The sequence below is a fragment of the Lactuca saligna genome, chromosome 8 (assembly GCF_052625555.1).
Source record: "Lactuca saligna cultivar CGN05327 chromosome 8, ASM5262555v1, whole genome shotgun sequence".
NCBI classification, from domain to species: domain Eukaryota; kingdom Viridiplantae; phylum Streptophyta; class Magnoliopsida; order Asterales; family Asteraceae; genus Lactuca; species Lactuca saligna.
The window spans coordinates 34,783,442-34,855,530 of record NC_136424.1 but is presented as its reverse complement, the minus strand read 5'-3'; the positions used below and the strand labels follow the sequence as shown (position 1 = coordinate 34,855,530).

The 72,089-nt window shown below is 32.0% G+C and overlaps 4 protein-coding genes and 2 pseudogenes across 14 annotated transcripts; all 6 read left to right on the top strand.

Annotated features, from left to right (window-relative positions):
- Positions 1 to 22,444: 22,444 nt before the first annotated feature.
- Positions 22,445 to 24,115, top strand: HVA22F (HVA22-like protein F). The gene is made up of 5 exons (XM_078970474.1): positions 22,445 to 22,579; positions 22,666 to 22,692; positions 23,228 to 23,350; positions 23,470 to 23,716; positions 23,875 to 24,115. Exons 1-5 carry the CDS (start codon positions 22,533 to 22,535, stop codon positions 23,899 to 23,901), a joined length of 471 nt encoding a protein of 156 aa, XP_078826600.1. The 5' UTR covers positions 22,445 to 22,532; the 3' UTR covers positions 23,902 to 24,115.
- A 5,687-nt stretch (positions 24,116 to 29,802) lies between these two features.
- On the top strand, positions 29,803 to 33,671 carry LOC145011995 (cytochrome P450 CYP72A219-like; annotated as a pseudogene). The gene is made up of 4 exons (XR_013664346.1): positions 29,803 to 29,932; positions 30,705 to 30,816; positions 32,691 to 33,073; positions 33,107 to 33,671. The product of XR_013664346.1 is annotated as a cytochrome P450 CYP72A219-like (transcript).
- Positions 33,672 to 34,204: 533 nt separating this feature from the next.
- LOC145008651 (cytochrome P450 CYP72A219-like) lies at positions 34,205 to 41,325 on the top strand. The gene is made up of 5 exons (XM_078967244.1): positions 34,205 to 34,528; positions 39,188 to 39,411; positions 39,497 to 39,741; positions 40,013 to 40,397; positions 40,562 to 41,325. The coding sequence occupies exons 1-5, from the start codon at positions 34,255 to 34,257 to the stop codon at positions 40,985 to 40,987; spliced, it is 1,554 nt and encodes a 517-aa protein (XP_078823370.1). The 5' UTR covers positions 34,205 to 34,254; the 3' UTR covers positions 40,988 to 41,325.
- A 466-nt stretch (positions 41,326 to 41,791) lies between these two features.
- LOC145008650 (cytochrome P450 CYP72A219-like) lies at positions 41,792 to 50,442 on the top strand. Of its 9 annotated transcripts, none has more exons than XM_078967238.1 (7): positions 45,584 to 45,917; positions 46,011 to 46,081; positions 46,195 to 46,689; positions 48,749 to 48,966; positions 49,055 to 49,299; positions 49,388 to 49,772; positions 49,856 to 50,442. In XM_078967238.1, the coding sequence occupies exons 4-7, from the start codon at positions 48,769 to 48,771 to the stop codon at positions 50,279 to 50,281; spliced, it is 1,254 nt and encodes a 417-aa protein (XP_078823364.1). In that variant the 5' UTR covers positions 45,584 to 45,917; positions 46,011 to 46,081; positions 46,195 to 46,689; positions 48,749 to 48,768; the 3' UTR covers positions 50,282 to 50,442. The 9 variants fall into 9 exon arrangements, with proteins under 9 accessions (XP_078823362.1, XP_078823363.1, XP_078823369.1 ...); XM_078967239.1 differs by having other exon boundaries at positions 46,172 to 46,689; XM_078967236.1 differs by lacking the exons at positions 45,584 to 45,917; positions 46,011 to 46,081; positions 46,195 to 46,689 and adding exons at positions 41,792 to 42,010; positions 42,617 to 42,864.
- Positions 50,443 to 50,818: 376 nt separating this feature from the next.
- On the top strand, positions 50,819 to 52,502 carry LOC145013222 (secretion-regulating guanine nucleotide exchange factor). Of its 2 annotated transcripts, XM_078972031.1 has the most exons (3): positions 50,819 to 51,089; positions 51,225 to 51,863; positions 51,918 to 52,502. In XM_078972031.1, exons 2-3 carry the CDS (start codon positions 51,227 to 51,229, stop codon positions 52,325 to 52,327), a joined length of 1,047 nt encoding a protein of 348 aa, XP_078828157.1. In that variant the 5' UTR covers positions 50,819 to 51,089; positions 51,225 to 51,226; the 3' UTR covers positions 52,328 to 52,502. The 2 variants fall into 2 exon arrangements, with proteins under 2 accessions (XP_078828157.1, XP_078828156.1); XM_078972030.1 differs by having other exon boundaries at positions 50,820 to 51,089; positions 51,225 to 52,502.
- Positions 52,503 to 53,907: 1,405 nt separating this feature from the next.
- LOC145009549 (G-type lectin S-receptor-like serine/threonine-protein kinase SD2-5 pseudogene) lies at positions 53,908 to 58,331 on the top strand (annotated as a pseudogene).
- The last annotated feature ends 13,758 nt before the right edge of the window (positions 58,332 to 72,089 follow it).

The window sequence follows — 72,089 nt, the reverse complement described above, 5'->3', positions numbered from 1 at the left end:
AAGAAGCAGCAACTCCAGTTTTTAGTTTTCTAGCAGATTATAGAGCAACATGATTCTCAAGCAGCCCACTATCATTTCAATCTCGCCACTACTACCCGAGGAGAGTCTGTTCCTTTTTCTCCCTATAGCTTTTATGTGCTTTAATTGTTTTTGTATACAATGGGGACATTGCATGTTTTAAGTGCGTGGCAGGGGTCAAAAGTGTTGGATTAGTGTCTAAGTCCATAACTATTTTGATATGTACTTGACCCGATTATGAGCATGGTCCTTTTGGGTTGCCTTCACCATAGCAATATGTAGGATGAATTACGGAGAGAGAAGTTTAAATATGATTTATTAATATATTATGAGAATAATATATTAAAGGAGAAATCATATTGTTTAATTAATATTAGTCAAGAATTAATTAAGAATTAATTTTGTGGCTAAAAGAGATTAATTAAATATAGGGGACTGGACTGCAATTATTGGATAATTGTATTATTGGGCTAAGGAATGCTAAAGGAGTAAGGGGTGAACGAAATTATGATGGAAGCCCATCATATTTTCGTCCATGGCCTTATCCAGAAGGTTCCATGGGCTGCTTAGAGTTTAAGCTGTCCATTAGGGTTTTGACTGAAACCCTAGCAGCCCACACAAGTATATAAAGGACCCATTAGGCCCCAAAAACGTGGACAACTGATTCTCTAGGGTTTCTAGTCGTTTTTGGGAAGCCTCCTTTCTTCTCCTCTTCATCCAAGTTGCATATGGTGTTTGTGACTCCATTAGAGGTGCAACACTTGAGGCACTAAGTTTTTGAAGCCAATCCAAGCAAGGAGTTGATTGTTATTGCTATATAACAATCAAAGGTAATTCTCTAAACCCTAATTCAGTTTATAATATATTAGATCTAAGTTTATTAGTCTTTGATTCATTGCATGTACAATAGAGAAACCTAGATCCAAGCATTAGGGTTTCTATGAGCACATATGATTGTTTCTTATGCATAAAACCCACCAGTGGTATCAGAGCCTCGATTGGTTTCAATTGTATGTGATGCTTAACTGTTTTGTTTGCCAAAAATCAAGTTATGTGCCTCTGCCCGACAAAACTCGGCGAGTCAGTATCTGGACTCGGCGAGTTGGCCCTACTCGGCGAGTTTGTGCGCCAGACAGAGGGTATTTCGGGATTTAGCTGCTGTTTTGACTTGGATTTAATGCCTAATTCGTTTTTTGAAGTTAAAATCCGATTTTTATCTTAAATTAGTGATTATCCTTGCCAAAACTATAGATAATTTCAAATCTTTTAAATATTTGTTGTTTATGTGATAAATATGGCTTATTTAAAGTTATTTGGTAATTATCTATTGACTAAAATAAGATTAGGTCAAATATAGATAATTATGAAATTAATTGTTTAATTTGAATTATTTGTTATTTGATCCCTAATGTTTTGAAATGTTTCAAAACTTGCCCTCAAGTTTTGGAATTTAAAAGTTGATTAAAAGTTTAATTTTGAAATGTTAAATTCTAAAACCCTAGAAATTTGAAAAGTTCAAATCACATCCTTATGGTTTTATTAATTAATTAAAATGTATAATTAAAAGTGATTTAATAAACCCATAAAGTTTTGGTTTACATTTAAATTAAAAGGTATAATTGACTAAGTTAACCCACCTAGTATTTTAAAAGTGTAAAATACACCCTATACTATATATAACATTAAAAGTCTAATATTATATATATGTATGAGTAAAAAGTCAGTCTTACCGTTAGTAGGCCTCATTCACGAAGCTGGTCTATAAGGGGTGTTTAAGGAAATTGCCTATAAAATGGCGATTGAATGGGTATCCACTCTTACCCACCACACTCTTGACTAGTGGAGGGTCGTTAGCCGAACGGGTAGGATATGACAGAAACCTTCCGTTATGAGTATAATGAAGTACAAAGTAACTAAATGCTTATACAAATTCCCAAATCATAGTTACTTTAGGCAAAATGTGAAATTGTATGCTAACCCATGGAATTACACTTCGTACCCTTGTCAAACGTCAGTGGAGCGTGTGTGGTTAACCGACACACTTATTTGGGGATGACATTGGTGGCGAAGGGTAGCTCGATGCTTATCATAGATCAATGGAGCGTGTGTGGCTAACCGACACATTGATTAGGTAATAGTAGCATTGGGTGCACCACGTGATTCGTATGGTTATTCACACCTTGTTTGTGATCCTCGGCATCCCAGTCACAAATAGTAGGGCATAATCGAGATTAAACATGCCATTGAAAAGTTCAATGAATCTCAAAAGATCTAGGAGTTTCAATTCAAACTTAAACTTCCTTTTTGTTTTTCATGGTGGGAATTGGTAAATCGTCATTTACCTACCTTCAAATATTCTGCAACTAGATTACGGCATCCCTCTTCTAGGTTGTAGAGTATTGTGTTGGATCCTAGCTTGATGTTTCATTTGGGTGTTACATCAAGAATTCTAATCAACTTAACTTGAATTTTCTCCCGTTTTGTAGATGTTTGAATCTTACAATGGTCTTCCCAAATCCTTTGGAACAAGTTTTCCAAATGAAGATGACATTCCGAGATACGATCAAGGAAACGAATATCATGCTTCACTTCCTCTACCTCCTCCGATTGTTCTCCCTGACCCACAAGTTCAAAGGCTTGAAAACTTCAAGCTCACTCAATCCCTTTTGGCAAGTAAACACGAAGATGGGAAACATGTGTCTGCGCACATCTTAGAGATGAAGTCACACATTGATAGGTTAAACATGTTGGGTGTCAAGATTTCAAGTGAGTTGGCTGTTGACTGGGTTCTTCAGTCACTTCCTGAATCATATAGTGAGTTCGTTAGAGAGTACCATATGATGGACCACGACGTGACCCTAATTGATCTCACCTATTTGCTTATAGCTGCTGAATCAGCAATGATTTGGCGGGCTGGTCAAGCAAATTTTTCTGGTGAATCAAACTCCCAAACTTCAATGGACACTGGCAACATTGGAAGTCCAGAAAGAACTAAGTTTGTGATTGTCCGATGTGCTGTGCCAAAGGATTACATTTGCTTTTATTGCCAAGAGAAGGGGAATTGGAGATGAAGCTGCCCTAACTACCTGAGACATCTAAGAGATGGGAGAGTCAAGATGTATGGCTCTACTTCAGGTAAAATCCATTATCTAACTCTTTTGAGTTCCTATTCTAGGTTCTTAATACATGATGTGATAAGATTACATTTTGATGTTTTGTAGGATCGAAGAAAAGGGAGGAAGCTTGAGAGAAGAAGTGAGCTGAATCTAATCTTGAAGAAATGGATTTTGGTCGCATTACTTGAAGAATGGATTCTTGAGCTATTACTTGGAGTTAGAATAGATTGTTAAGAAATATGTAATAACATAGTTTTTCAATTGAATTGCGTTGTAAGGAAATATTTTTCCGCAATAAAATGAATTTTGATTTTATCTTATTTATTTATCCTTGTGATGGCATGTATGAAAAATTGATGTTTGAATGTTTCTATTATTAGCAACAATGGATTTGATTCTTAATTATGTTGTTTGTGGAAATGTCAAAAGTTTAACAAATAGGGAGAGTTTCTCATCGCCCAAGTTTCAATTGGACAGAAACTTGGAATCATGCGACGTTTATTGTATGATGAATGAAAAATTTTCACATTTGGAAAACTTAGGCTAATTCTTTGACAAAGTGTCAATTAAAGGACAAGGAGATCAAGTACACTAGGTTGTGCGTTGATCAAGTCCACCACAAGAGTGATAAAGATATTCGTCATGATTTACTAAATTTTAGTAAATATGATTATACTTATAAGATTAAGTGTAATTCTGAGTTGATTGAAAAAGTTTCAATGAATAGTAGAACGAATAAAGAAGAATCAAGTAGGCAGAAAGATAAAAGTTTCTCTATTCTAAGAAGAAGGGAGAGTACCTTTTATTGTGTTTTATGATAAGTCTTAATGATTAAGAACCATGTCTCAATTGATCCTCTAAGTGAGTCTTAGTGCAATTGCATGTCTAAGAAGAGGAATCGAGAATTGTAGAAATGGTTAAATCAAGAAGTCAATCATACTTCGTTCCAATATCAAGTCTTAGAGTCAAGATTGTGACATTGAGTGAAAAGTTTTAAGTAGGTTTATAACACTCATCAAATATGGAACTTGGAAAAGTTTTCTTATTCTTACACATTTGAAATTGGTACGTTGTGCTGTCTTGGGTAAGACAAAGACCAACTAGGACCAATTATGTGAAGTGTTTTGTCTTGATAAGAACTACACTAACTCTTGAGTATTTGCTTTGTCAAGAAATGTTTCTTGACAAGAGAATCTTATATGTCAAGGAGTCAGTGGGAGTCTAAATGGTCTTGAAAGGTTTCAAGAACAAATCAAGAATAAACCTTATCGATCATCACTAGCACACGACTTGAGGTTTACAACCTATCGTGCTGACATTATTTTGTTTCTGTGCCATTCCAATTGAATTAATTGTGTATGTGAGTTCTATGAGTTCTCATTTGAATGCATACTAAAGCCTTAGTCGATGGAAAGTATATTGATATGTAAGGACAAGTTACTGAACTACTTGGAAGACATGGTGGGCACTCGTGTTACCATAGGGCAAGAAATCAAGATTAAGAAAGTTCAGTCCATATGAGTTTGGATTTGTCGCAAACCTTGGTTTTGGAAAATTCACATGGATAGGAACTCATACACCATAAAATCTAAGTGTCATAAGATTCCCTCCTTCATGAAAATGACTGCGAGGAAATGCTCTCACTAAGAGAGGTTTTAAGAAGATAACGATTGTGAAAATTTTATTCTCAAATTCGATTATGGTTACGACATCCCTTTCCATAGTTCGAATTGTGAGATTTGGATATTAATTTGAACATTTGGAACTTAGTAACATAAGTTCTGAATTGTTTAAACACACATATGAGTTATCTAAGGCAAAGGTGTATAAGTTTAAGAAGCTTAGATAAAAGCTTATCAAAGCATCTGGTATTAGAAATATGAATTTCAAAAATTCAATAGGCATTGTTTTCTGGAAGTTCATTTGTTTTCTGAATACATGTCAAAGCTTGTGGGAGCATAAGTGTTATGCTTATATGATAATAATCATCATGATAGTGGGAGCATAAGTGTTATGCTTGTATGATTATTATGGCAAGTATTGTAAGTTAGCAATATTAATTATAGAAAAACAAAGATTCAATTTGCAAAGTTGCATGGGTTGAAAAGTTGTTTTGCTATAATTAAGGGAAAGAATATTATACTTCGTTTCAAAAATCTAAAGCTTAGACTGAGAAATTTTAATATTTTCAGTCAAAGGATACATTGTGTGTTCTCAAATTTCGATTATGATTACGGCATCCCTCTTCATAGTTCCAATTGTGAGAACATGACACATAAAAATTATGGCAAAAGATTGGTAGAGTATCATATCTTTATGTAAGACATTATGCATCGTGTCCCATACGCTTCGGGTATAGGATCGATTGAAAATGCTATAATATTTTACCATTATAAAATTTTCCAAATGTCTAGCGCATTAAGAGGGAAAAAGGATTACAATTGGTTTTGACTAAAATAATTAAACAACTATCAAAGGACGATCCAAAGTTCGCTGAGGATTGGTCGCTTGTGAATAGTTGGAAGTATGGTATTGGATGGACCATATAGACATTATTATGAATAGATAAGATTCTATTAAGAATGAGTTGTCATATGGAAAATGTGGAAATGTTTCCATATTGGGAGTTGGATATTGAGAATCTATGTCTAGATTAGAAACTTTATGCAAGAAGGATGTTCAAAGGAATGTACTTTGAATATGAGACTTCACGTCTATGGAATTGTCTTGTAACAATTTCTAAGAAAGTACTTTGTAATTTCATTAGCCAAGTCTTGGTGAATTTTGTGCTATGACTTTACGAAAGGATCGTTGCGTAAAATGTTAGAATCTAGCATATTCTAGTAGTGGCAAGAACCTTGTGTTCTTACATTAACAATGGGGATTAAGGAATTGTGAAATGAGAATCATTGGAAAAGTTTTCAATTGATCTAAGTCACAAATCATGGACCATAGGAAACAAAGTGTGCATGCTTAGAGCATAAGACAATTGTTATTGTAATTCAAGTAATGAGTTGATTATCCGAAACATTAAATGATAGATAATGAGTAATCAATATGATGGATAAATAGAAGTGTTTCATTTACTGGGGCCATATAGGATTAAGTATTATTGTTATGTTTTAGTTTGCATGTTTTGACTTCCAGAATAACTAGGTTATTCAAACATCCACAGTCGGTCATACGTTGGGAGTAGGTATGAATAAAGACTATCATGAATCTGTCTGTAGATTTTCTGAAGTGTTTAGACATGGCACAAGTTTGCTGCAGAATTCATGAATGCTTTGATAAGATTAGAGTATTGGATTAAACCCACGCTTACTTGGATCACTTCATGGTTTTATCATGAGTGATTAGTGAGACGATAATATTGTATATTCTTGAAACCGAGACATGTGAGTTGTCATTTGTTGGTCGGTTGCACATTGATAATAAGTAAACGCACCAGTAACTTGGTGTTATAAAACTTTTTGTTGTGTATGATTCGATCAGTAAATGCAAGCGAGCATTTGAGTCGAAGTTTATCCATTCCTTTTACCCAAAGTGGGATAAAAGCGATATTTGTGGGCCTCTCGATGGTTTAGTGATGACACCTAAGCGCTTGGCCAAGCCGCGACTAAGTTGATGTGTTCAATTGTAGTCTGTTATCAGTCGTCATAAATCGGAATTCGGGAAACAGTATAGAGAGAATGATTGAAATTCATGTCTTTTGTCTATATGATATATTGAGAATGGAGGAATATATAATCCCTTATCTAGAGGACACGATATCTAATAAGATCACAGTTGACAACGGCTTTTGAAAGCTACGATTGCTGATCAGGTTCTGAAGTCATACAGTAAATAGTTATTAGAGTTATTCAAGTGGGAGACTGTTGGATTTGTTGGATTAATGTCTAAGTCCATAACTATAATTGGTAAGACTTGACCCGACCCGGCATGGTCCATTTGGGTTGCATGGCATCATGCACTTGGATAGACTATAATGAGAGAAATAAGACACTTATGGTTATTAATATATTATAAGTTCTAGTATATTAATAATAAGAATAATAAGATTATTTAATTAATATTGATCAAGAATTAATCTAGGATTAATTAAGTAATCAAAAGAAGACTAATTAAATATATGGGTTGATTGTGCAAATCATCCATACTTATATAGTGGGCTAATGCTCCGTGGATTATCTAGTTGGGCTAAAACCCATATGATGCTCCATGGTGTATTTGAACCCATGGATCCAAGGAAATGGAAAGTCATGACAATTAGGGTTTACCCTAATTGTAACACTATATAAAGATATTATTCTTGACAAAATCGGCACTAGTATCATTCTAGAGAGGGCTAGCCGATTTCATGAAGTGTAGAATTCTCTCTAAGTTATTCCAAGTGCTTATGGTGTTGTGTGAACCATTTGAGGTGTCACACTTGGGGCACTAGGCACTCAAGCTTCATGAAGACAAGCACCAACAAAATGTATGTTATTCTAACTTGTGTTATTCAAAGTTTAGTATGCTAGAATAGAACAATACCTTGGAAAGTTGATATTTGCATGTATAATAGAGAAAACATAGATCCAAGGTATTTAGGGTTGCATGTACACTTAGGAGTGTTAGAATGCTCATAACCCAATAGTGGTATCAGAGCCTAGGCTTGTTTTCTTGTTATACTTGCAAATGGAGTTGAAAAATCGAGTTTTGATGTTGTCTGCCCAGCAGACTCACCGAGTCCATGAAGGGACTCGACGAGTCCAAGGCAAAAAGCATCCAACTTGCCGAGTTGGTTAGTGGACTCGACGAGTTGGACCCTCAGACAGCATAAATTCGACTTTTTTGGCTGGAATTGGACTAGGAACATTACCCTAAGATGTTTTTGGACTTATAAACTTGTTTTTGATGTGGTAATGTTTATGCTAATCCAATTTCAAAGATAATTGTCAATAGATTCATGTTTTGTATTAGTTTAAGGTTTAGACTAATTACATGAAAAAGTTTGATTTGAATTATCTTGTTCTTATGAGTTGCTTAGATTAATAGAAAAGTTGAGTGAAAAAGTTGTTTTCAATCCAAATTAATCTAAGAGTTGATTCTAAAATGTGTTTTTGTAACTTGTCCTCAAGTTATATGAAAAGTCACATTTAATATTCATAAAACTCATAAAAGTTGGCAAAGGTTACAAAATGAAGAGTCTAGTTCTAATTAATTGGTGTTATGACTCCATAATTTGTCTTCAAGTTATGGAGGACCAAGAGTCTCTTCATTAAATAATAAATAAAAAAAAGTGTAACCTTAATTAATTCCATGAGTTATAAAATAAAGGAAAAGTTAATTCTTTTATTAGTTTAAAGTCTTCCATAACTTGTCCTCAAGTTATGGAACTTGAAGAGTTTTTGGATTAAAACTACTTTAAACACATAAGTTATGGAATTAATTAGTTTTGAATAGTTTCAAAACTTGCCCTCAAGTTTTGGAATTTGTAAAGTTTTCTCTTATGAATACTTTAATTCTAAGTTAGCCCTTAGAATTTTAAAAGTTAAAATTCAACCCTTATACTTTATAATATTATAAGTTAATAATATATATATGTATAAGAGTAAAGTCAGTCTTACCGCTAGTACGCCTCATTCACGAAGCCGGTCTATAAGGTGGGTATAAGGTTGTTGCCTATAAAATGGCAACTTAATGGGTGTCCACTCTCACCCACCGCTTGCTTGACTGGTGGAGGGTCGTTAGCCGAACGGGTTTGACAGGACTAGAATTCTCCCTTCATTAAAAGTATTAATGATAAATACTAAGTAACTAAACTCTTATAAATACCCAATCTTAGTTACTTAGGAAAATGTGAATAAGGTGCTAATCCATGAAACTACATTTTGCACTTTGTTTAAGTCGGTTAGTGGAGCGTGTGTGGTTAACCGGTACACTAACTCGTATTTAACAAGGTAGGCAAAGGGTAACTTAGTGTTTATCATAGTATCGATGGAGCGTGTGTGGTTAACCGGCACATCGATTGAGGGGTAAACACTTAAGGGTACCAAGTAATTTGCATGGTTACTTCACACCTTGTTTTGTGATCCTCGGCATCCCAGTCACAAAACTTGAAGGGCACACTCGAGATTGAAACATGCCATTGAACAGTTCAATGAATCTCAAAGATCTAGGAGTTTCAAAACCAATTAAAACCTAATTATTATTTCGTTTTTCATGGTGGAAATTGGTGAATCGTCATTCACCTACCTTCAAATATTTTATAGTTTGGATTACGACATCCCTCTTCTAAGTTATAAAATAGTTTGTTGGGTCCTAGCCTTAATATTTCATATTGGGTATCATATTAAGGACTTTAAATCAACTATCTTGAATATCTCCCAAAAAGATGTCTGGTTTAGACATTTATGATCTTCCCAAATCTCTTGAAACAAGCTTTCCTAAATGAAGATGATGTCCCATGGAAATCATACTTCATTCACCTCCTCCAATTATTCTCCCCAACCCACAAGTTCTTGAAAAGTTTAAGATCACTCAAGCCCAATTGGCAAGGCAAGGTCTAGGTGTGGTCACATCTTGGAGATGTAGTCACATATTGACAAGCCGGGAGAGTTGGGTGTCAAAGTCTTGAGAACGTTGATGGTTCAATCACTTTCTAAGTCACATAGTGAGTTCTTTTAGAACACCTATGAAACAGACTATGACAAGACCCTTAATGATCTTATCTATTTGCTAAGATCAACTTCCTGAAACTTTATGGACATTGACAATGGTGACACTGGAAATACAGAAAAAGCATTCTCTTCCCAATGGAAAGGGATCAGCCATAGTCAACTCGGTTGACCAAATCGTAAAGAGAAAAACTAAGTCTGTGATAGTCCCGTGTACCATTATCAAAGGGTCCATATGTTTATATTGCCAAAGGAAGGGTCATTAGTTGCGAAGCTGCCAAATTTACCTAAGGATGTTAAAGTTAATAAGGTTGACTCTACTTCAGGTAAAGTCCACCAATCTAACTCTGTTAAGTTTCTATTCTGAGATTCCTGATACATGATGTGACTGGGTCACATGGTAATGTTTTAAGAATCAAAGAAAAGTAAAGGAACTTAAAGAAAGAATGTGCTGAATCTGATCGCATAGATGGATTTCTATCGCGTAGTTTGAAAATCGGATTCTTGAGCTACTTCTTAGGAGTTATGGGATATTGCTTAGGAATAGATAACAACAAGTTTTCATATGGATTGTAAGGATAAGTTTTTCCGCATAGTTTTAAAATAAAAGAAATTTTTTTGATTTTAGTTATTTTAAAATATCCTTACAATGGCATTTGAGGAAAAATTGTTGCTTATATGATTCCATTAATAGCAAGAGTGGAAATATGAAATTGATTCTTTTATTTGTGGTAATGTCTAAATTTACCAAATAAGGAAAGATTCTCATCACCAAAGTTACAATTGGACCGGGACTTGGAATCATGCAAGTTGTATAGCATGATGAATGAGAACTTTCAAGTATTGGAAAAGTTAAGACTAATTACTTGTTCACATGGATGTGTGAGTCAAGTAATGGACTAAGGGATCGAGTACATAGTCATGTGCACTGATTAAGTCCACCACAAAAGATTGATAAGACTATTTGTCATAGTTTACTAAAGCTCAGTAAATATGATTATACTTACAAGCTTAAGTGTAACTCTGAGACATTGGAAAAGGTTCCAACGTATGGCAGAGCGAATAAGAAAATCAACTTAGGCAGAAAGATAAAAGTTTCTCAAATCTGAAAAGATGGGAGAGTACTCTAGTATCAGTTTTGTGATCATCTTAATGATTAAGAAACCATATCAAAATTAGTTCTCTAAGGAAAGAAGAGGAACTTGAATTGTTGAAGTGGTTAAATCAAGAAGATGAGTCATACTTCGTTCCAATACAAGTCTTAGAGTCATAATCCAAGATTGTAACTTGAGTGACATGTCTCAAAGAAGGTTTAAAACACTTGTCAAATGTAAGAGTAAAAGTTTTCTACTCTTGTACATTTGAAATTGGTAAGTTGTGATGTTTTGGATAAAACAAAGACCAACTTAGGCCAATTGTGTGAAATGTTTGTCTTGGTTAGAATCCACACTATCTCTTGGATGTTTGACAAGGGAGTCTTATAGGTCAAGAGGACAGTAGGAGTCTTAAAGGTCTTGAAAGTCTCAAGAACTAATCAAGAATAAAACCTGAAGTTCTTCACTAGCACACGACTTGAGGTTTATAACCTATCGTGTTGACATATTCTGTGCTCATTCCAGTTAAAGTTGGCTTTGCATATGAGTTCTTAGAGTTCTCAATGTGTTGCACAACAACTTGGAAGCAATGGCAGGCCCTTGAGCTGCCAGGTGGCAAGAAGTTAAGATTGAGTTCAATCCATATGAGTTTGGATTTGTCATTATCCTTTTCTTGTGACTATGGTTATGACAATTCACATGGATAAGAACACATACACCATAAAAATCTAAGTGTCATAAGGTTTCTCTCCGATTCATGAAAATGATGGTGGGGAAACACTTTCACTAAGTAGATTTTAGCTAGATAGCAATTGTGATATTTGCATTCTCAAAGTCGTTAGTGGAGCGTGTGTGGTTTACCGGCACACTAACCTAGACTTGTGAGAAGTGGCAAAAAGGTCAAACCATTATGATTACGGCATCGCTCTTCATAATTGTTTAGACATACAAGTGTGCTATCTAAGGGAAGGTATATGATTTTGATAAAGTCTTATCAAAACAATCTAGTATCAGAAATCTGAAATTTGGTAAGAAAGTCAACTGATTTCTGAGAACATGTCAAAGCTAGTGGGAGCATAAGTGTTATGCTAATAATCATCATGTTAGTGGGAGCATGATAATTATGATAAGTATTGCAAGCTAGCAATGTTAATTATAGAAAACAAAAATTTCAATTGGGAAAGAGTTGTTTTGCTATAATTAAGGGAGAGGAAATTATACTTCATCTCAAATCTATAAGCTTAGATCGTGAGGCTTTAATCATTTAGTCAAGGAAATATATATGAATTTCATGTTGGAATGGCTCAACATAAGGAAATTCTGTATATGGGTCCATTATTTGCGTTCTAAAATTCGATTATGATTACAGCATCCCTTTTCATAATCTGAATTATGAGAACTTGGCAAATAGAAATGGAAATGTTATAGCAAAAGACTGGTTTAGTCTTTATGTGAGACATCATGAATCGTGTCCCATATGCTTCGGATATAGGATCGATTACATGTGCTATATTCATCCTTTCTAAAATTTTCCAAATGTCTGGGGCATTAAGAAGGGAAAAGGTTTAGAATTGGATATAACTAAAAGGATTAAACAATTGTTGAGGACAATCTAAGGTTTACCAAAGTTTGGTTGCTCAAGGACAGTTGGAAGTATAGTGATAATTCTGGAAGGACCATATTGACATAATCTGTAAGGAGGCAACTCTTGTTCAGAAGTGATAGTCAAAATGAATCTGGAAATGTTTCAAAGTCAGAAATTTCAATCTGTGTAAGATTAAGGAAACTTAATGCAAAAAGGACGTTTCCAAGGAGTTGATCTCCTTTGGAATACTCTGTAATGATTGTTGTCGAGTCTTTGTGAATTTTTGCATAATCGTTACAAGAGGATCAATGCATATAAGTTTAGAATCTAACAGATTTAAGTAAATGGCATGAATTTGGAATTCTTGCATTTGCAGTAAGGATTTGGGAGTGTGAAAAGAGAATCATTGAAGTTATGTTCAATTGATCTAGTTCACAAAGTAAAGATCATAGACAAACATAGTATGCATACTGGGTGTATGGCATGACTAGTGTTTAGAAAACATAGTGTACATGCTTGGAGCATGGGACAACTATTGTTTTAAATTCAAGAATAAAGTTGATAGCTGAAACAGTATACAATGAATAATGTGTAATCGTATGGTGATAAATAAAAGGTGTTTTATTTATGTTCATAGGTTTTGATACCATATTGGATTCATATATTATTGTGTTTCACTTTGCATGTTTTGACTTCCCGAATAAACTAGGTTATTCTTCAGGAATGACTAAGTTATTCAAACCATCCACAGTCGGTCATATGTTGGAAGTAGATATGAATTAAGACTATCATGGGTTGGCTTGTAGAGGTCTAAGGTGTTGGACAAAGGGCTACAACACTCATGAGTGCTCATAAGTTCTGAGTATTGGATTCAACCCGCGCTCATTGGAATCACTTCATGGATTTTATCATGAGTGATCATGAGACGATAATATCTTATATTCTTCAAACCTAGAGATATGAGTTGTTACTATGAGTTGATAGTACATTGATTGCACGAAACCGCATTTGGTAACTCGGTGCTATAAAACGTGTCTTTGTGTATGATTCAACAAGTAGTAGAACAAGCCATATGAGTCGAATTTTATCCATTCCTTTTACCTTTGGGATAAAAGCGATATCTGTGGGCCCCTCGATGATTTGATGATGACAAATGGAAGTGCTCGGCCGGGCCAGGACTGGTTTGATTTGTTCAATTAGTCAGTCGTCATAAATTGGAAATCGGGAAACAACAAATGGACAGAGAGAATGATTATCATCCATGTCTCAGTCCATATGATATCTAAAATGGAGGAATATATGATCCCTTATCTAATGGAAAAGTCATTGACAAAGGTCAGAGTTCATCTACAAGGTCAAGAGTTCGACAGAAGCTTTTGAGAGCTACGATTGCTAGTCGGTTCCTGAAGTCATACATAATATTAGTTTTAGACTTATCCAAGTGGGAGATTGTTGGATCAATTTCTAAGTCCATAACTATAATTGGTAAGACTTGACCCAACCCGACATGGTCCATTTGGGTTGCATGGCATCATGCACTTGGATATACTATAATGAGAGAAATAAGACACTTATGGTTATTAATATATTATAAGTTCTAGTATATTAATAATAAGAATAATAAGATTATTTAATTAGTATTGATCAAGAATTAATCTAGGATTAATTAAGTGATCAAAAGAAGACTAATTAAATATATGGCTTGATTGTGCAAATCATCCATACTTATATAGTGGGCTAATGCTCCATGGATTATCTAGTTGGGCTAAAACCCATATGATGCTCCATGGTGTATTTGAACCCATGGATCCAAGGAAATGGAAAGTCATGACAATTAGGGTTTACCCTAATTGTAACACTATATAAAGATATTATTCTTGACAAAATCGGCACTAGTATCATTCTAGAGAGGGCTAGCCGATTTCATGAAGTGTAGAATTCTCTCTAAGTTATTCCAAGTGCTTATAGTGTTGTGTTAACCATTTGAGGTGTCACACTTGGAGCACTAGGCACTCAAGCTTCATGAAGACAAGAACTAACAAAAGGTATGTTATTCTAACTTGTGTTATTCAAAGTTTAGTATGCTAGAATAGAACAATACCCTGGAAAGTTGATATTTGCATGTATAATAGAGAAAACATAGATCCAAGGTATTTAGGGTTGCATGTACACTTAGGAGTGTTAGAATGCTCATAACCCAACAAGATTAGTGTCTAAGTCCATAACTATTTTGGTATGTACTTGACCTGATTATGAGCATGGTCCTTTTGGGTTGCCTTCACCATAGCAACATGTAGGATGAATTAAGGAGAGAGAGGTTTAAATATGATTTATTAATATATTATGAGAATAATATATTAAAGGAGAAATCATATTGTTTACTTAATATTAGTCAAGAATTAATTAAGAATTAATTTTGTGGCTAAAAGAGATTAATTAAATATGGGGGACTGGACTGCAATTATTGGATAATTGAGTTATTGGGGTAAGGAATGCTAAAGGAGTAAGGGGTGAACGAAATTATGATGGAAGCCCATCATATTTTCGTCCATGGCCTTATCCAGAAGGTTCCATGGGCTACTTAGAGTTTAAGCTGCCCATTAGGGTTTTGACTGAAACCCTAGCAGCCCACACAAGTATATAAAGGACCCCTTAGGCCCCAAAAATGTGGACAACTGATTCTCTAGGGTTTTTAGTCGTTTTTGGGAAGCCTCCTTTCTTCTCCTCTTCATCCAAGTTGCATATGGTGTTTGTGACTCCATTAGAGGTGCAACACTTGAGGCACTAAGCTTTTGAAGCCAATCCAAGCAAGGAATTGATTGTTATTGCTATATAACAATAAAAGGTAATTCTCTAAACCCTAATTCAGTTTATAATATATTAGATCTAAGTTTATTAGTCTTGGATTCATTGCATGTACAATAGAGAAACCTAGATCTAAGCATTAGGGTTTGTATGAGCACATATGATGGTTTCTTATGCATAAAACCCATAAAAAAAGAAGGAGTGCAAACATATTGAATTGAAGAGTGAACTTTGGAACTCAGCCGGTAAACACCTCGAGATATTTAATATATGTCTACCTGTAGTACATTAACACGGATCGGATCAAAAGAATGCCGCTACACGGGGTTCATCAAAATTCATGGGCTCTATTAGTGGGCTAAGGGATTCCGAGTACTCCAGTGAAGTCCTTAGAAAGTCACGAACTATAGTATAGTAGTAATAAAGTTAAAGTTCAAGATATTTGTTTGCTTATGTGTGATAGTTGAAAGTTGAAATATTGAGAAAAGATAAAAAAAAAAGTGAAAAAAGAGAACAAGTTCCACAAAAATATAAAGTTGCAATAAAAAATATAGTTATATTTTTAAGACAGTTATATTATATAGTATTTTGCTTTTTTAAAGCTGAGTCACTTGGAATTTGATTATAACTTTTGAAACGAAAGGAGTGGAATAAAAGGGTACAGGAGGTAAAAATGCCAAAAATGGTAAAAATGCCAAAAATGAATGTTGTTTAAAATGAGTGAGAGTATTTATGAGGAATGTGAGTATTTAGGTTTGGGAAGTACTTAGGAATCATTACAAACAAATATGTGCATTGAAGTGATATGTAATGAATGAACTCAAAATGGATTGTCTTGTGTAATGATGGTAGCTAAAGTTTTAATGTGATAGCATGATGATTATATATTAGTTTTGCTTAGGGGAAAGCAAAAGACTAGTGTTAGGTAGTTTGATAACACCTATTTTATACATATATTTCCGACATTTTCTTATTATTTTATACTATGTTTTTATATTATTTGGAACTAAAAGGTACTTATAATTATTTGAATTTATATTTTGCATATATAACATGTTGCTAGATCGAAAAGAAAGCAAAAGGACTGGAAAACATAGCTGGAATGTAGAAATAAGGAATGATACTGAATTAAGCAATTACGCGCTGCGTAATCATGTTACGCACCGCATAGATGGTCATGCGGTTTAAAGGTTTTAAATGATCTATGCCATGTGTAGATTAAATTACGTCGCGCGGAATACGTCGACATAAATTTATATAAATAGCCATTTATCTCTAACCTAAAGGGGGATTCAGACTACTAATCATTATTGGTCGACAAGTAAAACCATATCTTCCATTTTGAGGGTCTAGAAGGCGGTCGGAGGGCCATTAAGATAATAGGAGCAAAGATCTGAAGGATTAGAGAGCTTATTCATGCCGAGAATCATTCGAGTTTTTTTTTTCCGACCACGATTAGCATTCCGTTATGATTTTCATATGTTTTACTTTCTGATTTAGGGCTTCAAAACCCTATTGTTTTGTGTTAGACTAGATCAATCATTGAGATTATAAAGTAATTTGCTATTTAGAGTATTTATTCTTAGTTTTTTAATTATGTTTGTGTGATAAAAGATCCTCATGTTTTAAAGTTTTAATCTTTTCTGTTTATTGCTGAGTATTATTGGGATTAGATGATCACTTTATCTTAATGTGCTTGAATTATATGAATCTATGTTCATTAGGTTTGCATGACTAAGACTTTGATCGTAAGACTATGGTTAAATAGAAAAGTTGGTAACTTTAATGTGTGAGTTTATATGTGATGACCATTCATATATAAAATTGGTATTATGATCATTAATATTAGTTTATAATTCAATTCTTGCATAATTCGAACTAAACACTGATTTGCATGATTATTTGTTCACTTGATCATTGAGTTAATAGTCTTGTTAAAATCAAAGGATTAGTAGTCTGATCATGATGCTAGTCATATTGGGAATCGGTGAATACTGAACAAATATCGATTGCACTTAGTAGTTAGCCAATATTTTGAGATGAAATCCAGTCTAAGCCAAGGTACCCGAAGTGATTCGTGTCATTTCAGTTTATATAGTTAGTCATCTATTTATTAAATTGAGATTTGATTATCAAAAGCGCCTTTTTACTGTGTTTTCGTGTGTTTAGTGTAACCTATAACCAAAAATCCAAATGAATTCACTACCATTTACTAGTGTATAACACATGGTCTTACCACAACTATACTATGCACGATTAGGTTCACTGCCTAATATGTGTATTATTCCAGTTACGATATAATCAGTTTTATAAATTTAAAACTTGAGCAATTAATATATATATATATATATATATATATATATATATATATATATATATATATATATATATATATATATATATATATATATATATATATAACATCATCAGGTTTCTACAAAGAAAGGCCGTTAAAAACATTAAAAGGAGACCTTTCACCATTAAGTGATAATTAAACAAATTCCCAAACATTATTTGCATAAAAATAAGTTTAAAAACAATAAAAGTCAATTATCAATGAAAGCATGGAGAAAGAACATGAAATATTTTTTCATATTCTAAAGTTACAACCTCTATTGAGTGAGTTTCCAATGGAAAATGGTGCAGACCAAGACCGAGCTCCACTAAATAGATATATCAGTGCACATTGTAGTCATTAGTAACTTTAACAATGTTGAAAGTAGTGATTTGATTGTTATAATCTTACTCTCATCAAGTCGTATTTTTTTTTGTTGAAATTAACTACATAATTGGAGTGGAAGCAACCCATGTATTTGATTTTAATGTATTAAATTTCGTAATTTTTAAAATAAAATTTTAATGGAAGATTGAACCTTGTGTGAAAATGATAGATTCAATCTTACAGGGTTGCTTCGAAAGTTACTGGCAAGTGGGTTTCAGATCGAAACATCCTCGTTGTAACTCAAATCCTACATCTGCGAGACTGTTCTTATTTATATGGAAGTATAGCTACAACGTGTGGTTGTGTATTCAAATGCCGAAATAGATAATGCAAAGCAACATACGTGGTTCACGAATTAGAGTTCTCTTTCATAAACAAATAAATTATATGCAAATTAGGGTTTAAATCCCTTGCCACCTAAAAGAAATGGGTATATACATAAGTACGTTATGGTAATAAAATTGCAACGAACAAATTAGGATTTGGTATGGCATCTTTGTTAACATGAAGTTGTAATAACTATAACCAATGTGGGTTTAATCCAAGTACGTTTTTTATGGACAAGTATATTACCTACATAATAGAACATTCTATCAACTAAAAAATAATGCCCTAATTGTTTATTGGGGATCAAGTAGAATTTTTTTACCTGAATCTTTGTCTTCATCTTATAAAAGGAACAAGGAGAACGATATCTAGATAATAAGATGCTTTTATTCCAAAAATCAGGAAAACTGCATCTTTGAATAAGACTGTAATTAAATAAGCTCTATTGACACCCTAATCTTAAAATATAAGCTTTCTTTAAGAATCTGTCGAAGTATTCTTACATCAAAATTTGTACCATGAGAATAAAAGAGTGGTTTCTGAATTCTAATTCTAATGATATGCAATAAATCCTCACGTTGGTACAAAGGTTTTAATTAAATACACTGAACAACATCAAGTCCCTAACCTTGATGACTTTGAACGAAATAATATAAAAAGAACGCAAAAAGATCAAAACCCAAGTGGAATCGATTAAAGTCGTAATCTAGTTAAGGCCGAATTCAAGATTATTAAACGTAAATTATGAATGATTAGGTGCTTTACAATTTCAAGAAATTCTATAACTCCATTGTCATCTGGTCCATCTCACCTCACAGTCCAGGTAGAATCGATTAAAGTCCTAGTCTAGTTAAGGCCGGATTCAAGATTATTAAAAGTAAAACATGAATGATTGGGGTGCTTTACAAGTTCAAGAAATTCAATAACTTTATTGTCATCTGGTCCATCTCACCCCAATACCCAAGTAAAATCGATTAAAGTCCTAATCTAGTTAATGTAGAACTCAAGATTACTAAATGCAAAATATGTATAATTAAGTGCTTTACAAGTTCAAGAAATTCAAGAACTCTGTTACGAGTTTTTTACCAAGTGATTGTAGTCGTAACAATTATTTACAAGAATGATGTAGTTTGAAAAATATTGTAAAAAATATTGTAAAAATGTATTCCACATCATATATATTTTTATATTAAAAAAAAATCTTAAACTGTTGGACCCGCATCTATCATCTTCTTCTCCCTTCCTATTCTACTCGTTGTTTTTTGTCCGCCGGAACTAAAGATCAACCGTCTTCATCCTTGTTGTTAAAGATCTGTTTGCACAATGGGTCTTCATCTTTGTCTCCCTCTCCACATTCCTATTTCTTCAATTATTAAGTTGCCGGCTACCCCCCCCCCCCCCCACCCGTGTCCCATCGGCGGTGGTTCTCTCCCACCTATCGTCTTTCACAGGCCAATTGTTCTTTGATATGCATATGTAACACTATCAGTCTTCTTCACCCCATTTGCGACCTGGTTTTCTTTTGTATCAAGAAGCACAAAAAACTCAAAGATTTGTTGGCATTTTAGGAGATACACAACTATTTTGTAGTCACCCATTTGTGATCTGGTTTTCATTTTTGATTAAGAAGTAGAAAAAATTGAAGATTGGAGAGCAATTCATATTTTCAGGCGATGTTTTTTTACGATTTCTACATACACAAATGCTATAACCGTACCAGGTGGATTTTATCGGAAATTTAGTCAATTTAGAACATCATTATTGGAAAATTTTCCCAGTTCACATAAATATAGATTCATGGAAGGTTTTGATCACAATCTAGTTAAGGCCGAGTTCAAGATTACTAAATGCAAAGTATGTAAGATTAAATGCTTTACAAGTTCAAGAAATTCAAGAACTCCATCGCCATCTTGCCCATCTCACCTTAAAACCCAAGTGGAATTGATTAAAGTCCTAATCTAGTTATGGTCGGATTCAAGATTATTAAATGCAAAATATGAATGATTAGGTGCTTTACAAGTTCAAGAAATTCAATAACTCCATTTCCATCCAACCCATTTCACCCCAAAACCTAGGTGGAATCGATTAAAGTCCTAATCTAGTTAAGGCCTAATTCAAGATTACTAAATGCAAAATATGAATGATTAGATGCTTTACAACTTCAAGAAATTCAAGATCTCTATTGTCATCTGGCCCATCTAGCCTCTAAAATGTGGAAGTTTCTATAAAGACCAAAGTCAAACAGTTACTCTGAGGAGTTTACAAATACAATCCATATTGCGAGATTTGTAAATCCATGATCTTGGGTGAAATCGAAAATTAAAATTGCATTATAGGAAAGGAAGAAGCTAAGTTATGCCTGAAACAACAAATTCATCAAAAGAAGAAAAAGAAAACTAAGAGGTTGAGAAAAGCTTCAGTGAAACCTTGATGTGTGTGAAATAACCCTAGGTCTATTAAAGTAAATTAGGGATAAAATTACAAGTATAATGAAATAATATAAAGAAACATAAAGGAAGTTGTATACATTGGTCATTTAAAATCAACCGAAGAGTGTCTAACATCAAATTGAAACTTTTTCATGTGTTCTTGGGAACACAAGCTCTTAGTATTGATCAAACACTTTCTTGAAAGAAAAATCCATAATAACATATATAGACATGAAAAATGAGAGAATTGCCAACACGAATCCGAAAAATACTTACCGAAGAGCATGATATTTTTTTTGTTTCACTTAAAAATTTGATTCATCCATATAATATACGATATCATTAAAGTTATCATACAAATTAGTACAACATACATTTTATGTGGAAAACTCTTATTTGGAAATATCACGTCCTTTTTGTTTATCTCTCTTCTTCATTGAATGCTAGAAAGAGAAATGAGAGTTTTTCTAAACATATGTGTGTGAAAGTGTGAGAATGAGGGAATGTTTGGGATTCCTTCTTGAAGTTTTTTTTTCCGGAAAATTTAGAACTTCTCGACTTTATGGAAAGACTATCTTTTGCTTATAAAGTTACTCCTTATCATACATTTTTTTAAACTTATTTGCTTTTTGAAAAACCAATAAACCAATATGTCATTTTAAAAAAGAGTCACAAACACACACCGAATCAAAAGATAAGAGAAAGAGAGAAGAGAGATGGTTGTAGAGGGCATATGTAATGTTAATGTTAGGGGTAATTGGAATTGCTTTTTAAAATTTAAAATGCAAAAAGAATTATTGACTTATGAATTTAAAAAAAAAAATTTTAAAAATGTTTTGATTAGTTTTTGTAGTTGGAAAAACCACTAAATCAGTAAGTTAAAATGTATTTAACTAACTTTTATACATAAATGATCCAAAAATAACTTATTGACTTATGAATTTTCTAAAAAGCTAAGATTTTGTATCTTCTTGAAACCTCCATTTTCTTCTTTGCCAATAAAAAATTTCAGAATAACACATTTTAACTTATTATAAATTAATAAATCAATTTAAAAAGCAATTTAAATCGTTATGACAAAGGTTGTCCCTTTCTCCTAAACGTGGCGTGAAGATCAAGTGACATCTTCAATACTTAAAGTGTTTGATGGACTGGTTCAAAAACAAAAACTTAAGCCCAAAAATTCAACCGACCCATAATTATGGACAATGCAGTAAAAAAAATGAAAAAAAGAAAAAAGAACCACTATTTAAAATAAACGTGTGTCCAGGTGTCCTCTCTTTTGAAGAAATGATATGATTATTTAATAAAAATATATTATTATTTCAACATAGTTTTCTCTTTACAAAAAACAAAAAACAAAAAATAAAAAAACTTTCGGATTAAACCGACCGAAGGTTTTTTACCCAAACCCATATTTCGATGATTCGATCCCTAGGGTTGACACCTCTACTACGTATTTTGAATAACTAAATAGCAAGAAGTAATATTCCTCATTTTTGGTATCAACGAGCAATCGAGCATACTCTCATGTTCATTCTTTTTAAACTTTCTTTTAGAATAATATGGAGGGATTCCAAGGCTACGATTCACCACCCACCTTCTTGCTTCTCACTAAAGAAAAGAAGATTATACCAAAAAGATATCCTTTGCTTTGCTTCATCTTAGACATTCGAACTACTTACTTATATAACCATCAAGATACACAATTCATCATGCATATGATTTATTCATACAATTCAAAAACAAGTAAACGTCATTGAAAACACGAAAAACAATGGGGCTTCTTGCAACGATCGCTAGACATCTGGACACGCTAGTCGGGTATGTATTTGGAGCTATATTCCAACAATATGAAAAATCTAACCCTCATTTAACTAACTTGTTTTTATTTTGTTGATTTGATTCAGACCTGGAGTAATGCTTCTTTTCCCTTTGTAAGTTAACATTTTATATTACAAGAAATCATATGGTCTTTCAAAAAAATTGGTTATTTTGATGCGGAACTAAGGGAAAATGACTTAAAAACCCAATGAAGTTTCCAAACCATTCAAAAAACCTCAATCATGTTTTGTCTGTTCAAAAAAACCCAACCGACTTAACATTTTGTTTAAAAAATCCAACAAAGTTCCAAACCGTTCCAAAAAATCCCAATTTTGTTTTGTTTAAGTTCGTTAGGTTTTTTTAACATTCAAAACATGATTTGTGTTTTTCAAATGTTTTGGAAATTTTGTTGGTCTAATAAGTCATTTTCCCGATACGGTAACAAATCACATCATCATCTGTTTCCCTTATTTGATTTTCAAGAAAGTGTAACTTTGTTGGGTCTTTTAGACAAAATGTTAAGTTTGTTGGGACTTTTTGAACAGACAAAACATGATTGAGATTTTTTGAACGGTTTGGAAACTTTGTTGGGCTCATAAGTCATTTTCCCCAGAACTAATGATTATGGATGTACAAATTTATGAAAAGGTATGCATCCATGCTAGCGCTCGAAAGCTCTACACCAGAAGATGATCAACAATGGCTTACTTATTGGGTTTTATATTCGTTTATAACCCTCTTCGAGCTTTCGTTTTGGAAAGTCCTCCAATGGTAATTCATTCAACTTCACCGTGACCTATAAAAATAAAGTCACATGCATGTTGCTACTTGAAGTTACCTATGGCTTCCTTCATATTCACTTGAAATTTGATAATTTTGGAAATAAACAGGCTTCCATTTTGGCCCTATTTGAAGCTATTGTTTTGTATGTGGTTGGTGCTACCTGGAATCAATGGGGCAGCATACATATATGCGAATATAGCTAGAAAATACGTCAAGGTTGGGAGCCATGTGAGCTCAAAATACCCCGAAGGACAGCGGAAAGTCCTTCAAATGATGAGCCTCGATGCAAGGAAATCTGTCGAGCGTTATATTGAGAAGTATGGCCCTGAAGCATTTGATCGTGTAGTTAAAGCGGTAAAATCATATAACCATGCATTCCTACTTGATCTTCATCTATCATTATAACATAATCATAAACATTCAACAAAAGTTTGCTATCTGGAAAATATCGTAGATAAGTTTTTGAATAAATTTAATTTTTTATTTATTATAATTTGTTGTTTGGTTTGCAGGCTGAAAAGGAAGCAAACAAAAAATAAGAAATATGGCCTACTATTTAATGTTTGTTTGTTTGGTATTATTTGTGTACGAGATTCAACTTTTTTTTTTTAATGTTTGTTTGTTTGTTTTTGTTTTTTATTATAAATTAATTTAAGTTGTTTCACATTATGGTTTCTCATAAACAAAATGTTGGTACACGATGTTTATGTATGCAATGCTTATTTACATGGCGGATCTATTGATTTTCTATGATCACGGTGAGATGAAAAAAAAATAATGCTCTTTTGTTTGTATCGCACAATGCACGTATAACAAACTTTATAAAACAAAAGAGCAATAGATTGTTAATTAAATGAAATCCACAATGATACAAATAAAACTTCAAAAATCAGCTACAACTACGTTTTGTGTATTTTTTAAAACATAAATATCAATTATTTTTTATAGTCAAGACTAGCTATTTGCCAAATATTATTTTATGGTTATTTTGAATTTTTTTTTTCATATGTAATTTTATTAGTATTTCTATTTTATTAAATTCCATAATATTTTAATGTAATAATTGAAATAAAAGTATTAGTAAATTGATATTAATTTCATTAATAAACTTACATTTTAATTTTAAAATTCCCAAAATTATGCTTATTAGTTTATTTTATTTATTTTTAATTATTTGTTTAAATTTAAAAGATAAAAAACATTTTCATTATAATAATTCATTATATTTCTTATAAATTCAAAATTCTTAAATTTAAACTTTATATTTAACTTTAAAAAAAAATTAACTCATGTAATATATGGGCCTCACTAGTTATTAACATATTAAAAAAAAAAATTCACCCATGATGATTCGGAGATATGATTTCAATAATTTTAATTTCAAAAAATTTCTTTCCGCAAGCAACATATTTAAAAACATAATTTCTTTACAAACTCCATAATTTGAATAGATTTTTATGCTACATTTTCTGCAAAATATATGACTCCATAAATAACTATCTAAACAACATTTTTTTATTCATCATTAAGTAAGAAAAAAATTGACTTTGATTTATTAAATAAAAATACAAAAAACCGACTTAAAATATTTTATTTGTTCAAATCTATTTTTTATTGGACAATTGTCATACCCATAAGAACAATAAAATAACTACTCATATTTTTTTAGAAGATTAATGTTTATTTTCAATATTTGGAATTTCATCAAATTGTCTCTTTTTCAATAAGACTTTTTATAGGAGAATTAGGTTCGATTCTAACATTCGCGCTACGATTCCGTTAGATTCACTAACAATACATCCAAATATATTCACTAACAATACATCCAAATATATTCACCACATTGTTCAATTCTAATATTCTCTGCAATCAACTAATTTAATTAAAGCTTCTCGTATTTCATAAAATTGAGTTTTTAGTTATTAACATTTTTAATATGACTTTCCAAACGTGCATAAATATGTGAGGGTTAACTATTCACATAATATTCAAATAAAGCACCATATCTCTTTGTTGGAGCTAAAAAAGCATCATACATGGGTCCTATTAAACACCATCATATCATATCATCATTCACATCATATAGTGTTATAAAATAGATTATTATAAGATATGAGTATGAGAATTAGACACTCGAATGAAAATATAATCACCCCGTCCTTATATATTATTTGACATGTACCAAAAAATGTTTTGCTTAACATCAATAATTTCTCATATCACATAAAATCTAAATTAAAACTATCATATTCAAAATCCATATAAAATCTTTAAGGTTTATATCACATTTATCATTCATTTGAATTATACCTAAATTTTACCATTAGAATTCTCATAATTCATATCATTCGTTCCACGAAAAGCTAAATTAGATTCTTTCAAAACTTTCCCAACAATTATTCTAATCATAACCTTTTTTCAATGTTTAATTAGTAACTTTCTTTTTATCATAACCACAACTCTTTATCAAGTGTTTTATTTTATTCAAGCTAACACGTATTTGTGTCCAAGTTCTTAAATTAATCGCATGTTGAAACTATTTTCATGTGCATCTAATTTTTCACTAAAATGTTTCTGATCATTTATTTCTTTAGGAACCAAATTACTTATAGGACGATCTCTTTTTAATTACTTACAACAAAAACAAAATACTCTATCTTATTTTTTTTGAACACACCAACTATTTTCTATCACAAGAAATCATAATTTTTTTTGAACATACCAACAATTTTCTATCTCAAGAAATCATAATTTTTATTAGTTTACAAACATAAAATTCATAAGAAAAAAATATGTACCAATTGCATCTTCTAGAAATTTATATTAGTTTTAGCTTCCTTAGGATGCCATTTTTACAAGAAAATATTTTGTTGTAGAATCTAAATATCATCCAAAACTTTTAGATCAAAATTTTTAAAATCAATAAGTTTATAAATAAATTCATTATTTTCAAAATCATTAGAATTATCATCATGATCATTAAAATTAGTGACTAGATCATTGGAATTATCAACTAGATCATTAACAAAATTATAAGCATTTTAAACATTAATATCGTGCCTAACAAAATAGTTATTTATGGATCCTTGTAAGAAATTAGCAATTTCTTGTTCCTATTTTTATTTCCTATCTTGCACCTAATGGTTGTTGTCGAGGAAGCATATTCAAAATCTTTTACAACTATTAATCTAGCAATTAATTTCATTTCAAATTTCAAGTTGCTATTTACTAATCAAGTCCTAGCGTCATTAAGGCGATTATGGTGATTGGCGTCAATAGTTTGATCGACAATTGATTTTGTTGGTGGGGTCTTCTAGGGTATGGTATAGAAGGGAGCTAAAAGAAGAATAGATAAGAATCAGGGGAAAAAAATTCAGGAAGTACAAATCAAGAGTTTTAGAGGGAAGCATATTACTATAAGCATGTAAATTCAAGTAAGGTTTCTTATTCAACGTATGCTATGAATTTTATAGATTCCATTCTCCCAAGTGGCTTATGGAAGGTGTGTAAAAGAATTGGTCATGTTGTAGACATTTTTATTTTCCCTAAGTTATCATGACTGGGTGAATGATTTGGTTTTGTTCGCTTTATTGAAGTTGTTGATGTTCACAATATTGTTCTTAAGCTTAATGATGTTTGGTTTGGGTTCTTTTAAGTTATATGCTACTGTTCCAAGATTCCTTAGGCGTGGTGGTGATAGATTGAAAAAAATTACGGGTAATGCATTGAAGTCCAAGATTGTCAACAATGAATCTTCTGTTTCTTATGCAAATATGGTAAAGGGTGCAAAGAACAATGTTGCAATTACGAAGGTGTGTCACAATAAAGATATTATTTATTTATATTCGGGAGAATTTGTTGTATAAGATACTAAATGTGCTTGTTTTGGGAAGGCTAGGGATTTTCATAATCTTCCTAATCTACAAATATTATGTTTTGATGAGGTAGATATTTGATATGTTGGTGGTGTGTGGGTAGTTTTTGAGTTTAAATTGGAGGTAGTGTGTCGTAAGTTTTTTGAAAATGGAGTTGTGTATTATTAGCTTTGTGAAAGGCGTCCTTGGGATAAGTATATTTTTATATTTGAGAGATTGGTTTGGATTGATATTGATGGCTTACCTTTATGTGCATGAAGCAAATGGGAGATTTGAAAGATTCTGGCTAGATGGGGATTTTTGTTGTTCGTGGATAATGATTTACAGAGGATGTGTATAAGAATAAGGTGTGTATCTTCTCTGGTTGTCAATATATTATTCTCAGGTTTTAAAAGTTTGTGTGGATGGTAAGATTTTTTGTGTGAGAGTTCAAGAAGCTTTAGGTTAGTACCCATCTTTTAATACAATCGATATGCTCCAAATGATGTTGATGGGGATGATTGATTGCAAGAGTTAGGATATAGTGAAAATCGAATGCAGATAAATGATGATGTGTCCTCTAATTCTTTTGGTCTTTATAAGACCATGGAAAAATTGAAACATGACGAACTACAAAAAATATGGCATAAGGATTTCATGTATGGGGTTCAAATAATAAAAAATCCATGTTTGAATGTCCTCTATTGACTGATAATTTTGACAAAAATAATGGTTGTGTGTTGTCACCTCAGGAGCTTGTTCCTGCGAATTCAAATATGTGTTCTTGCGATCTTTAGCAGTGTGTTCCAACCAGAACAGGTCCGACACCACCATTGGAAGTTGCTATCATATAGCCTCAGGAAGTTGCTGTCATATAGCCTCAACCACCTGTTGCTCTTTTTTTTTATTATCACAATTACGATGTGAGATGGATCTCGTTGGTTAAAACAGTCACGTCATCAACTCGTTAATGTTGTACAATCATCACCCATTGTGTTGTCTGCTATAGTGCATGTTTTTCCTCTAATTGTTGTCATTCCACTAAAGTCGAAACTTGTTGTGGTGATTTAAGAACCTTTGGTTATACCACAAAAATTAGCCACATTGCAGGTCCTTCAGGGTCAGTTTCCACTGGGCTTTTCGGTGGTTTTGCCTGAATGTCCGGGGTCTCAGATTCTGAGAATGCTTTTTTACAAGCCCTTTGAGTTTCTCTAATCAATTTGGAGTCTTTTTTTTGGAGAATAAATCTCAATCATTTGGATTTAGTAATGATGAATATCATATGGAGGAGTGTAGGGAAAAAAGTATTGGATTGGATATGTCTCGATGCCAATCAGGTGTTTCTTCTTTGGTGGTATGGCAAAGTGATTAAAATATTAATAGATGCATTGTTTGTCTATTTGTCTATTAATATTCAAGGGGCACGATGTAAAGATAAAAAGATAATGGATTTGGGGTTTGTGTAATAAACATAAAGTTAATTTTCTATCTATTCAGGAGAAAAAAATCAAGTTCTTGATTCATTCTGACTGATCTTGGAATAGCACATAACGTTTCATCTCCTTACACACCACAACAAAATGGTGTTGTCGAAAGGCTGAATAGATCACCGTGCCAAGCACCAACGACGATGCTCACATATGCAAATTTACCTCAATATTTGTGGGCCGAAGCCGTTTCGACGGTGTGTTTCACACAAAATCGATCATTTATTCATCGTCGTTTTAACATCACCCTTTATGAAATAATTAACAATTGAAAACCGAATGTGAAATTTTTCCATGTTTTTGGTTGCAGGTGCTTTATTATGAATATCAAGGATACCTTTTCGAAATTTTAGTCAAAAGCTGATGAGGGGATATTCATGGGATATTCACATAACTCTATTGCATATTGGGTGTTAAATAAGCAAACAAGGAAGACTGAAGAAACTTTCAATCTAACTTTCAATGATTATTTTGTCAAACGTGTAGAAAAGACTTTTGAATAGAAGCCTATCCTTAACGAAACTATTGATGATTCATCAATTACAAATTCTTTCGATTTTGATTATGACTTAATTTTTGGCGTTCTTAACAGGGCTATCGATGTAGAAGTTCATGCTTACGACAATCAGATTCCTGAAGTTTCGAAACATTCTGATGATTTGACTATAACTAGGGATAATGGTAGTTTACAATCCACAACGAATACTCCTATGCATGTCGAATCTCACCCAGTGTTGCAAGGTGATCAAGTGGAGGGGGAGCACTTGAATTCGATACTTAATGTTGTAAATTTTTTGGATTTCATCAACAATCTTTTGCAAACAACAAAGACCAAATTTATAGTTTATTCTAATAATAATAACTTTAAATAATGAAAGAAAAATGGAAAATAAATATATCAAGGGTATGAGAGTCATTTCTTTTTTTAGAGAGATCAAATGCAAACAAAAGATACTCAAAAAGACCATTTATTTAATTTCTTCAAGGTTTGGACAAAACTCTGGAAAAAAAAAATACAAACCACAATAGCCATTTTTTACATTTATTGTCGAAAAACGAATCTAACACCTTCAATCTTTTATACATTCTTCTGTAGAATATGGTATTTGCATTCTATATAAGTTGCAATGAACTCGTAAACAAATAGGAAAAAATGCTCTCCAATGAAAGCTCGTGCGAAATTGATGTCTGGCCTTATCTCCAGACACTATCTAATGATGCAATTTCTGATGGGTTTTGGTCATAAGAACATCCTATGTGCTTATACAAACCCTAATGCTTGGATCTAGGTTTCTCTATTGTACATGCAATTAATCCAAGATTATAAACCCTAATTCTAGATTATGATAATCGATATTAACATATTAATGGGTTTAAGATATTACCTTGATTGTTATATAGCAATAACAATCACAATTCCTTCTTGTAATGACTTTAGAAAGCTTAGAGTCACAAATGTCACTCTTCTAATGGTTCACAAACACCAAGAGCAAGAGGATGAAGAGAAGAAGAGAAGGAGGCTGCCCAAAACCGTCCAAAACCCTAGAAGGAAGCTTGTCCACGTTTTTGGGGCTTAAGGGTACTATTTATACATCTAGGCTATTAGGGATTTAAACTAGGAAACCCTAATCTGACTGCTTAAGCCCTAAGCAGCCCATGGATTCCTTTCCCATAGAATTCATCCAACCTTATAATATAAGGTAATCCATAGCCCAATTGCAATTGTCTTATAATTACAGTTCCAGTCCCTTAAGTTTAATTAATCTCTTTTAGTGACAAACTTAATTCTTATTAATTTTTGACTAATATTAATTAAACAATATGATTTCTCCTTTAATGTACTATTCCCATAATATATTAATAAATCATATTTAATCCTTTCTCTCCATAATTCATCCTATCAAGTTGCTTTGGTGAAGGCAACACAAAAGGACCATGCACCATCGGGTCAAGTACATACCAAAATAGTTATGGACTTAGACACTAATCCAACAATTTCACGTACAGCTTTCGGTAGTAGTTTTGAAGAAGGAAGAAAAATATTTGAACTTCAACATGAAATGCTCGAATTGATTATAAAGTATGCACAAACAGCTTACATTCCGGGATCAAGGTGAGCATATTTGATTGTTTTTGAAGAATATGTCTCATCAGGCTTGACACGAGGGGCTGTAAGGTGTGTGTCCGGACAGGACTAAAAAAAATAAGGCTCAAGTTTTAACCAAATTACTTAGTATATTAATATATATGATTTTAATCAAATAAAAAAAATAAGGCTCAAATTTTTACCAAATTACTTAGTGTCGTGTAGCACCACTAGCCAATTTGTCACACTAAAATATGACACCCCTAATAAATTGGGAAAATGACTCTTGAGGGTAATTAACTTTTGCATTTGTACTCATTTGGTCACTTTTTTTTGTATTCAATATACCATCGAACTTGTTGTTTGCGTTCACTATAACCCTTTTGACCTGTGATAGCCGAGCAAAGGGTTATGGTGAACACAAAGAACAAGTTCAATGGTATATTGAGTACAAAAAGGAAAGGGACCAAATGAGAACGAACTCAACAGTTGGTTACCCTCCTGAGTCATTTTCCCAAAAATTTAAATGAAATTAAAGTTGCAAAATTATCAAAGATTGCAACCTTCTTTGGCTATAACGTATATGAAGAGCGTTTCAAAGGGGTAACCTTGTTAAAACATGGTCTACATTATGCTTATTGTGGTTAGCTGTCAACACTTCTCTGCAAAATGATATAACTATGTATAAGAGGTATATTTATCAGCATAAACGTTTATCTCAAGGTATATTATGGTGATGTATCTACAAAAACAGCATGATATTGTACATATTGATGTTGTATCTTATCCCATGAATTCGATCTTAAAGCTAAGTAAACTAAAAAATCACAGCACTTGTGATTCCACTCGTTTGTAGACTTATTTAGAATCCATGATACGATAAATCATTTGATTGGAAATGTAAATGTAGTCATGAAATGCGTCTGCTTAGTCAAGATTTCCCTAATAAATATTCAAGTGCATTACAAAGTTGTACATGTATGAATAATGTTCTTTCGTGGGTTATGTTTTGAATAGAAGCAAAAATGAATCTCATAAAATTATTAATATCAGTAGGGGATGACGTGAGATTTGCTGTAAATGAGTAAAAGGAAAATGAATCAGGAGGGTAACCAACTGTTGCATTTGTTCTCATTTGGTCCATTTCCTTTTTTTTTTTTTTTTTTTTTTGTACTCAATATACCATCGAACTTGTTGTTTGTGTTCACCACAACCCTTTGACCGACTATCACAGGTCAATAGCCGGTCAAAAGAGTTTTGGTGAACGCAAACAAAAAGTTCGATGATATATTGAATACAAAAAAAAATCAAATGAGTACAAACGCAAAAATTAATTACCCTCAACACCCAAATAAATTCAAGTCGTTTAGATCGCACCACTTTGGCACTTCACACCATCTTTTTGTTTTAAAAGTAAGTTATACTTTCAGCTCCTGGTTTATTCCATATTTCTCATAATACATCCCTCTTTTCATTTTTTTTACTAAATCAACCCCTTCACAATTCACATTGTTTTATGTTTTAAATCCAACTTACATTTCCAGCCGCTGGTTTATGCCACACTCTTCATAGTCTACCCTTCTTTTCAACTTTTTTTTTTTTTTACTAAATCAGTTTCTAAAAGTTACATATTTAACCCAAAATTTTGATAATGTCCCTTTTTAACTAATTTAATAACTTATTATATTTCCATCAAGGCAATTAACTCTTAGAAATTATTTTGTTTATATATAGAAAAAAATATTTAGGAGTTCGTTTTTATCAACCGCACAAGGCTTTCAAAATCAATGAATCGATTTAATGGAAATTATATTTTAGAACTAAACCACTATATTCAACTTGAAGTTGAAATTTATTTCTTTGTCTTCATTATCTGACTCTTGAGTTATCTAATATTATAGCTTTGTGCCAACACAACTCAACAAAAGGTTGAATGAGATTAACCAAAAAGTCAAAGCTTCAATAAAAGGTATTATTGATAGACGACTTGTTACAATAAAAGCTGGGGAAATTAGTAATGACGACCTTCTAGAAATTCTTTTGAAATCCAATAATGAAGAAATTGAACAAGAAGGGAAAAGAAACTTCGGGCTAAGTATCGAAGAAATTATAGAAGAATGAAAACTCTTTTATGTTGCTGGACAAGAGACTACAAGAAATTGTTGGTTTGGACTACCGTTCTATAGGTCAACACATTAACTAGCAAGAACGTGCTAGGGATGAAATTTTACATATTTTTAAGGACAAAAAACCAGATTTTGAGGGGTTAAGTCGTCTAAAAGTAGTAAGTATTTCTATCAATGATTGTGTGTAACAGGTTAACATGATTTTCAACGAAGTCCTTAGGCTATATCCACCGGTGACCTCATTAGGACGTATGGTTCATAAAGAAACCAAATTAGGAGACATAACAATGCCATCTGGAACTCTCCTCCATGTGACTACTATACTTTCACACCATGATCGTGATATATGGGGTGATGATGTGAAGGAGTTCAATCCTGAAAGATTTTCTGAAGGTGTGTTAAAAGTGACAAAGGGGCAAACATGTTACCTCCCATTTGGAGGAGGTCCACGTATATGTGTTGGACAAAATTTTGCAATGCTGGAAGCAAAAATGGTGCTTGCAATGATTTTACAACGCTTCTTTTTTGAGATCTCTCCATCATACTCACACGCATCACATCTTGTTGGCACCCTTCAACCTCAATTTGGTGCTCACTTGATTTTACGCAAACTTTAATTAGTTTTAAAGGGATGCACTTTAATTTATGTTATGTGGTGTTGGCTTTCTTATATGATGTGCACCCCTTATGGTACTCGGATTATCAAAAAATATCATGCGTTCAGGCTTGATATATGTATTGTTCTAGTATTTGTTGTAAAAACTTATCTCATTACTCTGGATACACTTTTGAACAATATGAAAACTCAAAAGTTGTAACTGAAACAATCAAATAATCGCGCTAAGCAAGAACCGGAATTGGTGATACTCAATATGATTTTATGTTCTAGATCTATTTCGATTTGATTTTATGGTGGTGTTGTGTTTGGCTTATGGTTTTTAGACTTAGGGTACTTTTGATATATATATATATATATATATATATATATATATATATATATATATATATATATATATATATATATATATATATTGATAGCTTTTTTTTTTCTTTTCTGTAGTAAGATTTTAACTTTTAGTTTTGAGAAAAAGCTCAAATTAAAGAAAAAGTTTCTTTTGTTAATAAGAATTTTTAACTTTTATGTTGTGGTGAAGATTGGGGCATTAGTGAAAAACAAGCAAAACCTATTGGGACACAACTACAATCACCCAAACACTAAGGTAGTGAAGTGAATATATATCCATCTATAAGTATCGTCATTCTCCATTATCATCTCAAACACCAAAACACCTTAACAATCTTCGTTGACCAAACGCCGCCAACTAGATCTGTTTTCCAAATGGAGGTTACCGGAGTGTGCTGTGTTGTGGGAGTAGTAGTAACGTTGGTGTTTTATGTATTGAGATTTTTAAATTGGGTATGGTTCAAACCAAAGAAGATAGAAAAGTTTTTAAGAGATCAAGGTCTTAAGGGTAGCTCATATAAGTTCTTGTTTGGAGATTTAAAGGAGATGGTGCAGTTGACAACTCAAGCAACATCTAAACCTATTGCCCTATCCGATGATATAGTTCCTCGTGTCTTACCTTTTGTCCATAAATCTGTCCTTACTCATGGTACGTACGTATACTTTTCTTATATATTATGTTACTGTGTGAGTGTTTTTTTCTTAAATTAGTATAATTTATAATCTGGTTATTGTTTGTAGACGTACATGAGGTTTCTTGGAAAATGTAATGACATTGAATTTGAGTGACAAACTGACAAAGCAAGTATTGTTATACTCCGTATATGTTTACCGGTTATCGGTTAATGTAATAAATCTCGAAAGTATAATCGGTTTGGATGTAGTTCCAGTGAAGAAAAATAAATTTTGTCATAATTAATTTATCCTCATATTTCATATTTTATCTTTTATCTATTTAATTATTGACATGTGTAACCCACTACTTCTTATTTTTTATCCTATCTTTAATTTGACTTTTGCATGTCATGATCAAGTAAGAATACTTGGTAGGAGGGCCACTAAACTGTTTCACTAGTTAATGAACTCTCTAAAAAGGACTTTAAAATTGTCAAAAAAAAAAAAAAGAAAAAAAAAAAAAAGAAACAAGAACGACGCACCTTCACCTATATCAAATTACGTATTTGTTTTCATATGTTGCTAGCATCCATATAAGAAGGCTTTTTCATTAAACTTCTTATCTAACATAAGCCCCCACTCCAAAAATAGAAAATCTTAAGTTACCTTTACTATTAAAAAAGTTTTTTCACAAAATTTATTTATGGATCTCATACAAATTATTTTTTTGTTGAAAAAAATCTTAAAAAACTCATATTATAATTATTATACTAATTACTATCATTAATTATAAGACACTCTATGATAGAGTCACTCAAATTTTAATCTCACAACTCAAACTAAATGTTTTTCAAAGTGCTTCTTAATTAGCAAACACTTCTCAGTAACTTTTTCATCATTTGATGGATATCATAGGTTTTCAACCAATTGTTAAAATACAATTTATACAAATGAAAATAAAATTTAAAACAAAATTAATTGGTGTCTTTAATAAACAAATTGAAAAACTCTTTTACGATATAGTTAAAACGATTTTGATTTTGATTTTGATTTTTTGATTTTGATTTTATTTGAAGGGGTGGGGTTAATTGGGGGTCAACTTAAGGTTTTCTATGAAAAACTCCAACAAAAAGTTTACCATGAATGCTATTAGCGTAGAATAACTTAAAATATAGACAAAATTGCAAGAATGGTCCCTGTGATATATCTAAAATTGCTACTTTGGGTCAAATAGGTTTGGACTAGCAGCAATAGTCCAAAAGTTTTCATTTTGCTGCGGTTTTGATCCAAAACAGTCTAAAATTTTTAAAAATGACGGATTTGCCATTTTCCATTTGTTTTTTGCTTTTCTTTTTATTATTTAATTATTCGATAAATAAAAAAAAATAAAAAATAAATCAAATAAAATAAAATCTCTCTCTCTCTCTCTCTCTCTCCTCTCTCCTCTCTCTCTCTCTCTCTCTCTCTCTCTCTCTCTCTCATCACCATCTTCGATCAGTGGCACCATTCCACATCCATTAAACACAAATGTTGGTGACTTTTGCACCACCTCGCTCCTTCTCCAATACGTCGCCCACCACCGGTGGTAATCAACACAACATCGCTAGAAAAATCGAGCATTGAGAATGGAGATGAAGCTCAAAGAAGAAGGAAACAGAGAGTATCAACAGATCGAGGAAGGGCAAAAAAAAAGAAGCGGTGACAAAGATTGACTTCCAGCATCGATGTAAGGTGTTACCCAGATCTGTTCGTCGTGAGATTTTCTTCTGAAACCCTAAACGACGTCTAAAACCCTAGAAACTAGAAGGGTGGCGATTGAAACCCTAATTTGTGAAGATCCTCGAATCACCTCTCTATAACAACAACTTATGAAGAATCAGAATAGATCAGGTAGAGGAGGAATAATGTTTGGAGGAGGCGCTTACGAACGATGTGATGGTAAGTGAAGGGATAGGTGTTTGCTGGTGCTACACGACCGAAAGGGAGGCAGAGAGGGGTTGCATAGGTGGTGGTCGACAACTTTCTTTCTTCGCCGATGAACTGAACGATAGTATCAAATTAGAAATCAGACCCCTCCCCCTTCGATTCTCAGAATCCATTTGACAAACACAGTCACCCAAAGTGGTACCCTCTTTCTCCTGCTTCTATACTTGATGATAGCTCTCATTTTTCTACTTTCTGAATCAATGGCAACCCCTTATTTTTTTTATTTTTTTTTTTTATTTTTTTTTTTTATTTTTTGCATTTCTAGTTGTTAGGGATGGTGGTAATGGAAGGATAAGGAAGGTCTTGGGTGATTGAAGGTGACATTGGGTGGTGTAGGGTTATGAGTGTGTTTGTGTATGGTTTTATGAGTGTATTTCTTTTGTTTTTGTGTATGGTTTTTGTTTTTAGGATGTTTTTTAGATGGATATGAAGTGGTAGAAATAATTTAGGTGGAGATGGAGCTGACATACGGTGGTGGTGGCAGGCTATTGTGGTGGCAAACGATGGTCAGCCGGTGGCAGTGTTGGAAGATGTTCTTGAGTTTATTAAGATGTTCTTGAGTGTTCTTAAGATTATGAAGATGTTCTTGATAGATAAACCCAAATGGAGAGAGAGAGAGAGAGAGAGAGAGAGAGAGAGAGAGAGAGAGAGAGAGAGAGATCTTATTTTATTTATTTTTTATTTTTTAGTTATCAAATAATTAAATAACAAAAAGAAAAGCAAAAAACAAATAGAAAAGGGCAAATCCATCATTTCTAGAATTTTTAGATTGTTTTGGATCAAAACCGCAACAAAATGAAAACTTTTGGACTATTGCTGCTAGTCCAAACCTGTTTGACCCAAAGTAGCAATTTTGGATATACCACAGGGACCATTCTTGCAATTTTGTCTAAAATATAATATTATATATCATTACTTGTTTGGTTATTTAATATAAAAAATTTCAAAAACAAATGATTGTACAGTTTTCATTGGAAGTCAACAAAGATTTTTTATTGATATTATTGTCATGTGGCCAATCATTAGAAAAAAAATAATTAAAATTGGACAATCATTAAAAAAATTGTAAATATTATTAAAAGTAAAACAACAATCAAGTAGCCCAGTGGTATTTTATTTATTTATTTATTTATTTCGATTTCACGTCATCTTTTTATTTAGAAGCAATTTTGTGTTTTTTTTCATCGGAAGTAACAATCTTAATCAAAAGTCAGTTATCAAGTAATAACGTCATTATTATTTTATTTTATTTTTTATTTAAGTTATTTAACATAATCTTTGTGTTTATTTTTATTTAAATTTTAATATGAATACATTTTTTTGACGTTTTATTTATCTTTATAATTTTATTTTTCAACGTTTTGTTCAAATACGTTACTTAATATTATTTATTTATCGGGATATAAAGTTGCCTAAACAAAAAAGGTTTTAAAAAATCTAAATATTTATTCAATTAAAAACTAGATTTTTTTAAAGATTTCTACAAGTATCCATTTGGTCGGAATAAAATTGAATTTTTAAAAAATATAACGATTATATATCCGAAATAGGATTTATAAAAATCCACATCATCGGAATCTATAAAATACCAGCTCATATTTATAAAAAAATTGGTTCAAGTTACACCATAAGACCCGTTAAGACCTATGACCAAGGTTTGGACTCCTGACAACTTTATCTAAAATATGTAAAAACATGCTTTAAATAACTATCTATTTATGTAATATCATTTCCTGTAGATAATATATTTATATAATATAATCCGCATTGAACTCATATTTAAATTGACATTTGGTATGTACTATACATTATAATTTGATGTTGATTAAGACATCGATAATGAAATCAACTTTAACTTTTTAAGAATCATAATTTTATTTCTACTATAACCCATAAAAATTAGTAAGAAAACATCTTAATTAGAAAACAAAATCATTGTGATCATGTATAAAGGCATAAGTTTCGAAAGGGAATATGAAGCCTAATTCGATGACTTAATGAAGTGGTGATATTATAAATCCTAATGTGATCGATATGTGCCCTTGTAGGATATAAAAACCGTAAGATCTTATAATCCATATCACAATTTCCTTGCTCTCATGTCCTCACCTGATAGTCTTCCTTTGGTTGCTATCTTCGAGTAAATTAATATCACAATTTCAACAACCATTCAATGTCACAAGTTTGTTTACTCGTTTTTTTGGATATGAGACTTCACATAAATTACTTTCTAGAAACTGAAATTCTAAGTTGCAAGGAGCCAATTATGATTTAACACAAAGGCTAGTTAGTCGTAGTGCATGAAAAGTTACAAGATCAATATATTGTGTTGGTTATTAACATCTTTTTTTATCAATATTTATACCCTTACATCATTATATAGAATGACAATGGGTTCGAAGAAAGTAAAACTAGAGTATTTAATTTGTTGTAATGGAGAGAATCAAAGAACGAATTTCAAATATTCTCCTTCAATTAAGCTTCAATAGAATATATACATGAACAAATCATCCAGCTAATTAGCTATAACTACCATAACTACCTGTACAAAGAAAATGACTAAAATGCCCTTGATGCTAACTATCTGCTTACAATCAACTAACAGACTTAGAAGGCTAACAGATTTTGTATTAACTAAAAGATTTTCCTTCTTCACATGTACTATTATTCGTATATTTAAAAAACAATTTTGGTGTTACTTGTACAGGTAAAATTTGTTTTACATGGATGGGAAACAAACCTTTAGTTTATGTAAGTGAACCTTCTATGATACCTGAGATATTAGCTAATTATAATAAATTTCAAAAGCAAAAGGGACCACGACATTCGCTAATAAAGTTGCTAGGGAAAGGATTATTCAGCACTGAGAACGATCAATGGGTTAAACATAGAAAAATCATCAATCCTGCATTCCATGTTGAGAAGCTCAAGGTTTCTGTTCTTCCCTTTTCTTTCTCCATAAAAGTCAACTCATGATTCTAAGAAATAAACTATATAGATTTATATTTCTTCGTAGAAAATGGTGCCAGCATTTTACATTAGCTGTAGTGAGATGATCCACAAGTGGGAAGAAATGCTGATGAAAGAAAGCTCATGTGAAGTGGATGTGTGGCCTCATCTTAAAACATTTGCTAGTGATGTAATTTCACGTACAGCATTTGGTAGTAGCTTTGAGGAAGGAAGAAAGATATTTGAACTTCAACGAGAACAGATTGAGTTGGTTTTAAAGGCTATTCAGTCGATTTATATTCCAGGATCAAGGTGATGATATTTCCATATAACAGTTTAAAACTTGTTCATCTTTTAGTCGCTAATTAAAAATATATTGTAAATACATATATCTTACCTTTATTTCTAATATATTGAGGAACTACATGTATGTATATATAATTGCCACTAATTAAGTGAAATTTTGTAAATTAATGAGTAATCATATCAAAAGTTTATATGATCATGTCATGGCAGTCATATTGGTTTTGTCATGCACGCATAAATTCATTATAGTTATTGAAAAACATTATTAATTCTGTAGATTTTTGCCAACAAAATCGAACAAGAGGATAAAGGAGACTTCTCAAGAAATGGAGGTCTTAATAAGAAGTATTATTGACAAGAGAGTAACCACCATGGAATCCGGAAAAATTGGAAATAATGACCTGTTAGGAATTCTTCTGGATTCCAATCACGAAGAAATTACAAGACATGGTAATCACGACTTTGGAATAAGCATAGAAGATATCATCGAAGAGTGCAAACTTTTTTACTTTGCAGGACAAGAGACCACAGCAGATCTGCTAGTGTGGACTATGATTCTCCTGAGTCAGCACACAAAATGGCAGGAACTTGCGAGAAATGAAGTTTTAAGCGTTTTTGGGGAGAAGAAACCACATATTGATGGATTTAGTAACTTAAAAACTGTAAGTTTTACTAAACCATATTTGCTTGAAGCATCTTTCTCAATGTTGGTGTTTAACGAATTCTTTTTGTTTGCACAAAAGAACGACAAGTTTATGTAGTCCTAGTCATATAGCTTTCCATATAATATAGTGTATTTATTAAGTGTTATGTTATGTGTTTGCAGATCAGCATGATATTCAATGAGGTCCTTAGACTATACCCACCAGCAATGGTATTAGGACGGATGGTACATGAAGAAATGAAATTAGGGAATATGACCTTACCTGCAGGAACCTACATTCAAGTGAACACATTGCTTTTACATACTGACCATGATATATGGGGTGAGGATGCAAAAGAGTTTAACCCCGAGAGATTTTCTGAAGGCGTGTCAAAGGCAACCAAGGGACAAACCTCATATATTCCGTTTGGAGGGGGGCCACGTATATGTATTGCACAAAATTTTGCTTTGATGGAAGCAAAAACTGCACTTGTTATGATTCTACAACGCTTCTCTTTTGAGTTGTCTCCATCGTACTCACATGCTCCACATTCTGTCATCACGTTACAACCTCAATTTGGTGCACATTTGATTCTACGTAAACTTTAGGCTCGCGTGTTTTGGTTTGTCTAAAAGTATGTTGCTCTAAATCCAATGTTTAATAAATTCAGTGTTTAAAAAACTGGTTTGAACCGGTCGGTTGAAACAGTTGGACCAGGAATCGGAAAAGTCAGTGGTTCAACTAATTGGTTTATGCCTATTTATAGACCAGAACAAACCAGAAGGTTTTTTTGTAAACACCGGTTGAACCGACTAAATTGGTTGAACCGGCTAGATTGGACCGGTTGAACTAGTTAAATTGAATAAAAACACATAGAAATAAAACATTTTGTATAACAAACGTTGGTGAGTTTTTCACTGTCTATTTAACTTTATCTTAAATTGAATGAACACACATGGTAAATTTTATGAAAATTTTTAATGTGTTTTTATTCATCTAAAATTATATTTTGTTTCAATATTATATATTATTATTATTTTTTTATGTATACCATTAAGGTAAAATGTATGGTTAATTATTTTTTAATGTATTTTGAGTGATCTACAGCTTGTTTTTATATCTTTTTTAATGTTTGAACTTGCTTGTGTACATGAAAATAAAAAAAAAACATATAAAAATTCTAGAAACCGGGTTGACTCACAAGTCGAACCGGTTAAACTGGAAACCGATCGCCATATCGGTTCAACTAAAAACCGATTTTTAAAATATTGTATAAATCTCTTTATGGTTGTGAAAAATTAACCAGACATTCTTAAATTAAAGGGACAATATATAACTACACCAAATTCAACTATTGATTTTGGTCCAATAAATCCTTAAAAGTCAACTTTTACCTATCATACAGAGGATCAACCCAATATTATACGGGTTATGAGGTTGAAGCTGCTTACCAGTTTTTATCTTTCTCCTCTTGTTACTTTTCGTCTTCCTCATCTTGTTACTCCGGTTGAAGAGTTCCAATGACCTCCCCAAACACTAAGAGGTGCTACTGTGAGAATCTAGCCATGGAAAGAACGTCATGGAGTTAGGATAACCTCGGTTGTCGATTTTGGAACTGTCGAAACTCATTGGTGAGCGTCTGATCCCTCTTCCATTTATTGTGATTGTATAGATTATGCAAGAAATTTTGGTAATTTTTGCTTGTTAAAACCCTAATTTCTTGATGTCTACTTGGTTATCAAACAAAGTACAAGAAATGTGACTATTTTGAGTGGAAGGACTCTTCCAATTGAGGATAATCTTTTCAAAATATTTGAAAGATTTACACAAATATTTTATAAATTAGGAATTTTCTAATTCCAGTCTGATTCTAATATTTTAATCGGGTTTTGTGAGGAATCGAAAACTGAAGCAATAGAGGAAATCTGGTTCGGTTCCAGTTATCTTGATACTTTCGCTCATCCCTCGTAAAAGTTTTAAAAATAGCTAGTATCATCATTTTCCTCTTTTCGAAAAGCATATGGACAATTATGAAATTTTGTCATTAAATAACAATTTGATACTACAATCAAAAGTCTAAGAACCATTATTGTGATTACTCTAACAAGAAGGGGGTAAAATGGAAATTTTCTCATCAATAAACGTTCCTTTCTCATCGCAATCGCCACAAGATTCTCGGGGCAACTCCCAACCCAAAAGATGGAGTTAAGTGCAGCGTCTTATACTAATATTGTCAGCGTGCTAATGACAGTGATAGTGATCTTACTCACATGGAGAATTTTGGATTCGTTGTGGTTCAAACCAAAGAAGATCGAGAAATTTCTAAGAGCTCAAGGCCTGAAAGGCAACTCCTACAGATTTATGTTCGGAGACTCGAAAGAGATAGCACAAATGACACGCGAAGCCAAATCTAAACCCATCCATCTCAAAGATGATATCGCGCCTCGGGTTTTGCCCTTTGTTCATAAATCAGTTGCTGATTATGGTAAGCACCCATGCCTCCTCTCTCTCTCTCTCTCTCTCTCTCTCTCTCTCTCTCTCTCTCATACACACAGAGACATACATATTATTAAATCTTTCGATTTTGATTTCTGATTCTATTGGATCATGTTTTCAAGTAGTGTTATACTGTTAGTGGGATTGTCGATCCATTTTCGAAGATATCAGTTGTAGTCATTGTTAGTGGGAAAGACAATCTAGCAGTCATATTAGACTACTTTTTGGCAAACGGTGGTTTATTTGATCAAAATCACCGATCCTATATTATTTTTAGTTATTTTACGTTATCATCCTTTATTTACGTATCGAAGAATGGGACATTGATTTGATTATTTATGGGTGGGTAGGTAGTTTAAAGGTAAATTAATAAATGGTGGAGCCTATTAAAACCCACGATCTATCGAGGATTAAGAAAACCTATATTTTATTTTATTATTATTATTTTTTTAGAAAGGGCAAGCTGGCATTAAAACGAAAACTAGCCAGAAAGGAGAAAAAAAATAAATAAAAGAGACAAAACAAAACATAGAAAACAGATTTTTGACTACAATCTAGAGTAGCATTCTAGAATAGGATCACAACATCATTCGACCCATCCGAGGGGATCCCCTTTTCACTTCCTCGCATTAATCCAGAATAGGGCCATGGATTGTACCTCGTAAGCCAGCACCGTATGCGATTTTACGCTTGAGGAGTGTGCCTTCAAGTTCCGATAGTTCCAGATTACCCATAAGAACACTAGCATAACTGCCTCATTGATGTCTGACAGCCTTTGGTGGCCCATCAGCAGTTTCCTACAGTTGAGAAGATCTCCAATCGATTGAAAATTGGAGTCCAACAACCACCACCAACTAGATACCCTCTGCCATACTTCTTTTACTATCCCACATTCAACAAAAAGATGGTTCTCGGTTTCTAGATTTTCATCACAAATCTTGCATGCGGTGGATGATGAGATGCCAAATTTTGCTAGATTAGCCAATGTTGGAAGCCTACCATGAATGATTCTCCAAGCGAGAATATTTACTTTTCCAGGGACTAACGAGTTCCACATCCACTTCGTATCAAAAAAGGGGAGAGTTGCCATATCAATACATTTTCTCAAGGATGCTACAGAGTATACCCCTGAAGGCTCCATATCCCAGCTCCACTTAACTGCTCCAGGAGCATCAACGAAAATGATCTACAAATGAGACAATGTCCCTTTCTAGGGCTTTAGAAATACTAGAAAACCTATATTTTATCTTGTTTCTTATTTTTATGAGAATTTAAAAATGTGTCGCATTAATAATATTTTAGTTTAGTTGTCATTGGTTGTTAATTTGGGTAGAAAGATAGGTAGAAAGAAAATATACAAGATGATATTTAATTTTCTGTTTTTATTAGATCAGTGGGTGTGATATACATTTTGGCCTGCTCCACATCATTTTCCTTTCATCTCACAATTAATAATATTTTAGTTTAGTTGTCATCGATTGCAATAATGATTTTTAATTCCAATTGAAAATTTCCAAGTATGTAATGTCCTTTTCTAAATGATTTTTGTTTTATTTAAAAAATGTTATTTTAAGTATTAAGCCATAGTATATATTTTTTGTTTAAGAAATGTCATTTATAAAATTAAAGAAAACATTTTTGTTTATTCAAAAAGCATATGAGTTATGGGTCGGGTTTAGATATTTGTTGATTCACTGAATAAGGGTATATGTTTGGTTATTCAAAAGCCTACAGAATATGGAGCGAGTTTAGATCAGATTTTGAAATTTGTTAAAAGAGTTTGGATTAAGGTCGATTCACTCTAAACCCGCTTCATTGTCAGGTCTACTTACTACACAATTGGGCAGTGTCGTGTTCACCGCACCACTGGAAATGACATGTCACCCACCATAGCGTGCAATTTGACGCCATTCCGGCCATAAGGTTGGCTAAAAAGACACCTTATTTTTGCTAATTAGACAACACAATCATTACTTCTTATTTGAAAAACATAGCAATAATTATATGATAATTTCTAGTTACATTTAAATAATGATTATATAATAATTATTTGATATTTTTGGTTTTTTAAATGATTATTTATTTATATTTAATTTATAAATGTTAAATAATACATATATTTTCTATAAATAATTACTTTTAATATATAAATATTAAGTACTACTTATATTTTTATATTGTCTAATAATTAAATATAAATAAATACATAAACACAAACATATGAGATAATATTCTTCAATAATCTTCAGTAGTTGTAAAAGGTGTTTCACAATAAAAGGCTTCAGTTGTTGTAAATGGTTATAAAAAACTAAAATTATATATATATATATATATATATATATATATATATATATATATATATAATTTTACGTAAATTTATAATTACTATAAATAATTATAAATATTTATAGTTACTTCAATAATCTTCTATAGTTGTAAAAATAGATATATTTTATAAAAAAAAAACTAAAAGGTAATACATATGTTTTTCTATAAATAATTACTTTCAATTTATAAATATTAAGCAATACATATATTATTATATTGTCTAATAATTAAATACAAATAAATACATAAACACAAAAATATGATACATAAATATTATTCTTCAATAATCTTCTATAGTTGTAAAAGGTGTTTCACGATTACAAGGTTTCAGTTGTCTATAAATTGTTATAAAAACTAAAATTATATATAAAAAACAGATATATTTTATAAAAAAATTTATTTAAACCAAATATGTTTTTATATAGTTAACCATTTTTTTATAAAACAAATATGTTAGCTGTTTTAAAAAGTAAATATGTTAGCTCATTTTACAAAACAAATATGTTAGACCATTTTTAAGCCCAACCCACCCTTCTATTAAATACTTTAAAACCCTAATCCTCTATTACACCCTCTTCTCGAGTGGAATGGAAGGAAATGAAAGTAAATCACAAGGGAAATGTGTTTTTGAGCTGTTTTAAGAGATGGAAAAGAAAGGGAAGCAAAATAGTCTTTTTCACAGACCCATTTTTGGGAGGGTAATGACTTGATAAGGTAAGATACTTTTTGAAATGTACACATTTAGTCCTTATTCTTTTTTTTTCTTGTAAAATAAACCCTTATACTTTATTTTTTGTAACAATGCAGTCCTTGTGACCGGCTATACACGGTATACCGGTCATATACAAATTTTCTTTTAGGGAAAATGACTTGATAGGGTAAGATACTTTTTGAAATATACACATTTAGTCCTTATTCTTTATTTTTGTAAAATAAACCCTTATACTTTATTAATATGTACATATTAGGTTATTTTCACCGAATTCTACAGGTTTTGCTGATGTGGAATCACAAGTGGCACTAAATAGCAATTAATTAGCTTAGTCACCGGAGGTGGATGATCCTCCAGCAACAAGAAAAGGGCGGCGACCATTCTCTTTCTCGTCTCTCTTCCTTCCCGTCGAACAACAACAGCCAAACACCCTTTACCTATTGTGTTTCTCCGATCTGTCTCTCTTTGCCTCCATCTTTGAGATATGTTGCCAGAAAAAGAAGAAAAAATCGACGAGGGGGCTACCAGAGCAGCTCTTCGCAGCCAACTATTGTCTCTACTTCCTCCTGTCTCCCCCTTCGACCTTGTTGTTTTTGCCATCATTCCTCTTTGCTACCAGTGATGTATAGGAACACACAAAGGAGTCGCCGGAGATCGGGGTTCTCCCTCTTTTTCATGATGAATAAAAGTTGGAAAAATCTCGTTGTGGATATGTGGATGCCACCTGGTATTTCATTTCAACAAAATAAAAGAAAGGGAAAATGACTTGATAGGGTAAGATACTTTTTGAAATGTACACATTTAGTCCTTATTGTTATTATTATTATTATTATTATTATTATTTTGTAAAATAAACTCTTCCACATCAGCAAAACCTGTAGAATCTGGTGAAAATGACCTAATGTGTACATAATAATAAAGTATAAGGGTTTATTTTACAAGAAAAAAAAATAAGGATTAAATGTGTACATTTCAAAAAGTATCTTACTCTATCAGGTCAGTATCCCTTTTTGGGAGGGTTTGGATGGGAAGGCCAAAAAAAAAAAAAAAACGGCTCAAATCCCTCCATTCCATTTCCCTCAAATATACTTCATTATTTATATTGCTCTTCCTTTTACACTCCTACCATCTCTTCCCACTCCTTCCATTCCCTTCCTTTAATTGAAAAACTCAAGAACAAGACGTTAGCCTCCCCAAAACACATATCAAAACTCTTTCCGACACTTGATCTTCATCGGCTGCATTCATCGAAATGTTGCCGGTCCGATCACCGACGTTGGACCACTCATCAAAATGTCGCTCATATGACAGAAACTATTCTTTTAGAGCCTCTCACTCTCGATCTGTCATCATCGTCTGCTCATAGGAGTGGCCTCATCAGACCACCGCCGTCGCTCATATGGTTTGATAACTATTAATCTATATTAGGATTTCATATAAAAGTATAGCAGTCTTTGATTTAGATGGTTAGTGATTGTATTAATATGTGGATTAAGACGTTTAAGTTATTTATTTATTTATTTTTATTATTATTATTATTTTTAATGGCAAATACAATATAATCTTAAATTACTCCTAAATCTACGTATGTTTCTGACGAGATTTAAACCCTCAACCTCAAGAAGGGAGGACAACAGCTGATACGATACCACTGGGTTAGAAGCCTTTTTGGTAGACGTTCAAGTTTCAATATAATTAAATTATTTTAAGATTTTATAAAAAAAAATGTTTCCAATGTTATTGATGTTAAAAACTACTAAAAATTGTATTAATACGAGAGGAGTGTTATGAATAGTTGCCAATAAATATGTTTTATGAAGCATAGTTCCTTATGCTAAAAGCTACAAAAACTATGTAGTGTACACATTTTAATGTTAGAAAATGTTTGACTTTTGAATTTGGATGTCCAAAGGGTGTCTCCCTTTTATTATTGTTATGTAAGAATATTATATATATATATATATATATATATATATATATATATAGAGTCAAGATCAAATAAGAAGGAAATTTTTGGTAGGAAGGTAAGAAGTTTTTTTTCTACATATTTTTTTTCACGAACAAACAAAATGAATCATTAGATGATTCATTTGTAAGATGATTCACAAGAAAAAAATCTCAAAAAAACATCTCGATGATTCATTTATACAATGATTTTGTTGTTATTCACTAAAATTATCATAAAAATGAATTTTTTCTTAATTTACTTAAAAATGAATCATAAAAATGTTTTTTTGGGAATTTTTTCTTGTGAATCATCTTACAAATGAATCATCTAGTGATTCATTTATTTTGTTCGTCAAAAAAATATGTAGAAAAAAAACTTTTTACCTTCCTACCAAAAAAAATTTCTTACCGAATCTATATATATATATATATATATATATATATATATATATATATATATATATATATATATATATATATATATATATATATATATATGATATTAAAATACTGCATCATTTTTGCTGTCTAAGGGATCAAAATTATAAATGAAAACCACCCAAAGCATCCAAACAATTGGGTTAGACGTTGTGCAGTTTACGCTATAAATGAAAGCCACCACAAATGTTACTATATCTAACCCTTTGAACAAGTTAAAGTGGTCACAATTAAAAAGATTTTTAAAGTTTACTGGATTTAGTGGAATATTAAATGTCAAAGTTTAATACAAATAATTTCATTAAAACAACTCAATCTTGACATTTTTATTCTATTTCGACTATTATAACATGCTATAGTAGGTCTTGGTCAACATAGAATATAAATGTAGGTAGATATATATAGTAAACAAATATACGAACTACATTATTATTCGCATTTTTTGTAGGTAAGATTTGTTTTACATGGATGGGACCCAGACCTACGGTGCAAGTGACCGAACCCGCCATGATAAAAGAGATATTAGCTGATTATTATAAATTTCAGAAGTCGAGAGGAAATCCATTATTTAGGAAGCTAATGAAAGGGCTAGTAGATGTTGAAGGTGATCAATGGATCAAACACAGAAAAATTATCAATCCTGCATTCAACATCGAGAAGCTCAAGGTTCATGCCTTTTGTCTTGTCTCCTCTAATTACCATTCTAAAACTATCTTACACTTTAAATAAAAAAATTATCTCTTTTCTTTTGTAGCAAATGATACCTGCCTTCTATACGAGTTGCGATGAAATGATAAACAAATGGAAAAACTTGCTTATAAAAGAAAGCTCATGTGAAGTTGATGTCTGCCCTTATATCGAAACAATGTCCAATGATGTAATTTCACGTACAGCTTTTGGTAGTAGTTTTGAAGAAGGAAGAAAAATATTTGAACTTCTACACGAAATGCTAGTGTTGATTGTAAAGTCTATACAGTCTGATATCTTTCCAGGATCAAGGTGAGCTTGAATGTTCTCAAACAATGAGTCTAATCATGTTCTAGAAATAAATTTATTACTTTTTCTGTTATTGGATACCATCTTATAGGTTTTTGCCAACAAAACGCAACAAAAGGATAAAAGAGATTGACAAAAAAGTCAAAGATTCGATAAAGGGTATTGTTAATAAACGACTTGTTGCAATGAAAGCAGGAGAAAATAGTAACGATGACCTTTTGGGAATTCTTTTGAGATCCAATCATGAAGAAATTAAGCAAGATGGAAATAAAAACTCAGGGCTAAGTATCGAAGAAATTATTGAGGAATGCAAGCTCTTTTATGTTGCTGGACAAGAAACCACTAGAAATTTACTGATTTGGACTATGGTTTTATTGGGTCAACACACGAATTGGCAAACTCGCGCTAGAGATGAAGTTTTACATCTTTTTAGGGACAAAAAACCGGATTTTGAGGGGTTAAGTCATCTAAAAGTGGTATGGATTTCACTATTTCACTATTTCCTTTCTTAATTATATCTAACATTGTTAGTTTATATACTAATTGTTGAGTGTAACAGGTTAACATGATTTTCAATGAAGTTTTAAGGCTATATCCATCCGTGTCCTTCTTAGGACGTATAATACATAAAGAAACCAAATTAGGAGACATAATGTTGCCAGCTGGAACTCTTCTTCATATAAATGTATTGCTTTTACACTATGATTATGAAATATGGGGTGATGATGTGAAGGAATTCAATCCTGAGAGATTTTCTGAAGGGGTATCAAAGGTGACAAAGGGACAAACATGTTATCTCCCATTTGGAGGAGGTCCACGTATATGTATTGGACAAAATTTTGCTATTTTGGAAGCAAAAATGGCGCTTGCTATGATTCTACAACACTTCTGTTTTGAGATCTCTCCATCATACTCACATGCCCCACATCTTTTGGGCACTCTTCAACCACAATTTGGTGTTCATTTGATTTTGAACAAACTTTAGGTTGTTTTGTATGAATGTTTTGATTTATGTTATATGGTTGTAGCTTTTTATATGATGTATGCTCGTAATGTCCGTGTTATATAAAAGAATCATGCCTCATGCCTGAATTGTTCTCTTTTCAAAATGGTTAAATGAAAGTAATAAAAATGTATTTTAATTTATTTGTTTAATATATCATTTTGTTTTAATCGAGTTATGTGAAACAATTGTTCAATGATAATTGGGTAGATTTTTCAAAGTAAAATTTTACAAGTACATTTTATCACAATAATATTAAATAATAAATATAAAAATGAAAGTACAATGTTATAATAGTTTATAAGTAGAGTTGTCAAAGTATGATGTCCGAAATAATTATAACAATACGTTATTAGAAAACAAAAAGACACTATAATTTGATGTCTGAATCCGAAAAAATTATAACAACATTTGGATAATTTCAAATTTGAACAAAAATATGATTTCGATTAAAAAGCAGGGACTAAATATGTCATTTACTGTTTCTTCTTTTGTTTCGATCGAGTATAGATCTGATCATCTGATAAACATGAATTTCCAGTTGTAGCTCTTCCCTTTTCTTTCCCCTAATGACAATGGCGCCGATTGTAAATCCCGACTTGAAACTCCTCGATTTGTTTTGTTTGGCCATTTTCTGGGAGTTTACGGCCTTCCATGCTTCACAAATCGGAGCGGAATTGAAACCACTGTCGCACTGACGCCCAACAACGCTGATTCACGGCCTTTGGCAGTTCCCCCGATTCTCCCATCCATTCCATCACTGAAAATCACATTTCGTGAATACATACAGGTACGTATATGCTTCGATATAAATACACATATAACAGTATTAAACTGATACAATCGTTAATCCAAATCTAACAACAACTAGTCTACATGTGTGAGGGTTTTAGTTTCGCTTATTGATATCACCATTTAATTACAGGTATGTATAATAAGGGTGGAAACAAATGGCAAAAGCGATTGACTAAATTCCGGAGCATTCCGTTGCCCTTATTGATTACTGTTATGGCTCTAATGTTCGTAATAGCTATTCTCGGAATCGATAAAAAGAAACCAACTTCTCAATCGGCGGTAACAAATCAAAAAAGGAGTAATTTAGATGGATCCAGGGTTCAATTTGATCCAACTGTAGAATTCTTGAATAATACCGAAGTGATTTGGCAAATACCCGATTCCCCAAAATCGGTTCTGTTTTTGGCTCATGGGTGTAACGGCAGGGCTTCCAATTTTTGGGATAAATCTCCAAACTGTAATCATTGTGTTGGTTTGCCAGAAGAAAGGCTTATTGTTCTTGAAGCTCTTGCTCGAAAGTTTGCAGTTCTTACAGTTTCAAGTAAAGGCAAATGCTGGTCATTAATGAAGGAACCATTAGTTGTTAAAAGAATCATCAAATGGTGGGTTGAAAAACAAAATCTTGAAAACTTGCCTCTTGTAGCTTTAGGGGCATCATCAGGTGGCTATTTTGTTTCAATGCTAGCAACCAAGATGAAGTTTAGTAGTATTGCACTTATGATTGCAGAAGGGGTATATGATCGAATTGATATTACAAACCACTACCCACCTATGATTGCAGAAGGGGTATATGATCGAATTGATATTACAAACCACTACCCACCTACCATTTTTGTCCACATGCCTAAAGATAATGCTAGGAAGACGATGATTGATGTAAACCTTGAAGTTTTAAGGAGGGAAGGGGTCGATGTTGCTGAAATTGAGTGTATGGAGTTGCCATTAACGCCATCTTTTCTTGCTGAGAGAGTCCCTGGGCTAGACTTAAAGATTTCTGTAGAGCTGTTTGATTTGTTTAAGGAGAGGGGATTTGTTAATAAAGATGGTTACTTGATAAATGATGGGCGGGTGATACCTTGGAAAGACGCCATGAGTAAGAGCAAGATCCGTTTGCCTAATGAGCTTTTGGTGAATTACATTCAGGAAGAATTGAATCTTGCATTTGCATATCATGAAATGACTAGCTTGAAGTCTGAGCAAATCTTTGATTGGTTTGAAGCTCATTTGAGATGATCATTATTAACCTTTTAGGGAAGATTGTTGTATGTGAAACCTTGACAAGTTGTGAAATTCTAATCACATTTCATGTTATGCCACTTTTCACGTTTTCTCATATGTGTGTACTTTATTTAACATTTAGGTCCATTTGGTGGTAGTATATCTACATAAACCGATTCACTAACGACTATTGGTTGAACCAATTAAAATGGACATGTGTAAGGTTCCATTGTACCCATTTGTTCATCCACTGTAATCTGTGTCACTAAGTGTGTAGATATGGTGATTATCGTGGTTTATTCATCTTTTATATATATATATATGATTAAGGTCGTGTTGGTTTGATATCTATCCATATGATTGTTTTTAAACAATTAAACTGAAAATGAATACCACCACTCCTGAAGAATATGTAAATATACTTTCATGTTTATAATAATAACCGGTTAAGAGATTGTTAGTAATTTCTAATTTATGATACAATATATTAGTAATTAATATTCTATTAAGTGAGCATTGTATACATGATAACGTACAAATGACTATTTAATGGGATTGAAATAATATCATCATTAGAGTTTAATGAGAGACTTCAAACCTTTGGGTATAAATAGTCGATGACCCAACATGAAAAGGCACATAATTAAACATATTATGTACAATCATGGTTTTAAAAATCGTTTGAGGCGCACACACACACCATATACAAAGTAAAATTAAGCAAAAATAATGACAATTATGTCAATTTACATTATTTTATTCAAATTCATTTGATATGTTTGCAAATATGGGATTGGATTCTAATTTCATTTCTTGCCAACCAAAGATTGCATTTCAATTCATAACAGATTTCAATTCCTTCATAAACATTTTGCGAACCAACACCTGGTCTGATATGGGTTTATCATATATAGTAATGGCAACCACAATCGAACAACCATTGTCTTTGCATAAGACTTAGTTTTCTCATGGACTTTCTACAAGATCTCTTGTAGGCTTTGTAAAAAAATTCTTTGTGACAAACAAAAAAAAATGACACGGCACATGGACGATTAATAAGGTTTGCTCTAAAAATAGAAGATGATTGGAAAAATAATTATTTTACATTGGTTAAAATGAAACCATGTGGACTGAAACAACAATAAAAATATTTTTTTTGGATCCAATTAATAACAAATGGTATGCAACACAGCAACAGGACTAGATTAGTAATGTACTAAAAAAATTTATGCGTGGTGGCCTAATGAAAATGTGGTTGTCATGTTGGAAATGATGATTACCACATGGTTTTTAGCATTTAGCGAGAAGGAAACTTGGCCTGAAATTAGTCAACTATTGCATGGACTTGAGTTCCCAAAAACTCTTCATATTTTAGATTAGATGATTAAATCATCATGTGTTTTGTGTTCGTTTAAGTAGGATCTTGTGTGTTGATTAATAGGTGATGAGGGTACCATGGATCTGTAGCTTTTTCTTTGGCTTCTTTCTCATATTCTCATCTATCGCTGCTCAACTTAATTACTTTCATAATACTGCAAATCTTTCAACCACATGGACCAACGGTGGATCTGTTCTCCGTTCAATCAATTTCACAGATGGCTCAAGGATCAAGGATCAGAGTCATTCTCCTTACGACAAAGGGTTTACCCGTGTACACATGTGGCTTCTTCTGTACTGGAACCTGCTCATGCAAAGCATCTCTTTTTAAGTATGGTTCAATTTCTACAAGAGGGGAATGCTATTTACCTTCTGAGCTTTTTACAATGATGAGTGTTGATGCAGGCGGACTTCCATACAATTTTTCAGCTTTTATAAAAGTCCAGAAAGCAAGATCAACTCCTTCGTATAAAAAGCAACTTGCAGAAGTTCTAGGTTCCACAATCGGAAGTTTTGTGTTGCTTCTTCTTTTGGTAGTAGGTATTGCTAAGTTCATACTCCATGAGAAAAGAATGAACAGTGAAATAGAAAAAGAGTATTTAGATCAAGTTCCAGGAATGCCCACTAGATTTTCTTATCAAGAATTGAAAGCAGCCATGGAGAATTTTAGTAAAAAGCTTGGTGAAAGGGGGATTTGGATCAGTTTTCGAAGGAACTCTAGAAGATGGCTCGAGGATTGTAGTAAAATGTCTTGAGGGTTTTGTGTGTTGCAGTGTTGGTGATTTTAGTGTCACCATGTCATTTTATGTAACTGGAACTAACATGTGAGCTAAGGGGCTTCATAATTTGTACTCTAATATATGTACAGGTTTGTGTGGAGTGCACACATGTATAAGATCGAATTAGAAGCCGGTTCGACGACAACTCGGGGGTTCGGGGGCAGATCCCCTGGGTCTGGGGTTTCCAAAGGGGTGGCGCCCCTTTGGTGGGGTCTAGGGGTAGTGCCCCTAGTGGGATCCAAGGTGAAGAGCCCCTGGTTGGGGTCTAGGTGCAGCACCCCAAAAACTTTTCGAATAATACATATGGGAACATAGTGGGAAATACAAATTCTTGAGGGTGATTATGGTAAAACTGACGAAATTCTTTAGTTTTGGATACCCTAAATACTCATTAAATTTCGGATTTCCTAGCTTGCTTCCAAAGAAACTCATGACTGCCCAACCCTAATGAAACCTTAATCTCGTTTATTATATAAACGGCTCTTCCTTTTGAGAAGAGATACACACGAAAATTAGTTCTTGTTTTTCTTAAAACACTCACATAATCTTTCTAGCAATTTGGCTTACAATTTATGTGCCTAGAATCGTAAGTGTCCTCTTGGATTATGTAACGCCCGGGTTTCGGGGCTAAGCATTTTTAGACGATGTAATAGTCTAGATCAACTATTGTAACTCTTTTTGATGTAATAAAGATGAAATATTTTAATTCTATGTGAGTTATGTGTATTTGTGTGCTTATTACTTTATTATAAATATATATTTAATAAAGAATAAAAATAAGCGTCAAAATTAAAGTGTGAGATAAGTCCGATATCTTTACATAAAGTTGTAGTGGTCGAAACAAGGATCCCGGTGATATAAAGAATGCCAAAATCCGAGTTATAACGAAGAAGTTATGGCCCGCCGAAGTTTTACAGCAAAACCGACATGGCACCGGGAAACGTAAATAGTGAATTTATGATGGAGAACTTTTTAGCCTTAGTGATATAAACAAAAGTCTTAGAATATGTTAAACCGAGAAAATCCATAAAAAGAACGCCCAAATCTGACTTCGTATGAAGACGTTATGATTTTTCTAAGATTCGGCTTAGCAGTGCACAACCCGAAACCCGAATTTTAGTTCGAGCGATTTTTGGCTTATGTGACCTAAATGAGAGTTGAAGATCTCATTAATAGGAACTCAACGGTAAAAGGACAGACGAAAACGGAGTCTGTATGAAGGAGTTACGAATTCTTCGCAGTCATTTAACAATCTAAACGCCTCCTACTGTTAAATTTGGGATCGGTCGAGAATTAGCCGACAAAGTCTAAATGAAAGCTGTAGATCTTGATTTTACCTACGCGTTGAAAAAAAGAACATCGAAAACGGAACTCGTATGCTAGAGTTATGATTTTTCTAAGTTTGAAGGATGATACGCGATAGGGGTGACGTGGCACCACCAGAATTGGACACGTGGCACCACCAGAAGGCCACCACATGCCCCAACTCGGCAAGTAGGTCCTTCTACTCGGCGAGTCCATCAGGATTTCACACTATAAATAGATGTGCCGGGTTCCATTCATTCTCACACCTTTCCTCTTCCACTTTCTCTCTCTAAACTCTCTCTCTCTAGCTCCCCTTAAGCCCCCTAAAGCCTAGGTAAACCCCCTAGCACCCGAAGGAAGCCCCGAGGCTCCCGGAGTCCCAAGAAAAGAGCCTTTCGGGTCGGAAACGCTGCTCCAGCGAAGCCTGGTTTTGAGAGAAACCCGTTGTAAGTGAGCTACGCCTAACCTATCTTTAGTTTAGCTTATGTTTTAATATAGTAATGTTATTAGGACCTTATAATAAGTACTTGGGCTATTATTATGGTTTATATAAGTATTGTTTAACGCTTATATAATAGCAATAATAGCTAGACTATTAATTAGTCTCGGTGAATATTAGACTAAACCCTAGTGGTAATATACTAGGTTTTGCCGAAGGAAAATTGTGTTAAGAGTAACAAAGTGTCGTCCAAGCACCGAGTCACCACCTACTCAGGTGAGTGCATAGTTACTTTCAGCTTACACATAGATATGAAGTATTTTATATAAATTGCATGCTATGTGTGCATATTATCTGAATACTTGCTATCTATGATGGATGAACGTTTTTATACATGTTTTCAATGATTTAAACTGTATATGTATTTTATATCTATGAAAATGTTGGGGTAAAATGGGTAGATGTAATAGGTGATGTGTGATAAAATGATGAGAGGCCTTAATGTTGATGTTGTTGATCCATTCATCTAGCAGAGTATAGATGACGACCATAGACTCTTCTAGACAGTCCAGTGGAACGCTGGGAGGCTCGCAACCTGTAAGTGTTTGTGAACGATGTGTTCACTGGTGTACTCCATCCCCCACATGGTTGCCTTTAGGACATTTATTGCTGAGGAACCCCCTTAGCAGTAGTGTCCATCCCGATGATGATCCTTAGGATAGGTCCCTTATGATAGGTGTTTAGGGACGTAATGTGAGGATAACGGGAACGGGTAATCGGGTTATTGTTGGTCGATGAAATTAATAAACTTATTTATTGTGGGTTGAAAACCCTATGTGCTAACCAGGCTCCCAAGCCTGACCCACTCAGTTTTATGTATTACAGGTAGTGGCGCTCGAGCATAGTTATGATGTGTTGGGATGAGGGATTACGGATATAGGCATGTAGATATGAAATAATGTAGTAAGGCTTATATTGTATTGTTTATACTTATGTACTATATCGAACATGACATCCCGAGTCTTTTAATGAAATACATTTCTAAGGAAATGCTTTTGATAAATCTTTATCATATTATTGTTTTGGGACAAATTCCGCAACTCTTTTATTAAAAGGTTACTCTGATTTTGAAATAAAGTATAAACAAAACCAGTCTTTTCTGGCCGTGATTTTGGGGATGTCACAGATTATCCTAGGATGAATTTATTGTAACCCAGGAATAGGGTAGAAATATCAATTCGGAAAGTGTTCACATGATCCAAGTTGGTATCCCACTACAAACCCTATAGTTTCAAACATTGTGGACATTAATAAATCATTCCTAGCAGAGGTCGAGTCTATTGGCAGCATTCACCATGTAAATTTGGTTAGACTTAGAGGATTTTGTGCTTGGAGTTCACAAAGACTTCTCGTCTATGAATTCATGAGTAACATATCATTAGACTAGTGGATCTACCATGGAGTCCGAAAGCATGTACTCAAATGGGAACGCATAAAGAAGATTGTTCTTCACATTTCTAAAGGTTTAGCGTATCTCCATGGAGATTGTAGGCAAAAAATCGTTCACCTTGATATTTAACCTCAAAACATACTCCTAGACGAAGATTTTAATGCCAATGTATCTAATTTTGGGTTATCAAAGCTCATTGATAGAAATGAAAGCCAAGTGATAACTACAATGAGAGGAACCTTTAGTTATATGGCTTCAGAATGGTTGAGCTCCATTATCATTGAAAAGGTGATTGTTCTTTTGGAGATCTTATGTAGAAGGAAGAATTTTGATAGAAATCAGACGGAAGAAAGTTGGCACTTATTGTGTGCCTTTCAGAGCTGTTAGGAACAAGGGACATTGTTAAGTATAGTTGACATGCATAGTGAAGATATGTAGGCACATGATACAGAAGTCGCAGAGATGATGAAACTGGCTTCATGGTGTCTACAGACAGGTTTTATTAAAAGGCCTTCAATGTCATTTGTGGTTAAGGTGTTAGAGGGAGTAATAAATGTTGAATCGAACTTGGATTACAACTTCTTAGACCCAAGAGTATAGAAAACCACAATTGAACAGTAGAAAAGCTTAAAACCCATGTTGCCTTCCATTCTATCCTGGCCAAGGTGATGTGCAATGAGGTTCATGTGGATCATTTCTATACATTGTTCTAATGTTACTGTGTTTTCTTTCTTAATGAACAGTTAAAGTGCTAGTTATGAACGAATTTTGTTCTCTAATTAACAAAATTGATGTACATATTTTATGTGTTGTCTAGTGTTAACTTCTTATAATTGTGTTTAGGCTTGGGCTTTGCTCATTTAACTAGTACCTGGCTCCAACTCGATTAACATCTTGATAACAGTGTTTCCCGAACTCATATCATCTCATTAGTGTTCAAGCCACAGTTCTAATACTCCTTGAATTAGTTAAATACTTGGTAATAATCTAAAAATTAATATTAATGGTTTGTTTATAGGATGGAGATCGATGATGCCCCATGAATACTTGTTTTAAACCTCGAACTGGAGCTCGTAAAACCCATTTTTAGCACTAATTAAATTAAATAAACTAGAATTATTGGTGATTAATATTCTAGGAGTATGTTTTGAGGTTAAATCAAATGGGGTCCTCATCTTCATGTATATATGTTAAACCTTTGGCTATATAAAATCTATATATTTTTTCTATATTCCCTTTCAAGTATGTGCTCTCGGTCTAAGTGGTAGATCCAAGAATCTTTTGATACGTTACTGATGCAGTCATACACGAACAAGTCATCATGATTTCCAACCACATATTCAATCATCAAAGTTTTAACTAAATTCATGTGGTAGCTACAGATGATTTCTTAATTTGCAAGCTCTAGACCCTTAAGTCATGAGTGCAAACTTTAAGCCATCCTCAAAAGACCCTTAGAAAACATCTCATCTATACTGTGTATTGATAATAAAAGTGTACAATAGGGAGCTCTATATATAGTCATAAACTACCATCTAACACTATCTAATTAGATTAATGATAATTAAAATCATCAACATATATAGCACACCAATCAGGTCTAATATTCCTCCTCAAGCTAAGACTGGGGAGTGACCTATAGCTTGGATCTAAGAAGTAGGAACGGTTATGAGGAAAGAGGATTTGTGAACACATCAACACTTTGATCATATGAGAGCTTTCTTTGAGAGAATTTTTCCCTGAAAAAATGAAAATCAATTTCCATATGTTTTATGCGCGCATGAAATACCGGATTAGCTGAAAGGTAGGCGACACCTAGATTATCGCACCACAAAATAGGAATTGACGTCATAGAGATGTGAAGTTCCTTTTAGAAGCACCTCAAACCAATTTAACTTAACAACTGTATCTGCAAAGCTTTATATTCAGACTTTGTAGACGATCGAGAGACAATACTTTGTTTATGGGCACTCCACAAAATGAGATTAGATACAAGGTAGATGACATATCACCCTATGGATCGACAATCATTGAGAGAGCCAACCCAGTATGCATCAGAGAAAGTTGTGAGAGAATGACTACATGCATTTGTGTATGTGTGGATGAAAAGGTTTGATTTTTGTTGAATTAGAAAGCCGGAATGAGAGGTTCCTTGAAGATGTCGGAGAACTCTTTTGTCCGTAGACCAATGATTTTTGTGGGTAAGTGCATAAATTGACAAATGTTTTTAACTACAATGGTATTGTTCGGTATGAAAAAGTTAGGTATTGTAGCACTCCAACTGTTTGTCTAAATTGAACCGGATTCTCGAGGTGAGGACTATCACCAAGTGCCAAGTTTGAGTTAGTGGCCATTAGAGAGTCGATCAGGTTGGAATGAGAGAGAGACATGCTTTATGAATAATTTTAGAAATGTATTTATTATTGGAGAGAAGAAAGTCATTACCTTTGGGAATTACCTCGGTGCCCAAAAAATATGAAAGTCGACCCATGTCTTGTATTGCAAATGAAGTGCTTAGTCGCTCAATGATGTGGTTAATGAGTCGGGGATTGTTTTCGATTAAGTGATGTCATCCATATAAACGAGCATATGTAAAATATTACTATTATGGGAGTAAATAAACAATGAGGGATCTGTTTTAGACCCTTGAAATCCAAGCTGTAACACGGCTCCCGAAAGGCGATTGAACCAGGCTCTTGGAGCTTGTTTGAGTTCTTATATCGACTTGTGATGCAGACGTGGATGATTTGTATTATGGGGATCAATAAAACCTCATGGTTGTCATAGATAAATGGTTTCCTGGAGATCACCATGCAAAAATAGGTTTTATACATCCAGTTGATGAAGAGGCCAATGCCTTGTAACAACTGACAAAACCACATCAATAGTTGTGTATTCTACCACCGGACTAAATGTCTCATGATAATCAATTCTCAGTTTTTGTTTGAGACCTTTTGCCACTAAATAAGTCTTATAACATTTTATATTGATGTTTTCATTGTGTTTCAAAATGTATACCTACTTACAATCAATAATATTAGCATTAGGAAAATATGGTACTAAGGTCAATGTACCATTTCTCGTTGAAGCTGTGAATTCCTCAATCATGGAAACATGCCATTGAGGCCTTTGGTTGGTAATAGAAAAAGATGGAGAGTGGGTCCGGTGAAGGAAATGGTAGTTGTTCTAGATCTAAATATACGATTATGCGTAGTGAATAATTACTATGTGTTCATACAACCTATAGGATCTAAGTTTCATGCTATTACTAATAATACCATAAGAAATTGAAGAAAAGTTCATACCTCTTTTGCAGCTATAGACTTTTTGGCTTACAATCTTGTTCTTGCCACCTTGCTTGTATGAAAGGATCCAAAGTAGAATCCCTCTAATGGTTCACACCCAAGAACACCAAAGAGGGAATTAAAAGAAAACTAGGAGAAAGGATCAAATTCTACCAACCCTAGAGAGGGTTAAGAATTTTTTCTGGTAGGAGGAAGAAGGGGGAAGGCCAAAATTAGAAGCCTTGGAATGAACATTAGGGTTTAATCCCTAGCACCATTTTAATTAATTAATATTCAACCCCTTGAATTAATTAATTCTCAATTAGCTCAAAATTAGTTTCTAATCTATATCATACTATCATACTATACTTATAAAGGAGACATTTTCCCCACCGCCTCATGCATTTGAAACCCCCACACAAATTTCCAAGCACCTCATGCATTTGAAACCCCACACCTTTTCACCTTCAAAGTAATTAATCACACATCACTAAATATTTTATAACTTATATAATATGTTTAATAAGCAATTAATGGATAGTCTACTATAAAAATGTCATTCTCTTGAGTAGACACACAAATACAAATCACATACCAAATTCACAAAGAAAACAAGTTTAAAGGTTTTGTGTTGGTTTGAGGGCTTTGAACCATTTTTCGAGCCATGTTATTATGTTAAAGTTTTTAATTTCTAAGTTTGTTATATACTAATTCTTTTTTTTCTTGGTTTAAGTATTCTTTGTGGTTGAAACTTGAATGTAAATTATATTAGATTCATGTTATTGATCATATGTTATGGAAAGTGATATAGATAATATTTAATTAAATATTGTATATATGTTTGTATGTTTATTGATAACTTATTTTATTTCCTTATTTTTATTAGTTTATTTTAGTATTTTTAGCTCTTTTTATTAGTATTGCATTGTATTTTATTTATTTTCTTTATTATGGATCGTATCGAGGACTTTCTATTTTGCATGAGGTATTTTGTAGGGTTTTGGAGCTTGTTGCGGTTGTGGAATAGCTTGGAAATGGGCTTTGTGGGCTTTTGAGGCATTATTGGGCTTTGCGGATCCATTAAAGGAGATTTGGGCTTAAAAAGCTAAAGACTTGGATGAAGTGGGCTTGTGAAGATGGGTCATGGATTTTTATTTTGGGCTTGGAGAATCCATACTTGAAACTAGAGGATGATTGGTTAATTTGAATCATGTGGGATATGGAGGGGGCCAAGGGAATCTTGGGTAGTGGAATGGTGTAGTGGAGGAAAAATGAGCCAATAGTATTCCAGAAATATTTGCGTGGGTGGATTCTCATGTGCGCGGGTACACGCGCAACTACCCAATGTTGGTCATTTTGGTCATTTGTCTTACCATTGACCTTGGGGGTGGGATCTTTCAGCTATCACTTTGATTTTCCACCATTAGAGACTAAAGGAAGCGATTTTTGGAGCTTGGATATATATTCTTCTTATCTTCCAAAGTAATTGTTAGTTTCTTGATGCAATTAGACTTTTGTGATTGTTATTTTGTTGTCATGAGTGGCTAATTTCTCTATTTTGGTAGACCTTGGCTAAAACCTTTGAATGTTTGTGGGTTTTTGAAGGATTTATGCTTATTTGTCATTTATCTTATGTCTATGATTCTAGTTCATATTTCATATGCTTGTTTAATGCTTTGATCATGAGCTTGGTACTTGAATAAGCAATTATTGGTTTATTTCTTTAGTTTAGCATTGAATCATTGAATTTACTTAGAACAAGGGTTATATGATGGTAGAAATCATCTCTAGCTTATGAATCATAACTCCTTTATGGATGTTTAAGCATTGACATCCTCTAGGGATTGGGGATTCATTCATTCTTAAGGCTAATCAACTTCTTGGGTTCAATTGCTTCAATTGGATCCTTGATTTTGATTAAGAAGGTGTGTTGTGGGCTTCCCCAACCTCCATACAACTTATGAGGAATCTTGACATATCATGATTCATGATTGCTATAACCAATTTGGGATGAATGATAAGCTTCATATTAAATCCTAATGATAAACACACAAATGTTCATTGTGTTGAATTGCCTTGGTTAACCAATTCTCTCCAACATTTTAGCATCTCATCACCTTGCTTAATTGCAAGTTTTTTAGTTATTCAAGTCTTTTAGTTTTCAAGCAATCATAACACTCCCCCCTTTTAGTTTAATTGTAGTTAGTTAGTTTATTTGCACTAGTTCTTTTGAATTGCATTGGTGATTGAATACAACTATTTCCCCGAGGATCAATACCCCTTTTTACCATTATATTATGTTTTATTTACAAACAAAGGGTGTAATTTGCTTGGTGGACTTATCATCCCACCATTTATGTTGCGTCAAAGTAATAATTAATTAAGAAATCATGGATATGCAATATTATCCTTAGTATCAATGTAAGTCTTTTTTTAAAATGCAAATTGTCTATATTATCACTTTATATTTTAGTATATGTTTGAAATTTTAATTATAAAAATAAGTGTCATTTAAAAGTTTTCTTTCGTTTATTAATAATAATAAGTGGTTTACAACTAATAAAAAGTAATTGTAAATAATAAAATCAAATCATAAAAATCATGGATATGTCATATTATACATACAAGTCTTAATAGTAATATTAAGTGTTTCTTAAAAGCCTTCTTTAACTTATTAATAATAATAAGTGATTTAATACTAAAGAACAATAATTTTAAATGATAATAACATCAATTTATTAATTACATAACATTAACAGCAAATAAATTGTATTCTAAATGAACATCATTATTGAAATTAGTAAATAATCGCATAAGTAAAAATTTAAATTAATCAATCATAACAATTGTTAAAAATAATATTAAATAGATAATTATATTTAAATTTATTAATGATGAAGGTATGTTGATGTCAATGAATAATATTGTTCAAATAGTATGTCAAAGTTAATGTCAATAACATAACCATTTTAAACATATATGTTTTCAACATTTTAACAATATCTTTTTAATCTACGCTGCACAACGTGCGACAATTCGTCTAGTCATACTGTATTATAAAGGAAACAATTTTCCTTTCACGACATTCATTTGAAACTCTCATGAATTTTAATTTTCTTTCTAGTAATGATTTATAAGTTGGTTAATAAGATTAAATAAATATCTAACATAAAGTGTAATCATATATAAACTAAATTTTAATATTAAAAGAATATATTTACTTCTACTTATAAAGTTATGTTTTTTTAACTTTTAACATATTATACTTAATTTATTAGTTCTAATATAATGTTGGATATAAACAATTATCATTTTAAAGCTACAACTTTTGAACAATTTGTATAAAATTCTTAAATTATAAATTTAAATATAACAGTACATGACCAACTTAAATATAGAATTTAGTTTAACTTAAACAACTCAAAAAATATTTTGTAAATAGTTAAAGTGATAAAGTGTAGTGTCTTTATAATAATTATTATAAGTTCGTTAGTGAGATTAAATAAATATCAAACATAAAGTATAATCATAATAAAACTAAATTTCAATATTAAAATAATACACTTACTTATACTTTTAAAGTTATGTCTTTAGCTTTAACATATTATACATAATTTAGTAGATTTAATATCTTGTTGTATGTAAACCATTATCAGTTTAAAGCTACAACTTTTGAACAAATTCGACAAAATACTTAAATTGTTAATTTAATAACATTACAATATCAACTAAAATATAAATTTTCACTTAAAAAACTCAATGAATATTTTGTGAATAATTAAAAGTGATAAATTGTAATACTAAATGCAAAAATTAAATTATAATCTCAATTTAACTAAAATATTTTCTAAAGATATTTTTATAATCGTTAAAAGTTTTCAAATAAGTAACTTAAAATATCTTACAATAACAAATATTAAAAATAACTTTATATAAATTATTATATTGTTACCTTTAAAATAAAAAAATAATGTTTGATGTTTTAAATATTTATAATGATAAAAATTAAAACGTTAAACAAATAAATTTTTAAAAATTAAATAACAATAACAAAAACTATAAATAAGATTAAACAATATATTATATTTAGTTTTATTCACATGTAACTCGCGGATAAAAATCATTCAAACGGTTGAGATTATGCAGTTATAAAAGATGTATATATTATCATATAATTCAAAATAATAAATATATTATATCAATTTAGTATATAAATTATTATATCAAAGTTAACAACAACCTTATTATTATATTTTTTTTAAAAAACATATATTTGTATAGATTTCAACTATATAGGTGTTTCTGCGCAACGCGCGGGCATTCGCTTAATATGCTTATAAAAGAGGCATTTTTACTTGCACCACATACATTTGAAACCTCCATGATTTTTCAATTTATTTCTAATAATTATTATAAGTTGGTTAATAATGTTAAATTAATGCACAAATAAATTCTAATCATAAATTAAATAAACTACCATATTAAAATATTATATTTTACTTCTATTTATAAATTTATGACTTTAACTTTTTAGCAAATTATAGTTAATTTATTAGTTTAGATAATTTGTCGTATGTGAACAATTGTTATTTTAAAGTCACAAATTTTGTATAATTTATGATTTTATGCAAAATAGTTAAATTATTAATTTCATAATAATGTTAAATGGTTAACTTAAATCAAAATTTTAGTTAAACATGAAAAAATTGAGAGAGTATTTTATAAATAGTTATAAATAGCTAATCCTAAATTGTAATCCTAAATTAAAAAAAAACATGAAACTATTTTTTATAATTATTTAGAATTTTCAAATGAGTAACTTAAAAATAAATTACAATAAGAATACTTAAAAGTAATATTATATCAAAAATTATAATGTTATCTTTATAAACAAAAACAATGTTTGTTGTTTTAAATAATTACAATCAAAGAAACTAACAATATTCATCAAATAAATTTTAAAAAGGTTAAATTTTTTAAACCAAATTAAAATAACTAAGAGTTTCAAAATAAATTATTTAATATAACTTACAACACCAATACTTAAAAGTAAGATTATATACAAAAATTATATTGTAACCTTTAAAAACAAAAACAATGTTTGATGTTTTATATAATTATAATCAAAAAATTAAAATCGTAAGCAAATAAACTTTTTAAAATTAATTAATCATAACAACTATAAATATCATTAACACATATATTATATTTAATTTTATTTATTAGTAACCCGCATGTAGAGGCCATTGAGACAATTAAGATTATAGAATTTTAAAAGATTTTACATTATCATATAATTCAAAACAAACAATGTTTATATAAACTTACTATAACATTTATTATATAAGAGTTAACAACATCATTGATATATTAAAAAAAACATATATTTGTATAGACTTCAAATATATTGTTGTATTCTGCGCAACGTGAAGGAAACATTTTTACTTGCACCACATGCATTTGAAACCACTATGAGTTTTTCTATTTCTTTCGAATAATTGTTACAAATTGGTTAATAATGTTAAACTAATATTAAAACTAAATTCTAATCATAAATTAACTAAATACAATATTAAAATATCATATTTAACTTATTAGTTTAAATATGCTGTCGTATGTGAGCAATTGTCTTTTTAAAGTCATAACTTTTGTATAATTTATGATTTTATGCCAAATAGTTAAATTATTAATTTGAATATAATGTTAAACAGTTAACTTAAATCAAAATTTCAGCTAAACTTGAAAAAATCGAGAGACTATTTTATAAATAGTTAAAAGTTAAAAACTATAGTGTTAAACATAAATTATGATCCAAAACTAATAAAAATCATGAAACTATTTTTTATAATCAATAATTTTTTTTTTGAAAAAAGCAGTTTAAAAATAACTTACAATAACAATAATTAAAAGTAATATTATATCAAAATTTATAATGTTATGTTTGAAAACAAAAACAATGTTTGTTGTTTTAAATAATTACAATCAAAGAAACTAACAATATTCATCAAATAAATTTTGAAAAAGTTAAATTTCTGAAACAAAATTAAAATAATTAAGAGTTTCCAAATATGTTATTTTAAATAAATTACAACAACAATAGTTAAAAGTTACATTATATACAAAAATTATATTGTTACCTTTAAAAATAAAATAAAATAAACTTTTTAAAATTAATTAATCATAACAACAACTATAAATATCATTAAACCATGTATTATATTTAATTTTATTAATGAGTAACATGCGGGTAGAGGCCATTGAGACAATTGAGATTATATAATTCTAAAAGATGTCTACATTATCAAATAATTCAAAACAAACAATGTTTATACCAACTTATTATAAGATTTATTATATAAGAGTTAACGACAACGTCACTGGTATATTTGAAAAACATATATTTGTAAAGATCTCAAATATATTGTTGTATTCTACGCAACGCATGGGTATTCATCTAGTTAATATATATAAAACCATGAAAATTTTGTAAAGTTATTTCTCATATATTCATTTCTTTTTGAATTTCTCAAATGGATCATGAGGGAGACCTAAAAGGACCATTTTATTTGTTAGAAATATTATTAATAGTTAATGACCTTTGATAATCTTTCTAACAGTCTCCCACTTGGATAACTCATCAACCATTCGAGGTCTAATACTTCTCAAATAATCCACAAAGAGGTATCCATCCAATGTAACTGCCGAACTATGAATCTGGATTTAACCCTAAGATAAGTGATCAACTATTCCTTTGTTCTACATTATATCTATATGAACGTGAGACATGGATAAAGATCAATCTTAGTGTCCAAGATTAAGTTTCTCAATAAAAATTTGTGATGAATACATCATACTACTAAATTGAATCTCATAAATTTTAGTCAGGGATCGACCAAACACTTTAGAAGTTAGCACCAAATCATTAAGGCACTCATAGATATCACTTCTCCTATTAATAAGGAAGGAAAAAATAAAATCTGGCTACATAGTTTCTGTGTGATCATCATATCATGCATAGACATACTCTATATGACTGCTAGTTACGAACAACGATAGATTAAACCAATGTATAACAAACTTGTAAAGAAAAAACCCCATTTATCTCGGTTTGAAGAATAAAAGATATTATTATCTTAGAATTACTTGTGGCTTAATCCATGAAGTAATATCTAAGTGCAGGTTGTTCCAATACTTAAATCTCCATTAAGTATTCGTGACTATGAGTCATAATCTCTATGTTATATCTAATCACTTTGAACAATAAACTAACACTCCATGACAATGTTAAATCACTTACTTACTTCCAAGAGTATGAGCGACTATGGAGGTTTGAGTAAACAAATACTCATGAAGTGGGTTCCAAAAATTTGAAACGAAACAAAGTAATAAATGAACACACACATGGTAGCAAACCAACTTATTATTAAGTCACCACAAAATAATCACCAAATTGATTACAATTTATATTGTTCTAAGATTTAAAAATTTCAAACTAACTACTAAACATTTTAAACCATGTCGCTTGAAATTATAAGGCATATGGACTTAGAATGACTCTCATGCTTGGCTCTTGATAATGGCTTCTTGAAGGGACCAGTCAGATTCTCTTCTGATGATACTTTATTCACAATGATATCTCCATCCTCAACACGCTTTCGAATGTAATGGTATTTCCTAAGTACATGTATCGAATTCATATGATCCTTAGGTTCTTTAGTTAAAGCGACTGTACACTCATTATCATAAAAGATTTTAATAGGATGAATGATGTTATGAAGGACACCAAGATCACCGATGAAGTTCTTCAACCATGTAACCTTTTTTGCAGCTTCACTAACTATTATATACTCGAACTAACACATAGAATCTGCCACTATCTTCTACTTGGAACTCTTCCAAGTTACCACTCCTCCATTGATCAAGAATACCCATCCTGATCGTAAACAAGAGTCATTTTATTAGTTTGGAAATTTTCATTAGTGCAACATGTTAATCTCAGCTCTTCATTGCCTCCATAGACTAAGAACATATCTTTCGTTCTTCTCGGATACTTGATAATGTTCTTTACTTCCGTCTAATGAATATCGTTAGGGTTGTCCTTATAACGACCCATCATGATAAAAGCATATGAGACATCAGGTCGAGTATATATCATGGCATACATGATCGATCCTATAGTAGAAGCATATAGGACTTGCCTCCTATGTAATTCTTCACTAGTATTAGGATATTGAACTTTAATCAATTTTATACCATGTTCCATGAGTAGAAACCCTTTCTTAGAATCTTTCATCTTGAACTTCTTCAAGATCTTATCCAAGTATTTACTTTGGCTAAGTCCTATTAGACGTTTTAGTCTATCTATCTATCTATATATTCATTTTCCATGTATATATGTTGCATCTCCAAGTTCCTTCGTAGAGAAACATTTACTAATCCAATTCTTAACACTTTGAAACGTTAGGATACCATTTCCTATAAGTAGTATTGTTGGGTTTTGAGCATTCTAACACTCCTAAGGTGTTCATGCAACCCTAAATACCTTGGATCTATGTTTTCACTAATTATACATGAAATGGTGTTTCCAAGGTATTAAACCTATAACTAGCATACAATTTTCATACACTACACAAGAATCTAGTTAGGATAACATACCTTATCTTGGAGTTTGAAGTCTTGATGTATATAGCCTTAAGAGCTTAGCCCCAATAGTATGGAAGACTCAAGTGGAATCACAACACATCATGAACAAAGGATGAACTTGAGAGAAAATCTCCATGCACCAAAAATCACTATGAACTCCAAGAATACATATGTATCTTACAAGTCTTTTCACAAGTGGCAATTTTGGCTATGAATGGATGTATTTATATGTGGTATTTCTAGGGTCATGGATATAACCCAAATCCATACCCATGGGTCTTATGATCCATGGTTCATGTGGCCCAACTCTTTATGTATCCATACATAAACTTAGTCCAACATGGATCATAAGCCCAACATATATAAATATAACTAGTTAACATAATTAGTCCCCATAGATTTAATTAGTCTCTTTTGATCACCAAACTAATCTCCAAATTAATTCTTGATCAATACTAGTTAACTCATATGATTTCATATTAATATATGATAACTTATAATATATTAACAAATCATATATAAAATCTTCTCTCAAAAGTCCATCCTAACAAATTGTTTTGATGATATGCAACCTAAATGGACCATGCTACTCTCAGGTCAAGTGCATACCAATAGTAGTTATGGGCTTAGACATCTAATCCAACAGTCTCCCACTTGGATAAGTCTAAAACTATTATTGCAAGTATGACTTCATAACCTGACTAGCAATCGTAGCTCTTAAAGCCGTTGTCGAACTCTGAACAAATCAAATGACGCGTCCATTAGATAAGTGATCATATATTCCTCCATTCTAGATATTATATCGATTGAGACATGGATTATAATAATTCTCTCAATCCATTTTTTGTTTCCCGATTTTTGATTTATGACAACTAACTAATTGAACAAATCAAATCAGTCCGGGCTTGGCCAAGCACTTAGGGGTGTCATCACTAAATCATCGAGGGGTCCACAGATATCACTTTTATCCTTATGAGGTAAAAGGAATGGATAAACTTCGACTTATATGCTTGTTCTACTACTTGTTGAATCATACACAGAGGCACGTTTTATAACATCGAGTTAACGAATGCATTTTCATGCAATCAATGTATAACCAACTCATAGTAACAACTCATATCTCTAGGTTTGAAAAATATAAGATATTATCGTCTCATGATTCACTCGTGATAAAATCCATGAAGTGATTCAAATGAGTGTAGGTTTAATCCAATACTCGAATCTTATTCCAGGAGCACTCATGAATGTTGCAACAACCATTGCTATGTCTAATGCACCTTAGACAAATCGTACAAGCCAAATTCATGACAGTCTTGATTCATACCTACTTCCAGTATATAACTGACTATGGATGGTTTGAATAACTCATTCATTCGGGAAGAATGACCCAATTATTATGGAAGTCAAAACATGCAAAGTGAAACACAAGAATAATACTAATCTTATATGGCCCCAACACTTTGAGTGTAAATAAAAACACCTTTTATCTAAGAACCATATGGATTACTCATTATTTATGTTTCGATTTATCAACTTTATACTTGAATTGAAAACAATAGTCATGCCATGCTCCAAGCATGCCCACTATGTTTGTCCAAACAATAGTCATGCCATACACCAAGTATGCTGCATACTATGTTTGTCTATGATCTTTACTTTGTGAAATAGATCAATTGAACATAATTCCAATGATTCTATTTCACAATCCCAAATCCTTATAGTAAATGTAAGAATGCGAAACTCTTGCCATTTACTATAATCTGTTAGATTCTAAACTTATATGCAATGACCCCTTTGAAATGACTATGCACAAAAGTCATAAAGACTTGGCAACAAACATTTACAAAGTATTCCAATGGAGAGCAATTCCATAGAAACGAAGTCTCAAATTCAAAGTACATTCCTTTGAACATCCTTCTTTGCATTAAGTACTCTAATCTTACACAGATTCAAAGAATAACTTCCACCTATGGAAACATTTCAATATTCCCATTTTGACTATCGCTTCTGAACAACAGTTGCCTCTTTTCAAAATATGTCAATATGGTCCTAGCTCTATACTTCCAATTTTCCATGAGTAACCAATCTTCGGTAAACCTTAGGTTGTCCTTGACAATTGCTTAATCATTTTAGTCATATCCAGTTCTATTCCTTTTCCCTTTTAATGCCCTAAGCATTTGGAAAATTTAGAATGTATAAATATTATAACATATGTAATCGATCCTATACCCGAAGCATATAGGATACAATTCATGCTATAAAATTTTAATTTGCCATGTTCTCAAAATTCAAACTATGAAGAGGGATGTCGTAGTCATAAACAAATTCAGAGAATGCAACATATATAGAATTTCCATATGTTGAACCATTCCAACGTAACATTCATATATATCCTTGACTAAAGTTGATTAAAATCTCAATCTAAACTTGTAGAAATGGAATGAAGTATAAAATCATCTCCCTTAATTATAGTAAAATAACTTTTCAAAGCTAATTGAAC

Coding starts and splice junctions, on each gene's coding strand:
- LOC145008651 (XM_078967244.1), top strand. CDS start 34,255: ATGGAGGTTACCGGAGTGTGCTGTGTTGTGGGAGTAGTAGTAACGTTG. Junction 39,412..39,496: donor TCCATGTTGAGAAGCTCAAG/GTTTCTGTTCTT, acceptor ATTTCTTCGTAG/AAAATGGTGCCAGCATTTTA. Junction 39,742..40,012: donor ATTTATATTCCAGGATCAAG/GTGATGATATTT, acceptor TTAATTCTGTAG/ATTTTTGCCAACAAAATCGA.
- HVA22F (XM_078970474.1), top strand. CDS start 22,533: ATGGGGCTTCTTGCAACGATCGCTAGACATCTGGACACGCTAGTCGG. Junction 23,351..23,469: donor TTTTGGAAAGTCCTCCAATG/GTAATTCATTCA, acceptor GGAAATAAACAG/GCTTCCATTTTGGCCCTATT. Junction 23,717..23,874: donor TTGATCGTGTAGTTAAAGCG/GTAAAATCATAT, acceptor TTTGGTTTGCAG/GCTGAAAAGGAAGCAAACAA.
- LOC145008650 (XM_078967235.1), top strand. CDS start 42,579: ATGGAGTTAAGTGCAGCGTCTTATACTAATATTGTCAGCGTGCTAATG. Junction 42,865..48,748: donor TAAATCAGTTGCTGATTATG/GTAAGCACCCAT, acceptor CATTTTTTGTAG/GTAAGATTTGTTTTACATGG. Junction 49,300..49,387: donor GATATCTTTCCAGGATCAAG/GTGAGCTTGAAT, acceptor ACCATCTTATAG/GTTTTTGCCAACAAAACGCA.
- LOC145013222 (XM_078972030.1), top strand. CDS start 51,227: ATGTATAATAAGGGTGGAAACAAATGGCAAAAGCGATTGACTAAATTC.